The 70,033-nt window shown below is 43.0% G+C and overlaps 1 protein-coding gene and 2 long non-coding RNA genes across 3 annotated transcripts; 1 reads left to right on the forward strand and 2 right to left on the reverse strand.

Annotated features, from left to right (window-relative positions):
* Positions 1-18,299: 18,299 nt before the first annotated feature.
* Positions 18,300-21,057, reverse strand: LOC127682397 (uncharacterized). Its single transcript, XR_007977374.1, has 3 exons — positions 20,913-21,057; positions 20,068-20,129; positions 18,300-18,671 (listed from the first exon to the last, which is right to left on the reverse strand). It is a non-coding gene; the product is annotated as an uncharacterized LOC127682397 (long non-coding RNA).
* A 4,461-nt stretch (positions 21,058-25,518) lies between these two features.
* On the forward strand, positions 25,519-38,438 carry Samd7 (sterile alpha motif domain containing 7). Its single transcript, XM_052180680.1, has 7 exons — positions 25,519-25,616; positions 28,221-28,345; positions 29,371-29,449; positions 30,931-31,535; positions 33,136-33,254; positions 35,135-35,245; positions 38,036-38,438. The coding sequence occupies exons 1-7, from the start codon at positions 25,519-25,521 to the stop codon at positions 38,228-38,230; spliced, it is 1,332 nt and encodes a 443-aa protein (XP_052036640.1). The 3' UTR covers positions 38,231-38,438.
* On the reverse strand, positions 36,514-38,521 carry LOC127683442 (uncharacterized). The gene is made up of 3 exons (XR_007977541.1): positions 38,411-38,521; positions 37,124-37,288; positions 36,514-36,764 (listed from the first exon to the last, which is right to left on the reverse strand). It is a non-coding gene; the product is annotated as an uncharacterized LOC127683442 (long non-coding RNA).
* Positions 38,522-70,033: the final 31,512 nt, after the last annotated feature.

Here is a 70,033-nt window from a genome sequence, read left to right on the forward strand (position 1 = left end):
ATTAATTCTTTAAATGTGTGTGTGTGTGTGTGTGTGTGTGTGTGTGAGAGAGAGAGAGAGAGAGAGAGAGAGAGAGAGAGAGAGAAAGAGGTGCATAGTTCACAGTGGTAGGATTTGAATTCAGGGCCTCAAGCATGCTAGGCAAGAACTTTACAACCCATCCGTATCCTCAGTCCAAAAAGAAAATTTTCTTTTAGGATTTTTTTGTTTTGTTTTTTGGGTTTTTTGTTTTTTGTTTTGTTTTTTTGTTTGTTTGTTTTTGTTTTTTTGTTTGTTTGTTTTTTGGTTTTTGAGACAGGGTTTCTCTGTGTAGCCCTGGCTGTCCTGGAATTCACTCTGTAGACCAGCTGGCTTCGAACTCAGAAATCCACCTGCCTCTGCCTCCCAAGTGCTGGGATTAAAGGCGGGCACCACCACTGCCTGGATCTTTTAGGGATTTTTTATTAAACATTATATCCTACTGGTCTATGAGCTGACCATCTAGAAAGATACTTCTCCACAAAAACACTTTTAAAATCTTCTTTGGGAAAAACCTAATTTGAAATAGCTTTAAGTGGCCAAAGACTTGCTCATTGGTACAGCTAATTAAACTCTATCAGATAAAAATACTTGGATGTATCATGAAATTTTGACAATAAATCAGTTTGTCATCTTTGAAGGATGTTAGTCTGAAACTAACTTAATCTGAAAATGAGGCTTCGCTGTGTGGTGTGCTGAGGATACCAATGTGTTTGGCATGTGTGCCCTAGACTGGAAATACCATCATCAAATATATGTGCTGATGGCACTGGAAGCCTGGGGTGTATGGGTGGGTGGGTTGGAGGGGGATTCTGAGAGGTAGCTGGGCAGGAGGAGCTCTTAAGAAGCTAGAGGCCTCAGCAGGAAGTCCCCACTCTAGCTATGTGACACTCCCTGCAGTGAATGACACAACCAGCTCCTTAATATCATAAGGCCTCTAGGATGGATGATGTAGGAGAAGCTTAAAACTGTGAAACTGATGCTGTGAAGCATCTAGAGAGATGGCTCAGCAGTTAAGAGTACTGACTGCTCTTCCGAAGGTCCTGAGTTCAAATCCTAGCAACTGTAAGACCCCCAAAAACCGAGGGTGCCCCAGCACCCCACGCCCCAGAAGGTGACACCCAAATCACTTGTGAGAAATGGTCTTGATGCAATAGCATGAGGATTTCTTTATTCCAGAATTCTGGGTTCCATAGCTGTGCACCATGCAGGGTTAGAGGACTATGGACCCCGAGTGCCGAATTGCGACAGCTTTTATAAGTTTACGACAGAGCCCTCGAATCACAAACCAATCATTTCTCAGCCTGGAGAGCCCGCGAAATGCGAGCCAATTGATTTGTTCCACTCCATAGTTTTTAGGCCAATCAGTTTAAATTATCGGAGCCTGCGCTCAGTGGACCAATTAGTTTCCTATAATGTCTACAGCTGCATGAACTCCTACTTAGGGGTAATGGCGTAAGTTTACAGAAGCAAGATAAGCTTAGCCCATTTCCAGTTACCCTATGGGGCCAGGATCACCTATTCAAGGCCTTTCTGCTAGGTCTAAACAAAGGGCGGGCTCTGGAATGTGACCTTTTACCTAGTTTCTAACAAAGTGAGATAGCATTTTAAACTCCTGATTTCTTGGGGTCATTAGAGTTAGGCTGTATTATTTTCTATCCTTTCATTCCCCAGTTCTTCTCTTGCATGAAACACCGCTGGTGCACTTCAGAGATAATTCTGTCAATATCTTTTCTGCATCCATCTACCCAAGTGGCCAGACTGGCAGTCTCCTGTCTCTGTTCAACTGTTCAAAACGTGGCCTGGGGCTAGGACCTCAAAGGGATTGAAGGATGAGATCTTACCTGGAATGCACAAGTTTACAGTGTATCTGTGTTCCTGAGATCTTCTACACAAGGCCAGCTCCTCTGGGGTTAGCCAGAGACAGACGAATGCTATATTAAAGAGGTGAGGAAAACTTTGTCACAGGTGCAGAATTCCCGTGCAGGATCTGTATGCCCAAAGGGAAATCCCAGAGCAGTTCTCTTTCCCCACACTCGTGGCTGCTGGAGTCTGAAATACCAGTCTCTCAAATGAAGTAAGACCTCAGCATCCAAACCGGAATCAGATCAGGCACAGAAATCCATTAGCCAGGTCTAGGGAAATGTAAAAGCCTGAGGAATGTGCTCAGAACACCATGGGGATACCACAAGTAAAATCGGACTTTAGAAGACTCAGTGGGGAAGATTATCTGTTTTCTTAACTGCATTTCAAGGAAAAAGAGGATGAAAGAGAAAAAGGAAAAAAAAAAAAAACAAAAAAACCCAAACGTTTAAAAGAAACTCAGGAAATAGAAACCAGGGGCAAATTAAAGACTTTTTTTTGGATCCTCATTCAAACAAACATTTTCTTAAAAACAATGTGAGGAACTGGAGAGATGCCTCAGTGGTTAAGAGCAATAGGCTGCTCTTGCAAGGGACTCAAGTTTTAGTTCCCAGCATCTACACTGGGGTCACAACTACCTGTAACTCCAACGCTGAGGATACAGCGCCCTCTTCTGGCCATGGCCGGCACCCCTCCCCCCTCAGCAAATGCTATCTATGTACATTCACAAAGACATATATATATATTACGTAATATACACAATATATTTACATACATACATAACATATAGTTATGTATATATGTTATATATATACATAAACACAAATCAAATAAGTCTTTAAAAGCTAAAACAAAATAAAAGCCGTGAAGACTGAGTAGGCGTTGAGAGGACTTTATGTTGGCGTGGTTTTATGAGAGTGTGGGGCTTTCTTATATGACTATCACGCTTATAAGACTCTCATTCTAAAGTATCCGCATGAAATGTTATCTTGACTGGCATTGCTTCTATATAATCCATGGGGCCAGGAGATAAGTCAGATTTATGAAAGAGACAAGAGTGTGCCTGGGTTTGTGATTGGTGTAACAACATAATTTGTACATTGTCCTTCCTGCTTGTAATTTGTCTCCTATAACGTGTGTTTGAAATTATCTATAATAAAAGCAGAGTTTTCAGCAAGAAATTAAAAAAAAACTCAATCAATAAACGGACTAACGCTTAGCAGACAGTTCTCATAGGATGAAATACAAATTGCCAAAACTGATCAACTCCATGAGCCTTCAGAGAAATGCAAATAAAATCTGCACGGAGATTCCACCTCCCCCCAATCAGAATAGCAGTCACCAAGAAAATGTCAGCCAGTGCCGTCAGGGAGGCTGACAAAAGGGACCCTTATGTGCTGCAGATGCGAATGTGAACTTGCCTGGCAATGGCCGAAATCAGCATGGAGGTGTCTCAAAAACCTGGAATTAGACCTGCCTGGGACACAGCAACGCCACAGCTGGGCATGTACCTCAAGGACCGCAGGCCAGCATGTGCCAGGCATACTTGAGCATCAGCCTTCGCTGATAAGCCTGTTATGGAACCAGCCAGTGTCTAGCAACAGGGGAATGGATAACAAGAATGTGGTATATATACACTACCGAATTTTCCAGCCATAATGCAGAAAACGTTATGTCATTGGTAGGAAAGGAATACAACCGGAGATAATAGTATTAATTAAATTAAGCCAGTCTCAAAAAGACAAACAGTAGCATATTTTTTATCTCATTTGTGATTCTCAGTGTTTACATAGCTACAGGAAATCATATCAGCATATATGTCAAGATGGTAGAAAAAAACAGATCAGTAGTGGGAGGGGGAAAGGGAGGGGAGGATCTATGGAGGGGATATGGTCACTGTACAGTACATGTGCATTTGTACGACAATGTCCTATGTAACATAGTGTCAGGAACAATGAACACACACACACACACACACACTGGTTCTTATAAAACCTATTTAATGGCTAATACCCAGTAGCAAGCTTCCTAAACCACACACCAGGAAATAGACTCCTCAGAAACAGCAAATTGGAGGCTCTGGCAGAATCCAGCACAAAACTAGGTTGAACAGACCTATGAGCCTCTGCTGCAGTATCATATCTGAGGAAATGTCAAGAGAAGAGAGATGACTCGGTAGGTAGTGCACTTGCAAGGCCAGCCTGCTGACCTCAGCTGACCCCAGAACCCACAGAGGAAGGGACAACTGACTCCTGGTGGTGACCTCTGACCTCCACATGTGCACTACGACATGTATAACCACACTTACACATAAACCTGAGTGTGCATACAAGTCCAGGTCAGTACACCTATACACATACACTTCCTAAAGAAGCCACGCACATATCATCTCACCATTCTGGAGCAGGATTAACCAAAGGCACTCAGTACTGTTCAATTTCCCTTTCTACAATGGATGTCCTGGACAAGGCAGTTCCAAAGACCATTGCCCTTCCTCACTCTTATTTAGTGTGCGTGCGTGCGTGTGTGTGTGTGTGTGTGTGTGTGCGCGCGCGCGCGCGCCAGAATGGTGAGCTGCTATGTGCACGACATCCTGACAAGTATTTGGTGAGGTCCACTCTCTATCCACTTCATTTTACTTCTGCGGGACTGGCCAAGGCATCAGTGCTGGAGAACACTTCACTAGGTTCTATCATTTAAAAATGTGTGTGTGTACGCCTGTACAAAGGCTATAGCTGGCTTCTGTATGTGTATTGGTAGACTGACCTGGACTCGTGTGCAAATCAGAGGATGTCTTTAGAAGTCTTCCGTGGCTTTCTACCTAATTTTTAAGACATCTCTCACTGAATGTAATTCACCCTTTGGGCTACACTGGAGGTCAGTGAGCCCTGAGATCTGCCTGTCTCTGCCTGCACAGTTCTGGGGTTACAGGAACCGCCACCACACATTTTTACATAGGTTCTGGTTATGCAAACTCATGTCCTCAGGATTGCATGGCGTCACATTACCACTGAGCCATTCACACACACACACACACACACCTGAAGACAGTCTGAACTCAGTTGTGTGTAGGAGACACAAGGTTCTTGTGCTCACAGAAAAGCACCAGGGAACGTGGGAATGCTAAACACACAAGGCTGTTTCCTCAAAGGAAGAGATGTATAGCCTATTGTTTTAGTTAGGGTTTTACTGCTGTGACAAGACACCATGATCATGGCACCTCTTATAAAGGAAAACATTTCACTGGGGCTGGCTTACAGGTTCAGAGGGTTAGTCTATTATCAGTGGCCAGAGCATTGGCAGCAAGCAGGCAATCATGGTGCTGGAGAAGGAACCAAGGGTTCTACATCTGGACTGACAGGCAGAAGGAAAAGAAAGAGATGCTCAGCGTGGACAGAGCTTTTGAAACTTCAAACTCCACCCCCAATGACACACTTCCTCAAGGAAGGCCACATCTACTCCAACAAGTCCACACCTTCTAATAGAGCCACTCCACAGTGACAAGTATTCAAATCTATGAGCCGAGGGAACCATTCTTATTCAAACCACCACACCTGTTTTTCACCCGACAGCTGGAGATGGCTGTGGTTAAGAGCCTGGTGATCTCTGTGCTATCCTGTACGACCAGGCCACATCTGGATTCCCCAAACTCTTAATGTTTATCCTCAGGCATCTTACCTTCAGCATTGTTTCTCTGTCAACCCATAGAATCATCTTTGTGGAAGAAGCCATATGTAATTTACAGAGTTTCAATGTAATTATGTCTTAGGCTTTGTTGTACACAGGGGACTGAGTTAATTGTCACCAGGCAACTTTTCTTCAGATTGTGCTGTGCTTAAAGATACCTGAAGTAAATAAACTACCTGACTGAAGTTTAAACTACACCGGGCTACTGAGTTGTGTTGAACTGGATTTCCTGCCTACCTCACGCATCGGGACCCTCTGCAGGCTGTGGCATTTGTGGAGACTCCTGGAGTTTTACACATTTTTTCTCTTTAATCTTAAAAGTTACTGGCTTATGGTAGCTGTTTGTGCTTATTGAATGAATATTTGTGCTTATATTTTCCTAGGATTTGTTGGGGGAAGGATACCATACCCAGAACATAGACCAGACATTGAATATTCATTTAAAAGGCCTTGTCACAGTCATAGATGTTATCCCGTTGGTATATTAATACTATCAATAAAACATTCCAGTACATTATGCTGTGAGGACTTTTGGCTACTGTAACAAAGTATCATAAATCAGTGGCTTATAAAATGAGGGCATATTGTGTCTGTTCTAGATGCTTACAGTTCATCATTGGGTTGGTTTCTTCTATGGCCTGGGAGGGAAGGAAATGTGCCCTGTGGGACTGTAGCTGGTAGAGGCTGGCTAGCAGTCTCCAGTGTTCCTTGGCGTACAGGCATGTCTTGTACGCATCTGTCTCCAAATTTCATTTGATAGACCCCAGTCATTACTACCCAGTCTAATAACTTTACAGTCCGAGTTTAATTTCTAGTTTTGTGATAAACTAACCTGACAAAAGGCCACTTAGGGAGGAAAGGTTTATTTGTCTCATAATTCCAGGTTACAGCCCATCACTGAGGAGAAATCAAGTCAGCAGGAACTTGAAGCACCAAGTCACATCACATCCACAGCCAGAAGCAAAGAGAACAAATGCATACCTACTTCCTGTCTTCTGCTCAGCTTGGTTCTACTAGTTTTATACGTTAGAACCCCCACTAAAAGGAGATGATATATAAAACTGTGGGGGAGGTCTCCGGAAACACCACAGACAGCAGAGGGTCCATCCTCACGAGGCAAGAAGGAAATCCACTTCAACACGACTCAGCAGCCGGGAGCTTATTTCAGGGGTATTCAAACATGGCCTTTTATAGTTCTAGGGAATGGTGTTACCCACAGTGGGCTAGGTAGCTCCACCTCAATTAACTTTAGTAAAGACAACCACACACACACACACACACACACACACACCACACACACACACACACACACACACACACACACACACACACAGACACACACACACCCACAGACAATCCCGCAGGCCAATCCAAGGTAGACAAGGCCTCTCTGAGACTCTCCTCCCAGGTGACATTAAGTTGTGTCGAGTAGGCAAAGCTAAACTTCCCAATACTCTTAACTGCATCATGTCCGTCGACACACTATCTCCCAGCACACTCTAAGTGGCTCACTCAGCCACACGCTAAGATGCTGGCGTTAGGATTCCAGCACACGGATCTGGGACGGACGCCATTCAGCCATGACACTGTCCCTGTCCCTACTTAGGGTAGTACACTAGCTTGGACTGCTGTCTTTCCAGTCAGGTTCCTGGGTTACAAGGTCTCAGATCTCCTCGTTTGCCAGTGGCCTCCAAAATAACCACCCCCCACACCCCGCCCCTGCTCCTGGCACCTTCTCAGCACTGCTGGGATTAATGACACCTGCTCTGGCTTTAGGTGGCCTAGTTTGTGGCTGTTGCCATCATATCACTGTGACTGTGTTCTCAGGTCACTCTTCCTTCAAAGCTTACTCCTAAAGGCTGAAGACGTTCTCCGTGCAAGCAAATACAGTCTTTTTGGCTAAGTCTTACAGGCTATTTTGTTCCCTGGTAATTTGCTCCTCTCAGGAATATTGTATAACTGTCCAAAGCCCATAGAGGTAGAAAGTGACAAGGATTCATCCCACATTGCCCTTCGGTTCCTCTCCTAGCCCTGGTTAAGTTTTCCATCCCTCCTTCAAGGCACAAGGCACAACATAATTCTTATTACAAAGTAAAGCAGCACCTCAAACTGGTCTTGTGTACAATACAAAGTAGCAAACATTTTCCTCTGAGAGTCTTCATCTTGCTATTTGAAGAACTTGTAGTTACTGAAGTTTGTTGTCCTGTTTTCCTGAGGAGCTGTGGAGTTCTTGTCAGATGGGAGCTCTGATAGCCTCGGTAGTGGTCAGAACTTCCCACAATTCACCTGCAGGATAGGTGTTCAGTAGCCATCAGTTAAATAAGACTTATGTTCACAACATCAGCATCCTGCTGCTCTTGAGTCTGAGACTAGCCAAGCAAAGACCGCGCTGTACTCTTCCAGATGTTCAGACTTCTAGCTGGTTGGTATGGGGTAAATTAGACTAAGCAGCCAATAAATACTATCATTATTACTATCATATTAAATAGAAGTGGCCATCTTTCTGTTGAAAGAACAGGGATAACTCCTTTGGTCTTATCTGTCTTTTGTTCATGAACAAAGAATTTCCTCTTTCCAAACTCATATTCACACGTTCAGGTCAATGTGAGCATATGGAAAACTTCCGTTGCCTCCCCTAAATGCTAGAACGGGCCTGCTGAGTGATTTCAGCATTTGGAACGTAAAGGTGTATCATTCACTTATTACATTTCCTAGCTACTCTCTCTTCACTCTTTGACTGTTCAACATAGTACACGCAGCTCACCAATTTCAATAAGCACAGCTAAGCCTCTACACTGTGGTCATTAACAACATCACTCCCAGCCTGCCGGGCAGAAAGCAGGTATTGGTTTCCTCCCTTGAGGAGACAACCTTGTGTAATTAATATCCCTTTCTCCAGTGCATACGTAGCAATGAGTGCTCATGCCTTCTGCAAGGAAAGATCTACTTAAATATGCGTGGCCCCACTTCATGGGGTTGAGTCTTAAACTGCTCACACAAAGGAACATTTCTCTCTCTCCCCGGTTCGCGACTGTGCATACAACATGACTAATCCTATCACTCTGCTGTCATGTCGCCCGCACTGTGATGGATTGCATTTTCTAAAGCCGTGAGTCAAAATAAACCTCTCCTCCCGAAGATGCTTTTCCTGAGTGTTTTTCTCACAGGAGAGAGATAGGTAAGTAACCAATATACAGGAGTAGAGGCAAAACTGGGAAACATGGAATTCCCCTTTCTGGCTCTTTGTGGAAGGGCCACAAGTTGTAAGCAGGAAGGGAGTGGGGAATCTAGCAATATGAAAAACTCAAAACGAGGCTCTTGTTTTCCAGAAAAAGAAAAAGAAATCGCATATTTCCCACTATAGACAAAGAGCGTATAATTCACACAAAACATCAGTGGACATGCTGTCAGTTGTCTGTGGTGTGATGGACTGGTTTCAGCTCGAATACTGGAGGCTGGATTACCCAGGAGCCTCCTTGAGGCTTTTGAGACCTGAAGGGTGTCACACTGCTCAGTCAATCATTGCAGTGACCAGCTGAAGCTGGCTCTCCACTCTGGAGAGCATTTCTTTGTCCAACAAAGCCAGCCTCAGTTTGTGACCCCAGGGTGTGGCACAAACCTTGTGACTTTGATCAGTTTGTTCCCATCGAAGGAGGGAGGTTTTGTTTAGTTAAAAGCTGGGGATACTTTTTTACTGTTTTGTGAATCCAGGCTACATTTTTTTTTCTTAAAAGGGGAGGGAATACAAAGTAACAAACAGTGTCTGAAATGTTTGTTCGTGAGCTGAAGGAGCAAGCAGGACATGGAGGCTGGGGAGCCAAGTGCCAGGCTGCTTTTCTAAAACACTTCCCAGGTATTGTCTCCAACACTTGGTCTCTGGTCATTTTTCTAAGTCTTGACACAAAACCAGAAAGCATGAGCTCTAAAAGCTCTAAGAAAGGCCTTTTTGGGGTTTCAGAAAAATGTCCATTTTATTTTTGCCAGAAAACAATATTACAGTTTAGTATGTGTGTGTTCTTTTGTGTATTTGCACATGTATAGAGGTCAAAGGACTGTTGGCAGGAGTCAGTTCTCTTCTTCCACCACGTAGGTCTCAGGGATCAAACCCAGGTGCTCAGGTTTGGCAGCAAGTGCCTTTAAACACTGAGCCATCTTGCCAGGCTCTGGACATAACTCTGATATGAAGTAGAATAGGTAACAATAAAAAACATAGGGCTCAGCTCCCTCAAGGCTCAACTCCAGTTCCTGGGACTAAATTAAAAAACATAATTTCTTTGGTCATCCAGATAATATCTTGATGACTATCTTTAAAACTATCACGTATGGCACATACATGTAAGTCAAACTCTTGATTCTTTTTTTTTTTTTTTACTGAATATATTCTTCATTTACATTTCAAATGTTATACCCTTTCCCAGTCCCTCCTGAAAACCCCCAACCCATCCTCCCACACCCTGCCTCCAAGAAGATGCCCCTTCACCCAACCCACTCCCACCTACCCCCCTCGATTTCCCCATGCTTCTATTGAGCCTTTATAGAACCAAGGACCTCTCCTCCCACTGATGCCAGGCACTGATGCCCACTGACAAGGTATTCCTCTGCCACATATTTGGCTGGAACCATGTGTACTGCTTGAATGATAGCTTATCCCTGGGAGCTCTGGGGCATCTGGTTGGCTGACATTGTCATTCTTCCCATGGGGCTGCAAACCCCTTCAGCTCCTCCAGTCCTCCCTCCAATTCCTCTATTGGGGACCCCACGGTCAGTCCAATAGTTGGCTGCTAGTATCTGCCTCTGTATCTGTAAGGCTCTGGCAGGGCCAGATCTCTTAGTGTAACTCTAATCAAGCAAGTGAAAGATCTGTATGGCAAGAACTTCAAGACTCTGAAGAAAGAAATCAAAGAAGATCTCAGATGATAGAAAGATCTCCCATGCTCATGGGTTGGCAGGATTAATATAGTAAAAATGGCCATCTTACCGAAAGCAATCTCCAGATTCAATGCAATCCCCATGAAAATTCCAAATCAATTCTTCATAGAGCTAGAAAGAGCAATCTGAAAATTCATTTGGAATAACAAAAAACCCAGGATGTTGAAAACTATTCTCCATAACAAAAGATCTCTTGGAGTAATGACCATCCCTTACCTCAAGCTCTACTGCAGAGCAATAGTGATAAGAAGGGTATAGTATTGGTACAGAGACAGGCAGGAAGATCAATGGAATAGAATTGAAGACCCAGAAATGAACCCACACACCTATGGTCACTTGATATTTGACAAAGGAGCTAAAAAACGTCTGTTGTAAAAAGACAGCATTTTAAACAAATGGTTAAAACATGAAAATTGCTAAAACTGGAGGTCAACATGTAGAAAAATGCAAATTGACCCATTCTTATCTCCTTGTACAAAGCTCAAGTCCAAGTGGATCAAGGACCTTCACATAAAACCAAATACACTGAAGCTTATAGAGGAGAAAGTGGGGAAGAGCCTTGAACACATGAGCACAGGAGAAAATTTCAAGCTTTCGATTCTTTGCCAGACAGTTTTATTGTGTAGTTATGTCAGCATCCACGTGGCTACTGTTGCTATGCAACTGTAAGGTGTCTGGTACCTGGACTGCCACTTGTAGAGTCAAGAGAGTGAGGAGGTTGTTCCCATGAACACAAATGCTCTTCAGGCAGGAAGACTGATTATCATCGACATCAAAAACATTGTAGTAAAGCAAGCAAGCAAGCGGCCAGATGAAAACGGGGGATTTCAGCTTGGACTCCGTCCCACAGCGATGCTTCTCACCGAGGTGAGACTCCAAACTCCAGTTCGCACTACAAACTTTCAGCACCTGTTTGACTTCCTGAAGAGGGATTTGGAGAGGGGAGGATGTAACCTGCATTCATGCTTCCAAAAATATCAGAGGCCTAGAAGGGCATTACAGATGTTCTCTATGACTGTGTTGTGTAGATGTGCATTGCGGACGCTGTCTGTGTCTTATGCTGCATAGATACGACCATCCATTTGTCCAAACCTGCAAACTGGGCACCAAGAGCAGCCACATTGTGAACTTTGGGGGAGACTGTTGTGTGGATGTAAGCTCATCACTGCATAAGTAGCAAAGTACCACTCTGGTAGCGATGTTGGTGGCAGGGATAGTTATATGGGAGGTTCGGCCGAAGTACCTGGTAGATTTATTTCCTTTCTTCCTATTTTTTCTATGACCCTACAACATTAGCCTGTTGATAGTAATTCCTTGTTTGAGATTCAAGTAGCATAACTCTAACAGCAGGCCATTTATTAGTGCAAAACTTCAAACATCTTTACCTGTTCATAACATCATATTATGTGTTCTTGAAACAAATTCAAATAAAACCACAACTAATATCCAACCAAAGCCTGTCCATACGGTTCAGCAAGATGGGCCAGTTGGACAATATGAATATACAGTAAATACCACACCTAATGTGGAATCTCCTTTGCACCACAAAGTTGTTCTAATGTTTTGCATCCCAAAGTTACTGTAGTATTTAGTGGTTAGTCGTGTATGTCTGTGAACATTGTGAGTTGGGAGACACAAGAAAATGAGGCCATGGACATAACTGTGAGTATAATTATTTGTTCTCTTATGCCAGCCCATTCCCCCTAATACTAACTCCTTACACTTAACAAACTTTCCCACAGACTTCACTAGGTGTGCTACATTCAAACTATAAATGGGCAACTCCTCCAGACCCATCCCTCACCACTACGCAGAATATGTCATTTGAACAAAAAGCCTTCCAACAGGTTCAAAGAGAGCCAACAAGCTTCCAAAGCACCCAGAGTTCTGCCTTGGAGTTAGATACCAGGATGTGTGGGCCACTCTTGATAGTCTGGGAGAACAGCGACCATCTACTGTGCACCCCTCAGATTGTGGTGGAGAGAATCTTTTGTGTCCATCTTGCCTACTTACCTCAGGGAAGCACGGTTTCATCCTGGTGGCATGTCCAGAGGAGGCTGTCTCTCTGCTGTCAGCTTGCCCAGTTCTGTGGATCCACCATGTAGGTAGGTCTTTTGCACAGATCAGCTGACCCTATGTGTGATACACAGGTCTCCAGTGCCAGCCAAAGTGTCCCTCCCTTCTTCCATATCTACTGACACCTTGAGCAACAAATACACTTTGAAGCAGGAAGCTAGAAGTAGGTTTTCTATCCAACATATTTTCTTTTTTAAATAGTGGCATCGTTACAAAAAGGATAAAATGTGTATATACTTGTGGTTACTTGAATATGCTTGGCCCATGGGACATGGTACTATTAGGAGGTGTGGCCTTGCTGGAGGAAGTGTGTTACTGTGTAGACAGGCTTTGAGAACTCCTGGTACTCAAACTCTGCCCAGTATGTCAGAGAATATCCTCCTGGCTGCTTTTGGATCAAGATGCAGAACTCTCAGCTCCTCCAGCACCGTGTCTGCCTGCATGCTGTCATGCTTCCCGCCATGATGATAATGAACCGAACCTCTGAAACAGTACGCCAGCCCCAATTAAATGTTGTCTTTATAAGACTTGTCTTGGTCATGGTGTCTGTTCACAACAGTGAAATCCAAAAGAAGACACTAGTAGAATATAATTCTCATACCTAGGGCTCAATTCATTAACTTCCAATTTTAATAACTCTTTTGAATAACACTTAACTTTAATTTCTTTTAACTTTTTATTGATTCTTTGTGATGTTCACATCATGCGCCTTAGTCCCACTCATTGCCCCATTCACTCATATGCATCCTTTGGTCTTGCAACAAACTAAAATAAAAAACACACACACAAAAAAAAACATAGAAAACATCTCCTCATGGAAGCTGAAGTACATCACAGTGTGTCCCACTACATATCCCTCTGTCTCACTGGAAAAAGTGAGTGTATAGAAATGAAAATACAGTTGGGGCCTTTATTTAAACCATATAGAATTAACTCCAAATGAACCATGGATATAAATATGAACTAAGACCATAAAATGACTAGGAGAGGACCTGAGGGAATGGTTTATGACATTAGATTTGGAAATTGTTTCTTATATGACTTTAATGGCAAAGGCAAGAAAGAAAAGTGGATTATATTAAAAATTAAATCTTCTAAGCACACAGTCATCAGTACGAGAGGGTCTTTCATGAGATGGCAGAAAATATTTGAAAATTGCATCTTTAACAAGGGGACAGTATCCAGCTTCCAAATCAACAACCAGAGTCCAGCAACCAGACCCAGAGCTGGGCAGGACAGTTGAAGGAAATGTTTCAAATATCATCCTGAGTGAGGTGACCCAGTCACAAAAGAAAACACACAGTATTCACTCATTGATAAGTGGATATTAGCCCAATAGTTTGGAATACCCAAGATACAATTCACAGACCATACGAAGCTCAAGAAGAAGGAAGACCAAAGTGTGGGTGCTTCAGTCCTTCTTAGAAGGGGGAACAAAATACTCACAGGAAGAAATATGGAGATAAAGTGTGGAGCAGAGACTGAAGGGAAGGCCATTCAGAGATTGCCCCACCTGGGGATCCATCCCATATACAGTCACCAAACCCAGACACTATTGTGGATGCAGGGAAGTGCTTGCTGACAGGAGCCTGGTATAGCTGTCTCCTGAGAGGCTCTGCCAGAGCCTGACAAATACAGAGGTAGATGCTCGCAGCCAACCATTGGACTGAGTACAGGGTCCCCGTGCTAAAGGATCTGAGGGGGTTTGCAGCCCCATGGGGGGGGGGGGAGCAACAGGGTCAGCAGGCCAGACCCCTCTCCCTGCCCCCATGCTCCTGGGGACTGGACCACCTACCAGAGAATACGCATGAATGGACCCATGACTCCAGACACATGTATGCAGAGGATGGCCTTGTTGGACATAAGTCGGAGGAGTGGCCCCTTCGGCCTGAGGGTGTTTGATGCCCCAGTGTAGGGGAATGCCAGGGAAGGAAGGTGGGAGTGGGTGGGGGAACACCCTCATAGAGGAAGGGGGAGGGGGAATGGGATAGGGGGTTTTCAGAGGGGAGACCTGGAAAGGGGATAACATTTGAAATTTAAATAAAGAAAATATCCAATAAAAGATAAAAAGAAAAGAAAAGAAAAGAAAAGAAAGAAAAAGTATTTCCAGAGAAACTGTAAAAACCATCAGTAAGCCACTGGATGCTATTTGATGTCACAGGGGAATGCAAATCAAGAGCATAAGGAAATGTGGTCTCACACACAGGACGATCGATCACTGTTGCTGAAGAACTCACAAGCGCTGGCAGGGATGCGGAGAAACGGAAGCCTGGCTGCCTTGCCGTAGGGGAGATAGCACAGCTGCCGTGGAGCGGGCGTGGCAGCTCCTCAAGAGTTAAAAATAGAATTCTCATACTCCTCTCCTGAGGGTACATTCGAGAGGACTGAAAGGGAAGAGTCAGAAAACGTGTGTGCCTCCATGTTCCGGTAAACACCCATTTAGAAACAAACAAGCAAGAAAGAAAGAAACAAAGAAGAGTGAATGAGAAAACGGGTCATTTGTACATTAACAGAATTCAGCTTTAAAAGGAAGACAATCCGACGTGTGGTCCAGTGTGGACGGACCTTGAAGACCTTACACTGAATGCAATAAGCAGTCACAGGAAAGACAACGCTGTGCTTATGTTTGTATGTGCTGCCTTGGATTAGTTGGATTTCTAGAGATAGAAAGCAGAACTGCAGTTGCCCCGGGGCTGGAGAAAGTTACACTGACTTGGGGTTTCAGTTTTGCAAGATTAAGATAAAGGGCCAGCTATCTACAGCGATGTAAATGGACTTGGTCCTGTGCTACACACTTAAAACTGGGCAAGCCAGCAAAAGTCCTGGTATTTCACTGCAGTAAAAAGCCAACTAGATAGTGCATGCCCTGGGGCACTCACTCATCACAGTGGCCTGCCATAGCTGTACCGTATTGGTAACTGAGGTTGGCTTGAAACGGGAGACGGCTTGAGCCAAGAGCCAGGGAGGTCACGGGAGGAGCACAGAGCCTCGGAGCCATCTGAGGTCTCTTCAGTGACGAACCATGCTGGAAATATAACCGCTGCACCTTTTACGGATCTGGTCAGGAGCTATGGCTGCTTCATAAAAGACACTGGGTGCCACGGGTGCAAACAGGATAATATTCATACACTGCAGAAGCTCTGTACCAGTGAGAAGATTTTAAGTAAAGAAGAAGAAGAAAAAAAAAAAATAAAACACTGCTATTCACATTGTTAAGCCGCTTCTGTAAACATGGTCTGATCTATTTAGCTGGTTAAATATCTATTAATGACAGGCCTTTTGTCTCACTAAATACTACCCAGTTTCCAGAAACCAATCCTTAAAAGCCCGCTTTGTACAGCTGTTGAAGTCTGTCATTACATGGATTTATTTTGGGCACTGGATCCTGGAGCTCCTGCTAATAGCAGTCAACTAAGGTAATTCCAGCTTAATTTGGCCAATGTTCTAACGGCGGTAAAAAATGTGTAGCTCATAAGTCACAATGACACTGAGAAAGGAGCTTGCTCTGAGGAGCCACAAAGGCCCAGCAGCCACAGTCCCCACGTCTCCTAATCTGCTGAAAATGCTTTTTATTTACCAAAATGAAAGGGATTATTATTTTTTGGGGGGGGGGATAAATTCTGTTACAGTTAATACCCACACAACAAAATGTGTTTGTTTAGTTCCAGAAGCCGAGATTCAAATCTGCTGGGAAGTATTTTATGCTGTGATTTTGTTTCGTGAGCAAACCAACTTTTCTAGCTATTGTTTTGTATTTACAGAGTGCCTCTTCGAGAATCTTTAGTGTTTTGCAGATCTTCCGTCCCACTGACCTCCACAGCAAGCCTGTGAAGTTCATTGAGGCTCACCCCCCAGCCAAAAACACCTCGTAAGAGAAGAACCAATGAAAACTATCTCTAAAGAAACTGTCAACGGAGCTGGTACTAAATCCCAGTGGTTGAGTGCAGGTTTTGCACATTTTGTGAGACCCTGTGTCTCACAAACTCCCCAGCACCATACTAAACAATAATAATAGTAATAGTGATGACGACGACGATGATGATGATGATGATGATGATGATGATGATGACATAAGGCCCAATAGCTACTGACATAGAAAAGCTGAACTGGAATTGATCTGGAAATGTCCTCCCTTGCTGGCTAGACTCCACAGTGGCAGACCGTGTATTCAGGCTGCTGGGGGACAAACATCATCAATGGTCTTATGCAGCTGTGAACCCGCCGCGCAGTGTGCACCCTCTGGTACCGTAGCATCATGAAGATATGCAGTAACTCACCACTCTAGGGCAGGATTTGAGGCCTACACCACTGCAGGGAATTCATACCCGGCACTTTATCAAAAGTTTATGGCTGGGGAGGGCCTCGGTCACAGGAGAATCTGCTATCGGTTTCCTAAATGAACAAGGTATCAGTCTATCTCCTAAGTATTTGTTTATACCTATAGTTAAGGGCTATGGCCAGCCTAGGCCAGGACTTGTGTTCTGCAATGGGTTATGGCTAATTTAAAGACTCATGACTGGTCAAAATGCTGAGACCACGTGACTTGGTGTCCAGCCCTGAATCTACTTCATTTTCTCCAAGGAACACTGCGAAAGACAGGGTAAGAAACAACATCAGAGACACTCTAGGGATACAATATCAGGTGGGAAGGGCTCTGGGATGCATGTCTTCTGGACCTGCCCAAGATGGAGGCCATCATCATCCCATCATGGGGGAGACATTTATGAGGTCATGCCTGAACTGGAGTCAGCCTGGGCTACAATGGTGAGACTGTCTTTTTTTTTTTTTTTTTTTTTTTTTTTTTGAGCAGTATTTTTAAATTAATTGATATTCTAAGTATTTTGTGTCATATGAGTACTTTGTTATAAATTATTGTATGATTTCTATTTCTCTAAGCCACAGCTTTCTCAGTGATTATTCTTAACAGGGCTATTAAGAAAAGTAAAATGATTTAAAGTTAAGGAGGTTAAAGAAGATAACGAAGACCTTTATGCTCACTGTTTTTTTTTACTTGACCATTTCCAAATTGTTAGGTTTGTAGGAGCAAAGAATAAAGCCAAGGTCTGGTGGTATATAGTTCAGCAGTAGACTGCACGCTTAACACACACACACACACACACATACACACACACACACACACACACACTGGACAAAAATTCATAGTCAGTGGAAGTGCAGTTATAACCATAACAAAGTTCAGCACTGTAATCACGTGCATGATGTAAAACATGTTCGTTGTATCTCGGTCAATCATCCCTAAAAGCGAGCACTTAGGTCACTTACACAGGCTTAGACCAAATATAGTAGACTTGGAGTCACTGGGATAAGTTTTATGACTATATGTTGCTACAAATATTTTAAAATTCACAATCTTACTGAGATTGAGAGTTTTTTAGTTTTTAATTTTTTTTATTTTATGTACATTGGTATTCTGCTCTCTCTCTCTCTCTTTCTCTCTCTCTCTCTCTGTGTGTGTGTGTGTGTGTGTGTGTGTGTGTGTGTGTGTTTAAGGGTGGTGGATCCCCTGGAACTGGAGTTACAGATAGTTGTGAGCTGCAACGTGAATCCAGGTTTTGTTTTTTTTTTGAAGAGCAGCCAGTGCTCTTAACCCCTGAGCCTTTGCTCCAGCCTGGAGCTGAAGATTTTAATTATTCACTGTCACCGGTGCAGTTCAGCAGGAACCTGGGAAAGCAGGGCCTAAAAACCGAGCCAGCTAAAGTCTCTTGCAATAGTCAGCTTTATTCAGACCATCAGACAGATTGTACTCTGAGGGTGAAGAGGAATCACATGACTAAGGTGTTGGAGCACAAGGACAAACCACATGTGACAAAACCATTTTCCACAGAGGTGTGTGAATGAGAACAGCTGAAGGAAACTCACTCCTATCCCACACACCTGGCAGGAGCATGCAAACACATCCCAAGAATAAACTCTTGTGTTTTGAAGAAGCTGAGGTCACGGGACTCTCGTTTTCTTGGGAGTTTTCTCACCAGCACTCAGAATTCACCTCACATGACGACGTCATTCTTGGACTTTGCTGGATAATTCACAATTTAAGTAGATTACCTGTTTTGCTTAAATCATGAAATAATCATAATCTGCAATAAATAGATAGATAAATAAATAAATAAATAGATCTAGTGTGTTGTATTTCTACACCTACAAACTTATATTCAAGAAATGGGATACTCTGGACTACTATGAAAATTAATTTCAGATGCATGTGTGGTCAGAAGTGCCCGTATCAAAACAGCAGACTCCGCAAGGTCTTAAACCTTCCTCAGTTTTCAGCAAGTCCTTAACCACATCTACAGAAAGTCATCGATGCAAGAATATTAATTGTAACCAAAATGTAAAGCTAACTCTGTATTTTATATGGCTATGATATAAGGGAATTATCGGCCTTCCTTCTGAGATTCAGGGGTGTAACCTGAAGGTCACAGTAAGGACAAGGTGGCAACTCTAGTTATTGAAAAAGGCTAAAGGTAGGGGAAACTGACTTTAACCTTAGGTTTCTTTTCTGCAGCTACCTAGCTGGGCATTTGTCCTTAAAATTAGATTTGATGGACAAAGACTGGGTAACCTAGTTCCAGCTACCCCCGCTGGTTAATGGGTCAGGAGCCAGCACTAGGGAATCCAACAGTTCCATTACCTCTAAGCAAGGGAAAGCAAAGTAACAATGACCTTTAACCCCCTACCTTCCCCTCCCCCACCCGGGTGTTCCGGGTGCAGGGCAGCTAGCTGTACTGGTGAGCAGAAGCTCCTTCAGCCGTGACTGGCTCTTGGCCCACGTCTCCTGAGGTTTCCTGGAAGCACTGGTGTGGAACGCCCTGAGCTGCTTTGGCTTGCTTCTCCAGGCAGGCGGCCAGCCTGGTTTAGCTTCCCAGAGATGCTCTGGGTGCCAGAGACCTAGAAGCGCCTCCACATCCCCAGGTTACATAAAAGGAACAGAATGCTTCTGGGACACTTGCTAAGGTGGGCCTCTAAGGCTGGGCTAAAAATATCACCGTGGCCACATAAAACAGGGGAGGGGACATGACATTAAGAAATATCTTGTGAACACACTATATAATGGATGAATCCAGTACCAGGAGAGTCAAGGGACAAGGCACAGCCCATCAACAGTATCTAGTGGCCCTTTTCCCAACCCGTACTTTGCTACTGTATATTCTTCTTTGTTTCTTTGTTTCTTTGTTTCTTTGTTTCTTTGTTTCTTTCTTCCTTTCTTCCTTTCTTTCTTTCTTTCTTTCTTTCTTCCTTTCTTTCTTTCTTTCTTTCTTTCTTTCTTTCGAAACAAAGTCTCATGCTTTCAAATCTGGCCTCAGAGTCACTAGGGAGCCAAAGATGACTTTGTATTCCCCATCCCTTTGAAGGCATGGGCTACCATGCCTACTTCATACAGTGTTGGTTACTAGGCAAACACTGTACATTGTCAGCTGTATATTATATGCTATGTTATAATATATGGTATGTTATCAGAACAAACTCTGTTACCTTTAGTTCTATGGTGGCAGTAGATGAACTGCAGTTGTTCCTTGTCAAAGCTGTAAATGTGTCTGAAGCAAATGAAACAGGACATGTTTTAAAATGCTATGTCCTCATTTCTCTATAGAGTGCCAGCTCTCACCTAGAGCATGAAGGGTTTTCTTACTGTCCACAAAAGATGTAAGTAAACCATCTTACAGGTCTAGGCAGAGACCTGAGGAGGTTGAGGCATTCAAACTAACTATGCTTAGCAAAACGTCACACATAAAAGACAAAAGGGCATTTTTATCATAAAAGAAAGAAAGAAAGAAAGAAAGAAAGAAAGAAAGAAAGAAAGAAAGAAAGAAAGAAAGAAAGAAAGAAAGAAAGAAAGAAAGAAAGAAAGAAAGAAAGAAAGAAAGAAAGAAAGAAAAGAAAGAAAGAGAAAAGGAAAAGATAAGAAAAGAAATGGAAGCAGCTGTTGGTTCTAGAAAATTCATATTTTTAAATGTTTAAAATTAAATCATGCTGCTCTATAGAAAACAACTTCCCTTTTCTAACTGCAAGAGAAGCAATCCCACTCGACGCCTGTTGGAAATACAAACTGGGAAATAATTGTGTTACTTATCCACAGCTAGTTTCCTTTCCTGTGAAACTGAACACTGGTATTGGATGAATGCCCACAAAGCATCTTAAAGGCTAAGGAAGGATTATGCTAAAGGCTAAACTCTGAGACAGGTTTATGTGCCCCGTACTGCACTTTCCTTGGGCTTAACATCTTTTAGCCTGTCTGTGGAGGATGTCTGAGGGCAGGGTTGCTGTTGGGAAACAGAAATAAGCAACTTAGTTGGGTTTGTATTTAAGGCAAGGTTTACCTTCATTAAGAAAGAGCTGTCAGCAAGGGCGTCCACCGGGCTCCTGAGAAGCTGCTGCAACAGGAGGTAGGACAGAGGCTCTGGCGATCCTCACGTGGGCGGTGCAAAGCAAACCCTTAGCGAGGATGTAAGTAAACCATCTTACAGGTCTAGGCGGAGACCTGAGGAGGTTGAGGCATTCAAACTAACTATGCTTAGCAAAACGTCACACATAAAAGACAAAAGGGCATTTTTATCATAAAAGTTGGTTACGTTTCTAAGTTTCATTGGGTCTGTACTAGCAGCCTGGCAGCTCATAAGTAATGATTTAACTGAATTTGCCAAAAGTTAAAGATTCTATTCCATTCCTGCCAGATAAACACTGCCTGGCTTTGTTTAGTCAAATGAAATAGGAGTAAGAATTTTTTTTTTTTTAAAGTAAGATCAGTTCAAAACTAGTTTATAAGTTTAAGCTTTTTATTGTCTTCAGATAGATAATCTCGTCATGTGCTGTGACTCGTTTACTACCCACTTTCGGTTTGTCAGAGTCTATTGTGTGTAATGAGACTCACTGTGAAATTCTCACATGCACTGTGACTGTATCCGCCCCATCGCCCTCTCTCAGTCTCTGCCCTCTCCTGTGAACCCTTCTTCCCCAGCAGTGCCTGTGTACTTCTGTGTCTCTTGTGTACAAGACAAAGAGTGCTTAGGGTGCTTGCAGGGACACGAATGAGGGGCTTTCTACAGGAGCATGGGCAGTTTTCCAGAGGCTGTGTTGCTGAAGAAGATGTTCCCCATGATCATTGGCTGCCTACAGATACCTGGGGATGGTATTTTGTTTCACTGTGATAGTGTTGTGCAATGTGTTCTAGGATAGTCTTGAACTCACGATCTTCCTGCCTCCGTCCCAAAGTTAGAGATTTCGGGCATGTGCGACCACACCCAGCTTTAGATTATTTCAATGGCCTCCATTACTATAATTAAAATTTAAAAACTATGTTGTGTGAAGCATAAGCTATCAGATTAGAAATTTTCAGAAAAAGCAATCAATGATAACTAAGAAAAAATCTATGCGGATATAATTCTTAATTTATTCTTTAACTAAAATACCCGATATTGCCGCCCATCATGTGAGTACTTTTACAATTTCACATCAGTAGGCCTACAAACTTACACACAATGGACTTTGCTTCACGGCACCTGGATTATGTTGAATCCAAGCAGAACATATATCATTTCTACTTGTTTAGTGATGATAAAGATTTATCTTTTTTCACTATGATAATTATGGAATTTGACATTTTAAGAAGGCATGGTTGTTTCTAATGTCAAAGAGCTTCCTAGAGTGAGAAGCAGGAGAGGAGGAGAGCGTGTGTGCAGCCATCTGTCCTCGGCAACACTTCCGAGGGCATGGGAGGTGAGAGGAAACCAAGAGAAATTCAGAGAAGTGCTACAGCCTGTGCTCCGCAGGGGCGAGGTTCGCCTGAGAGCGTGCTGAGTGTTTGAGTGTTTAGCCTTTGATTCTTTCTTTACTCTGTGTTAGGACATCAAGGAAAAAATTTATTGTTATTTAAGACCACATTTAAATTGTGTTATCTTTTAAAGTGGAGTGTTAGTGATATATTTCAAACCAGTAGGGAAAAAGATTTCTAGGGGCTGGGGAGACAGCTCAGTCAGTGAAGAGACTCTGTTTAAGCTTGAGGACATTAATTCGGACCTCGAGCACCCGTGTAATAAATCATGTGTGGTGCATGCTTGTAACCCCAGCATTGATGGCAGAGACATGAGGACCCCTGGAGCTTGTTGATTCACTGTGTTCGAGTCAATGAAAGACCCTGTCTCAAAAAAAATTAAGTGGAGAGTAATCAAGAAAAACAACATTCAATATCTGCATGAACACACATATACACCCACATGCACACACACACACACACACACCACTCAACACACACTACACAATGCACACATGCACACACACCTGTATGCGCGCACACACACACATGCACAAGTGTACACACAAACACATACACACACACACACACACACCACTAAATACACACTCAGATCCTGGATGCGGGCAACCTCAGAATTTAGGGAACAATTGCAGTTCGGCTAATGGAAGACAAATACAATCAAATTGTTCCTGGCCACTGTGCACCAGACACCACTGAGTAAGAATCTGCTGATTTAGCAAGGGGTCAGTTCACAAAGTGCTTGTCTTACTACTGCTGCCCTGATCAGTTGAGACAGAATTAGCACTAGCTAAGTCGTGTGTGTCTTGGGAGGGGTTTGTTGAGGGTAAGCGTCTGAAGGCAGAGATTAAGGCATCTTCATCCTGCTAATGTGCTGGCCGTCCAGGATTAGAGCTCTGGGTCAGGGAAATCCACCCAACTGCAGACCTCAGCACAGAGCGCTCTCTGCTTTGAGATTACCAGACACGCTCTACACTGAGACACACCACCTGGTCTACAGCTTCGCCCAAGAGCTTCAACGGCTGCAGCAGAGTTACCTGGCTCGGAAAATACAAAAGCTAATATTTAAAAGCTCATAGGTTGATCATAGAGATTAGTACCTTCCAAAGTGGCAGTTTGGGGACAACATTTTTAACTTTTTAACGTCTATCTGAGGGGTAAAGGAATCCTAGAAACTTTTCCTTGAAAATGTTCTGGATATATTTGTATTACAGTGTCATTTGATTTGGGGCAGTACCAGTATTCTGTGAGATATCATAATGTTGGTTATGTGACTTTACATTTTTTTTTGCCAAAAGTCATAGAATACAGACCAAGAGTGAACCCTAACGGAAACTATGGGCTTTGTTGGCTGTCATTAATCATAACAAATACACATCTAGAACAGAATGGTGACTGTGTTTGAGTGTAAGGAGCATGCATAGAAATCTATTTCACTCAATTTCTCATGCACATAAAGTTGTTCTAGAAAACCAAATCCAGGTATATAATTAACAGTTTGAGGCATACACGGGCAGGAGGAATATCATGAGAGGTGATAAGGCTTTTCTTTTTGTGTTATTATTATTGTGTGTGCCTGATGTGTGGGGGGGGAGGTCACAGGATACCGTGGGGAGGGTCACAGGAATACTACAGAGCACATGTGAAAGTCAGCAGGAAACCTTAGGGAGTCAGTTACAGAAACACATCAGAAATAACTAATCACAAAGAACTTTAAAAATAGAGAAACAAAGAGGAAGTGGTCTGAGGGAGAGGGGGAGTAGGAGTGGAGGGAGGGAACTGTGGTTGGGATGTATTGTGTGAGAGAGCAATCTATTTCAAATTAGAAAAACAAACAAATGGCCGAAGCCAGTGATGCGTTGCCCGTGTATTTGAATTTTCCAGCTGATCAGATTCATATCTGAAAAGGAAATTAAAACCAGAGCATCGTTAAGTGCTGTTACGTTTTTAGTTTTCAGACCATCCAAATGAGCTTATAGCTATTTTTAAAAATCACCCTAAATGACACACAAGAAAGGGGAAAAAATGGAAAAGAAAAACAAATCTCTCCACAAAAATCAGATAATTTCCTGCATTTTTTTTTTTTGTCTTACCATGGTGGGGATTGAACCCAGGACTCATGGATGCTGGGGAAATCCCACTCCTTTCCTGTTTGTCTTAGATTTTTAAGATGGCAATTGAGAGTGGAAGAGAAGAGGAAAATGACCTGTTGTCTAGGGTTGTTTAATATTTAAAAGCATTACAAGGACACCAGCATTTAATGAGAGACTGTAAGGTACCCAGCATCCCTTTAACCACAGATCCTCTCCAATCCCTGGGTGCTGAGGGCAACATACACAGACACGTGTTTTTATGCACATGAGCATAATTTGGTCCCTTGTTCTAATTAAACCATCTTAGGCAATCAGTCCACATCCACCCTAATTAGATATCATTTTAGCCATTAAGAGGATTCCCTTCCCTCATTTTCTGTTTTAACCTTATCTGCCATATAGGAATATGTTCCCAAAGACTGAACACACGGAAGGGTTTGAACATTTCCATCTCTGGAGATAGTATGTAAGTAAATCACTTGTGAGAAGGGAGCTGGTGGCCCTGGAAGATTCCAGGGCTGCTTCTGTGTTCTCATTACTGTGAGGTGGTGCAGCATTACCCTGAGGGCCGTAACAAATTCCAGGGGCACACTTACAAAATGAGTTCTACAGAGAATATAAGGCACTTCCTTCGGGAGAGGTTTCGTATAATTGTATATCTGAAAGCTTAGTGTATTTATCTTTCTAAGTCCTCTGGAAGCACCATGAGGTTATCATTATGTTTAAGAAGAATTCAAGTAATTCACAAAAGTGCAGACTTGAGTTCCATCCCCAGAACACACACACAAATCAAGATAGGTAGAATAGTGTGTGGTTGTGATCCCAGCTCTGGAAGAGTAAAGACAAGAGGATCCCTGGGCATCACGGGCCAGCCCCAGGTCCCCAAAACACAAGGTAGACAGCTCTTAAAGAGCAACATCTACGTGCTTTACCTAAATGGGAGTGCGCGCACGCGCGCGCACACACACACACACACACACACAGAAGAAAATGCTTTCCGGGGGGCCATTTGTTAATGTACCTGTCTGTTTCTTTTTAGAATTTCAACAGTCAAGAAATCTGATGACAAACCCAATAATGTCTGTGAACTCTTTACTGGCATCGGGACAGCAGAGGATCCCAATGGTTCCCTCACCATTTGGGCCTCCAATTGTGGACAGGTAATTCCTCTCCAATCCAATAGTCCAATCAGAAGAGAGGACACGCCATCACTAGAGCTTGGGATGAGGTTAGCGTTAGATGCTGAAGAGCGTTGGGTTGTCTCAGTGGACCGTGGTACCGTGACTCCTGATACTCTCTGGTCTCACCGTCATGCGTGAGGCACTGTTTTCCCTTGGAAGCGCGTTTGACCTACTAACTCATTAAGAAATGACATTTACTTGGAACGTGACAGTCATTATCGAGCGTAAACACTGCTAGGTTAGTCTTCTAAGTCTACCACAGTACAATGCAGAAGACGACATGGTTAAATAACAGAAAGTCCAGGCTGAAGAGATGGCTCGATGGTCAAAAGCACTGGCTGATCTTTCTTGAGGACCAGTTTCAATTCGCAGTACTCATAGGACAGCTCACAATGGTCTGTAACTCCAGTCCCAGCAGATCCAATTCCCCTTTCTGGCCTTCCTGACACTGCACACACAAGATGCACAGACACACATCAGGTCAAACATCCATAAACATATTTTTTAAGTAAAGATAAAAATAAAAGATATTTAGGTCCTCAATTCTGGAAACTACGAGTCCAAAATCATGATGCTGTCCAGTTCATTTCTGGTGAGTCCTACTTCCTGGCTTGTAGATTCCATCTTTTTACTGTATCCTCACATAGCCTGTCCTCTGTGTGCATATGCAGGTGTCCTCTGTGTGCATATGCAGGGTGCCCTCTGTGTGCATATGCAGGTGTTCTCTGTGTGCATATGCAGGTGTTCTCTGTGTGCATATGCAGGTGTTCTTTGTGTGCATATGCAGGTGTTCTTTGTGTGCATATGCAGGTGTCCTCTGTGTGTATATGCAGGTGTCCTCTGTGGCATATGGAGGGTGTCCTCTGTGTACATATGCAGGTGTTCTCTGTGTGCATATGCAGGTGTCCTCTGTGTGCATATGCAAGTGTCCTCTGTGTGCATATGCAGGGTGTTCTCTGTGTGCATATGCAAGTGTTCTCTGTGTGCATATGCAGGTGTTCTCTGTGTGCACATGCAGGTGTCCTCTGTGTGTATATGCAGGGTGCCCTCTGTGTGCATATGCAGGGTGCCCTATGTGTGCATATGCAGGTGATCTCTGTGTGCATATGCAGGTGTTCTCTGTGTGCATATGCAGGTGTTCTTTGTGTGCATATGCAGGTGTCCTCTGTGTGTATATGCAGGTGTCCTCTGTGGCATATACAGGGTGTCCTCTGTGTGCATATGCAGGTGTTCTCTGTGTGCATATGCAGGTGTCCTCTGTGTGCATATGCAAGTGTCCTCTGTGTGCATATGCAGGGTACCCTCTGTGTGCATATGCAGCTGTCCTCTGTGTGCATATGCAGCTGTCCTCTGTGTGCATATGCAGGTGTCCTTAATGTGCATATGCATGGTATCCTCTGTGTACATATGCAGGTGTCCTCTATGTACATATGCATGGTGTCTTCTTGTGTATATGCAGGTGTCCTCTGTGTGTATATGCAGGGTATCCTCTGTGTACATATGAAGGTGTCCTCTGTGTGTATATGCAGGTGTCCTCTGTGTGTATATGCAGGTGTCCTCTGTGTGCATATGCAGGGTGCCCTCCAGTGTCTGCTCCTCATCTTAAAAGAGAACCAATCCTGTCAGATTAAGGTTCTATCTTAACTAAATCTACAACATCTGAATTCCTGGACTGCTGTCAAAAAAATCATTCTTTCAATAGCAGTGAAATTATAAGTATTTTGGTTGCACAGTTTGGCTTTATTCTAGCTTCCCTTCTTTAGACTATGTTGACATTCCGCTGAGAAAATAAAACACACTAACTGTCCTTGTTCATGGAATTTAAACAACAAAATCCGACCCAGAGAGACTGCTGTAATTTGCAAAATAAACAAACAGCTTGCCCACTGAGGTAGCCAAGCATTTATCCTAGATGGCAAATGCCACCAAAGGATCATTAAATAAGACCAGAATGCATGGTCAGAGCATAATGACCACTGTAAATATTCTGGCCATGGCACTGACTTGAGTGGGTCTTTCCCCTAGATAGTCCTAAGCTATCCTGCTTGCTGGGGCCTCTCCTAATCTCTCTCACCATATTTCTCCATAACCAGTGAGACTTCATTATTTCTTTAGTACTTTCGTTTCATTGGAGTCCCAAGTGGCTATTAAAAAACTCAGCACATAAGTGAATTTGTGTTGCTGTATATTCTTTTTTATACACAATATCTTAAGCATAGTGTGGCCAACACCTTAAGTGGGGCAGATGAGTGTGGGCCCACACTTCCAGAGGCTCTGGCCAGGCAGGGAAGGTGTACTACAGCGGAATAATTCCTGTCATCTTGGACCAGGAAAGGACAGATGCTGGCCTCCTGCTCCGTCTTCTTTGACTTCATCAGATTCTCACAGGATCCCAGCCACAGCATTTTCCGCCCTCAGTAACTCTTTTGAAATGCCATGAAGCATGTTCTAGATGATCATTTCTAGATGGTCCTAAATGCAGTTATCTGAACAGTGAACTTTGATTAGCATGCTAAGCAATAGAAACTTCCTAAAATTACAGCCATTTGCTACCTATTTTATGTCTTTGTTTTTCCCTCCTAGAGACGTCTTGTCTTCCAGTATAGCTCCAACTGACCCGAGCCAGTTCTGTGTTCCTTCCCAGTTTGGATCCTCTGGCCTCCCAAATGCAAATGTGCCCAACCCACTGTCCAGTCCCCTCTACTCAGGTACGAACAATGAGCACCTGGCCCAGGCTGCGGAGCCCCGTGGGCCGTAACTGCTGCAGGCGCTGGAGAACGGGCGGTGGTGCAGTTTGCACACTTGCTTTCCTAGTTGAGCTTCTGGTGCTACCAATGTGCGAGCAAGGGCGAGTTGCGTAGCTCTTCCAGGCACCAATTTAATCATGAATGAGCGAAGACTCCCAACATGTAAAGAGCTGAGGGGTTTCAAAGAGACTTGATCTGAGAGTTAACTTCTTGGGGGCAGTTTATGAATGGAGATGAGGGTGTGGCATAGCTCTGCAGTAGAGCACCTGATTAGCCTCCGTGAGGACCTGGATTCAATTCTCAGTACCCCAAACCAAACCAAACCAATGAGTAACACGTGGTCTCATAAGCCAAGATGAGAATTTGACTTTTATTCTGATTTCACTCTGGAGTCGTTTATTACAGATTAATGGCCACAACTTATAATAATGTGTTACATACTTACAAGTTGCTGATGGACTTCAAATGTCTACACCATAAAGATGGGAGATGGGAGATGTGTTAATTATTTTGATTTAACCATTCTTCCAACATAAGTACGCATTAAAACATTGCATTGTACCTTAGAAATGCATATAATTAGTACAAGAAGTAACAGACCAATCAAACTCAGGTTTTTAGGTTTGGCAGGAAGCACCTTGGCTCGCTGAGCTATCCTGGGGCCCCCAGAAATATGATGTCAACAGGCCCTTGCCTTCCGCTTTCAAGAATAACAGAAAAATGGCACCACTCATGAGACTGACAATAAAAACCAAAAACCGAAATGTTATCTGCTGTTGGTCTAGTGGTGTTCATCGGGTTCTCACCAAGTTATCTCATACTCTTAGCAGCAATGGCAGGACGCCGTTTCCCACGCTCCACCCCAGCCTAAGGGGTCTGCTGATTCAGTTTTGAAGTCTTTGATTATTTTCAACTGCATGCTTCTAACTCATTTTGGGGACGGTTTTCTCTCTCCCTCCCTCTGCCCAACCCCCCCCCCCATCAAGGCTGGGGCATTTTACCACCTGAACCCATAAAGGCAGTGACCACAAGGAATGAGATGTTTGAAAGACATCACGCTGCCAGGTAATTTAACATTATTGTTTGATTTGCCTTCTATTCATTCTCTTGACCATTTGTTCATATGAGTTTGTTTTAAGTAAATTAAATGGATACATATAAATACAATAGATGTACATAATGGATATGATAAAGAACACATGCCATGTACACACACACACACACACACACACACACACACACCAATCATTCAATCATTTACAGAAAGTCCTTCAGGTACATTATAGAATACATTACAAGCACGTATACAAGCTTTTTAATAATAAAAGGAAGATTAAAAGGCAGACAATGGGGTCTGGGGACCTAAAAGTTTAGTAGGAATGCTTACTGCATATTGACTTGAAGTCAGATCCAGATACGGAGCTGGGTGTGGCCACATGTGCTTTTAATCCCAGGGATAGAAACAGGACCCGATACAGAAGGCCTGCTGGACTTGCTGTCCAGCCAGCCTAGCCAAAAACGGGTGAGCCAAGGGTCGAGTAGAAGACCTGTCTTGAGGGAGTAGGATAGAGAGAAATAGAGGAGACACCTCCAGTCTCTGCACGCACGTGCACAGGTACACACCACACACAACACACATATGTGCCTCCCCACACCCAAACCACAAAGAGTGCTGGCTCTGCATCCTCTGAGATTTACACAGGCATCCCTGTCTTCAATGACTTCAGCTCTGTGTGAAGGTGGGAGTGTAGCTCACCAAGTCCACTTCAGAGTACCTCACCCAAACCCGGAAGTCTCACATCATCCCAGCAACGGTCTTCAGTTGTAGGGGCCAGCAGTAAATAAAGTGCAGCCATAATAAACAAAATTTTTCCTCAGGGAGAGGGAAGTCATGGCTTATGTTTTCTCACCACAGAACCCTAAGGGTCCAGGTGGCAGCCGATAGGCAAAGAGAAGTAAGAAAGCAAGGCTCCCTTCCTCACTGTCCTGTTCCTCGCACTGACATAGACCCACCAAGGAAAGCACTAATTTAGCTTGAGTCCCACTGACTATTGTTGCACTGAGGAATTAAACGCCTCTATGAAGTTCAGTATCTGGCAGGAAACCGCTCGGAGCTGCATCATCCCCACCCCGGCTAAAGCCGCTCTGTTCACGGGTGGGAATGTGCATTGTGACACTCACCACAATCCTCCCCTTTCCAAACAGTGTAAGGATAGGAAAAGCTAAATAGAGGCTAGCTTAAGGAAGGCAAGGGCCTGGTAAAACTGTGTTTCTGGGGACCTTGCATGGCTCAGGAAATCAAGGTGTTTGCTGCTAAGCCTGACAACCTGGGTTTGATCCCTGGCAGCCACGATGTGGAAGGAGAGAACACAATGAGGAATGTGGAACACAGAAGACATCCTCACAATGTCCCCTGACTTCCACATTGTACAATGGTATTCATGCGTTCACCCGTCCACACACTAGATAGGTGGACAGACAGACAGACAGACAATTGTAAAAATAGATTCCTAATGACTGCATAAACTATATAATATTGTTTTCAGGGCAGAAATGGAAATGTATTCTCTTTACCAGCAACGTAGGCTGGAAAGAGTTAATCCCAAAGGACTCTCTGGCCTGGGGATCCCACTCTTCTATGGGTCAAGCTGCCTGGGTGGCCCCGCAGGTTTCCAGGGCAGGAGCACACTGCCGGCCAGCGACGTGCATCTGCACAGGAGCACCTTCAGACACCTGCAGGGTAACCCTATGCTGCTAGCACCTAGACCGCACTTTACAGAGTGCTGGGGCCAGAGATACCGACTCCGGAGAAGTGCAATTTACCAGAAGCCTCCAGAGAGTGACACCGAGAGTTTCAAAAGCCAAGCAGAAGACAAAAGCTCAGGCCAGATCCCCACGGTTTCCTATGAAGAGGAAGAATATATCAAAGATCCAGAAATTGAGGTAGCCAACCAGCAGAGGCCAAGAGTCACTGATGGAAAGCCAACTACGGTTCTGGCCAATCCCCACGGAGAGCTCCAGCCACACCACACCTCTTCCCTGGAGGCAAACGCATGGGATGATGGGAAGGGAAAGCCCTCTGAACAGACCTATGAAGGCTGTGAAGGAAAGAATGGGGTTTGCCGGCCAGTCTCCATCCTGCCTCTGCCAGGTAGGTATCTGGGATTGTGGGCGGGTCCTCGGTAGCTCTTCCCCTGTGAAGGGAAGTGATCGCCATGCTTGTTTTGGTCTTCATTCCCATTGTCAGACCCTCTGTCTCCCTTCTCATCTCCATCCTTTAAAACGTACTTCTGTATTCTTATTATATGTGTATGGGTCTTTTGCCTGCACGCTGTATGGGCATCGGAGACCAGAAAAGAGCTCGGGATCCTTTGGAACTAGAGTTACAGGTGGTTGTGAGCTGCCATTGGGGGCTGGGATTCAAACCCAGGTCCTCTAGAAGATGCATCACTGCTCTTAACTGCTGGACAGTTTCTCCTGTCCCCTCCCCAACCTCATTATCTTAATCCCATTTCAAGTGACTTCTTAGAGTCTCTTTATTATATTATGTGCCATAAAAAAATCATACTAGAAACACTAGTCTTTTGATACTGGTGTATAAAAACCACTCAACACAGATCGAAAGAGTACGTATAAGAAAGTATGGAGATTTTTTATTAAAATTTTAATTTAATTAACTGTGATTTCTTTAGTACAGAGACCTTTTATTTTAAAGGATAAATTGTATCTCCCCTGTTTCCAAATATAGAAAAGCCAACAAAAGCACAATCTTTCCGTTTTGTAAGTATTATTGTACTTCCGAGAATATCCCATATTGGATAGCTCCTTGGAACTTGTTTAGAAAAAAAATTAAAACACAGAGATGTGATGTGTCGCTGATTGCTGTAGTTTCCTTTCTGACTCTGTGATAAAACAGTGTGACTAAAGTAACGTGAGAGAAGAGTCTATTCAGGTTGTAGTTCCAGAAGAATTCAAGACCGGAACTTGAAGTCGTGCCTGCCTGCTATGCCACTCGGCATTACCTCCAAGGAGCGAATTCACTTCACAGCGAAAGAAGAATACTGTTTGCAGTCTGGCGGGAAGATTTATAATAACTAGCTTTCCTAAAGGGTTCAAGGCCACCTACCTAAGGGATGGTAATGCCCACAATGGGCTAGACCCTCCCACTTTCATTAACAATCAAGGCAGTCCCCGCCCCCACCCCACCCCTGCTCCCCGCCACCCCCACCCCGCCACCCCACCCCACCCCCCTCACCCCGCCAAACCTGTCGACACACAACTCTGATTTGGCAATGCTTGACTGAGTTTCCCTTCTTAGATAATTCTAGGTTGTGTCAACTTGACAACTAAACTAGGGCACTGAAGTAGCCACCCTACCAACTGCTTCCCCGTGAGGCTCACCTTCAGATCATGATGGTCTCAGGGGACCCATAACATGGTACTGTAGCATTAATATGGAAAGTGAAGTTCACAGCGCCTTCCTATCAGCACCTCAGAGATCATAGAGCAAATCTGGGACCTCTCTGTTCACCTGGAGTTGCATCACTGAACAGACTTTAAGAGAGGGGAAATGAACCACCCAGGCAGTGGGTCTGAATATCTTCAGGGAGTTCAAAAATTGGCCTAGATAAATGGCGCCCCCTGTGGTGACAGACATTAGTGGGTTCACATAGCTAAACGCAAACCCGAGTTCTGAACTTCTTCCAAACGGAAATTTCAAACCACATGACAATTTTCTTTTCATGTTAAAGGAACACATGAGCCTGTTGCACTCAGGGAAAACTGTTCTTTGTCTGATATTCAGAAGTGGACTGTGGACGATGTGTATAACTTCATCAGAGGCCTTCCAGGCTGTTCAGACTACGCCCAGGTAACTTTATATGTTTGCAAAATTATGAAAGTTTGAAACTATTTAATGCGTAATGAGCTTTGTCAAACATGCCTTTTGTCCCTGGAAAGAATTCCAATGTATGGCCCTGGCTTTAACTGGAGAGGTGTCTATGACTGTGGACACAGGTGTCAGAGAAGGCAGGGGGAAGCTGTTATTTAGTTTTATTTTCTGTCCTGTCTAGACTTATCTGAAAGGTGACTCAGAGTCTAAATATCCAGAAAGAATGAGAAATATTTACTACAGTACTTAAATAACAGAAATATGTGCTTTGTCCTGAGAAAGAACAAAAGAGGCTTAGACAGGGCTCAGTCAGGAGATTGTCTTGCAAGCACTAGGACTTGAAGTCTCTCTCTCTCTCTCTCTCTCTCTCTCTCTCACACACACACACATACACACACACACACACACACACACATACACACAGGGCTGGGGGGGGTACTGGGGGAAAATGGCTGCTCAGTGTATAAAAAGTTTACTGTAAAAATATAAAGGCCCAGATGATGATCTCCAGGACACATAAGACCAGATGCAGTAGTGTGCAATAGTATCTAATAATCTAGTGTGCCTAAGGACAGACAGGAGGACACCACCCCCAGTACGTCTTGAGCCATCCTGGCATATGCATCATCAAACAAGAAGGCCCTGACCCAAGGAAGGTAGGAGTTGAGGACAAACACCTGAGGTTGTCCTCTGACCTCTACACGTGCATTGCATAGTGTACATATCACATTCACGCACATGAACATGTATGTGCACACACACACACATATACACGCACACACACGCATGCACACACACAGCAAAACTAGGCATTCTGGTGCTTGCTTCTAATCTCAGCACTGGTGAAACAGTGAATCCTTGGGGTTTGCTGGCCAGCCAGACCAGTCTACTTGGCAAATTTTAGGCAAGTCAGAGATCCTGTCTTAAAAAAGTAATGTGGAAGATCTCTGAGGAACTGCATTCAAGGTTATCTTCAGGCCTCTGTGTGTGTGTGTGTGCGCGCGCTGCGCGCGCGCACATGCATGTACGAGAGGCCAAAGTATCTAAAGAAGCAAGAATCAAGGGAAAGCAGGGTTCTTGGCAGAAGGCACAGAGTCTGAGGAAATGTTGTCGAATACGAATAGACTAAGATTAGATTATGGGATGGGGGAGGGGAGGGGACTTGACTGTGATCAGGTCTTGGACTTAAGAGCAAGATGACCCCAGAGAGATTCTAACCAGAGAGGAGACTTGAACGGCAAGCTATGCTATGCTATGCTATGCTATGCTATGCTATGCGGAAGAGGGGTCGGAGGGGGAGAATAGGGTTGGGAGGGGCAAACAAGGCAGAGCCAGTGCATTTTCAAAGATGGAGACTGCTGGTGGCCTCTTCTGTTTTGGTGAGAGAAGCTCTCACTTCTTAATACAGGTTGGCCTGAAAATTACTGTGCAGCCCAAGGTGGATACAAATTCAGGGCCAACTACCTGCCTCAACTTCTCACGTGCAGGGATGACAGATGCACACCACCACACCAACTTACTGGTGGGACATTGTCTGACAGTCATCAGACACGGCGACTGATGAGACCCGGCGTGCACACTCACCGTGCTCCTCAGGGCTGCAGAGTCAGAAAGACCTGCCGTCCTCTGACAATTACCCCAGGTTGAAGTGAGTCCACTAAACAGAACTACTACGGAGCACTCCAACTTTGGCACTGAGCCCAGATAAACCAGCGACAAAAGAAAGGTTTACATAGCTCCGCGTCACCTACAAGTGGTCTTTTATATGCAAATATTCCAATACCAAGCCATCTGCATATAAAACGAAGACGTTGCTACAAGACTCAGAAACCAAGCTAAAGATTTTTGTGTTTCTTCAGGTCTTTAAGGACCATGCAATCGATGGAGAAACACTGCCCCTTCTCACAGAACAGCATCTTCGAGGCACCATGGGACTCAAGCTGGGGCCAGCACTAAAAATTCAGTCTCAGGTATGGTGACTGCACACAATTTAGTATACAGCAATGATGAAAAGCCCAAGGGAAATGGGTCACATTATGGCGTTGTGATATTAATATATAATATTAATATATAGAATACTTATTTGGTCCACTTTTAGCTGTCCCCCCTCTGTAATTGGGGCACTGATAGAAGAGAGGACCCCGAGAAGCACTTGATGAGTTATGTACAGTTGCCCTTGTGGCAGGGAGGCAACAGTGGTTGTGCTGGCGAATGGTTAGCAACTCTATCTCTGTAAAGGGAAACAGAACCTGCTTTGTGACATTCATGGTGCCAATGACTCCCACTGTAACTGACAAGTTCCTAAATGTCACTGGATACAGAATTGGGAACAGACACATACCAATGCCTCACTTCTGGGGCGTCAACCATAAAAAACAGGCAGACATGTTGTATCTTGGGTGTAAATATCCCTAAGAACATAGATAGCAATAAATGATAATGATAAATAATTCAGGTTTAAAGCAAGAATCAGTGAGCTCTAAATATGTATGACTTCCATTTGCAATACTATTTCCTTAATCTTTGGTTTATGTAAGTTTTAATGATAGCTTGTTTTAACAACTAGCTTGCAAATTTCCTAAAAAGAAAAAAAAAAGAAGTAATAATTGGCTTTTGAGAGCTGTTGAGGGCAACCCCAGTACCATCAACTGTTTCCGGATGGCTTCATTGCTGGATTATAGTGTCTGGTTCTTCTCCCTGCTTCTCTTCCTAAACCAGTGACTCACATAACAGTGACTGTGCCCATTAGCCAGAAATATGTATATAAGGACTAGAACTTCAGAATGTCCTTTCATCGCTTAAGGTCAGTAAAGTGACCGAGTGTATGGCTTGGTCAGTGAAGTGTTGCCACACAATCCTAAGAGAGTGCCTTGGCCATCACAGGAAGACAAAAACTGTGGACATGATGATGGTACCATAATTCTAGCACTGCAAAGGCAGAGGGTTCCTGCAACTCACTGGCTACCGGTGCTCACCAAATCCGAGTGGCTTCAGTGAGAGGCTTTTACTTTTAAAAAAAACAAAAACAACAAAAAACAAAAGGTGAAAAGCAATGGGAAGACAGGGTGTGTGTGTGTGTGTGTGTGTGTGTGTGTGTGTGTGTACACCTCTGGCCTCCACAGGTTCCTCATCACACACTTAAACACGCATGCATGTACACACAAACATACAACTTTAAAAAGAGAATACCCTATTATTGTAATTTTTGCTTGTCTAAAAGTTTTAGGATATGGAAATTCTTTAATCTTCATTGTACATGGATAGGTGTTATTCCTGCATGTATGTCTATGTACCATGTGTGTGTGTAGTGCCCATAGGAACCAGAAGTAAGCATCAGATCTTCCAGAACTGGAGCTACAGACACTTGGGAGTTGCTTGTGTAGGTGCTGTGAGTCTAATTCAGGTCCTCGAGAAGAACAATAGGTACTCTAAGCCAATGAGCCTTCTCTTCAGCCAGGAAACTAGTCAACACAGCATGGTAGCACTCACCTGCAATCACAGGGTTTTAGATACTGAGACAAAAAGACAATGAGTTCACAGCCAGCCTCAAAATAGAAAAGAAAGAGAATGCTTCTCCTGCAAATACCTCAACACTCTAATGTCTTCACCAGAGTTCTATTGCAGGGTTGGTTTTTTTTTTTAACGTTTTGTTTTAAAATAATTTTAGAAGTAGTAGCAGTGCAAAAATACTACAGAAAGTTTACCCTGCTCTTTCCAGTGTTAACATAATATCTTATGTAACAGGATACATTGTCAAAACTAAGTACTAACATGGATACAATATGGAACTATTTTTAAGTGATTTCTTTTTTCTTTAGTGAGGATTCTCTGTCTCATGGCATACTTACAAAGATAGTTCCTGAGTCAGTTCTGTTTGACTTTGACTTGCTGTTGCTTGTTTCTGGGTTCCCATGGGAGAGTTTTTCCTTCCCCGAAAGCCAGTGGAGCTGTTAGGTTCCAAGTGCCATCTGCCAGCAACACCAGATGGCTGGAGAAGGCCCGGTTAGTGGTAGCTGTCAATCAAAGAAGGCAGGCATGAAGTCCTTGTCACTGGGAACCAGAGTCCCTGAGTTGGAAGGCTCCAGTTACCACTTGGGAGTTCAGAGGGCAAACAAGCAAGAGATCACTGTTGAGTAATGTGTATATATATATACATTTATATACATATATATACATATATATATATGTATGTGTGTATGTGTGTGTGTATGTCTGCATATATATATATATATGCAGAGCACAGGTGCTATGGATTTTGAATCATGCAGATGTTGCCTGGTTTCCTTCCAGGGCAAAGAAGATTATTGAGGCAGGGTAAGGAAACCCCACAGGAGGAGCTCAATGGTTAACGTCAAGGTACCAATGCCCAGAGCAGTCTCATTTGTGCTTCACTGCTGAGCTCATACGTGCTAGAGTTGTTTGAAGAATTGTGGCCTGGTCCAGAAGGAAATCTGGTTGGCCTCGGAGGGGGCGGGGTTCACAGAGTGGGAAGGAGAGAGAGAATGGAAGTAACACAGGGGCAGATGAACCACAGCAGAACCAGGGGAGCAGTGGAAATGTGGAGCCAGCAGATAACCCAGTTTTCCAGCTGCAAACATCACATGACTCTGAAAGACAGACAAGGCCTATCATACGCTATATGGATGGTCCATGTCTGAGATTACCTCAGCCTTCTTCCCCCCCAAGCCCCCCCTGTGGTTAATGCATTGTTATCAAAAGAATTCACAAACTTAATCACTATAATTATTTTGTCTTCAAAGGTATCTCAGCATGTGGGAAATATGTTCTGTAAAAAACTCCCTTCACTTCCCAGCCATGCAAGACAAGCATTTGATCAGCCAGCAGAGACATCTCCTCTTCTGGATATTAGTTCCTGGAGCGATGGTTTGAGCATTCCTGGTTCCCAGGATATAATGAGTCCAAAGAGAACTGAGCAAGATGTTATGAGAAATTAAAAATACTCCAAGACACAGAAGTTCCAGATGTCACCAGCAGGGTGTGAGACCTTCCTGGGACCAGGTGGTGGACAGAGAGAGCGAGGCCATGCTCACAGAGTTGTCCTGGAAGGAGCATCTCACCCAACAGGCTTCTTGCTAAACTGAAACAGAACAAGCACCAAGGTTCTGAAGAATCACCTTTAGGAGAAAATACGGAAGGGGAGGAGGAATTTACAAACTTCCTGCAAGCTACAATCCGATGATTCTGTGAGGAAAATTCTGAAGACATTGAGAGCAGAAACTGAAAAGGAACTCCTCCCCTCTCCTCCACCGCCCAAGCCCAATGGAGCCTCAGGTGCTGATGGGAGGAGGCGGGGCAAAGCTGAGCACAGCCTTATCTCCTGGCCACAGTGTCGAGCCTGGAGTGGGCCCTGCACGGGTGAAGTTAGGGTTTACCGGAGGGAGGGGGAAAGTTATCTGTGTGTAACAGGTTGGAACTACTGAGAGGGAGGTGATGATTAAGGTTGCTGTGTAGGCTCCATTGAGAAGTCCCAGTCTTCCAACTTAACATTTGACAGAATGATCTGAAGGGATACACACACACACACACACACACACACACTGGCAGAGGGGCACTGGCTGGCAAGCACAGGAGGAGGTCTTATTTTGAAAGGTCTGAATTGTAAACCTCGAGAATGTGTCTCACGTGACACTCTCAGTTCAAGTAAACAAACCCTAGCGGGAAGACTTTAAGATAGCCCACATTCCCATGGTCGAGTGTGCTTGCCCTGGTATAGCCCTCACCTAGAGCGTGCTGGACCACAGAAACACACCTTCCTCATGAAGCACACCCTTAGGGCCTGGCAGGGATCCCGCCTGTGGCTTCTGTCCGATTTCTCTGTCAGTGTCCCTCTCCCTGGGTAAGAACACCACGTGACTAACCTTGCATGTGGACCCTGCCCACAGCTGCCTGCCTTTCTGGTATGTGAAAGTGCAGTTAAGTCTTGGTCCAGAGCCTAATGCCAGCTCACAAGACCATGGTCCAGGCTCACTGCCAAGCCTCTGCTCGGTCCCTGACCACAGAACTGTTGTCACAGACTTGCTGTTTTCAGTCACTGCGTTTCGGGGTCTCTTCTCAGCCCTGGAGAATTGAAACATGTAGATTCCTGAGGCAGAGGGCGCAGTATTCACTCCGCTTTGGGTCTGGAAGGTGGGCATCCAAGTCCTTTCCCCAGAGTTCTCATTTGGTTTTGTTATGCTCATCTTTGGGTTTTCTTTCCTCCACTGCAAGGGTTTTGTTTCATATAAAACTTTATTGATGCCATTTTTGTGTTCGTGTAGGCATTAGCGTGGGTTTAGACTTTGAAACTGGAACGAGCCAACAGAGATATGGAAGAAGTCAGTTGAGGACCGTGGTTATGAGTGGTAGAGCCTGATTGTGGGAGGGGCGCTGGAGGGGCTCGGGAGGGCTAAGGAGTGGGGGAGAACCAACGAAACAGTGTCTGCTTGAAAAGCTCACCGTCTAATACTTCATATGTTAACTTTTAAATTAATTTTAAAATCCTGTCAGACCATCAAATATTCTTGCAAATTTCTAGCTTAAGCTCTTTATCGTTTTGCTGAGACTCAGGCAGAAAGCTGAAAATCCCCACAACTTTCAAATTTTTATTCATTTTTTTCCCAAGATGGCAATAAGCTGGTGGATAACATGTGCCGGGGTTTCGATTAAAAGTAACTCGCAAAATACCTCAGTTTCTTCTCTCTTTTTGACTCGTCTAATCATCAGTGTATTGAACTATCTTGGACAGAAAACCAAACTACTGTGCCCAGGTTTCAGAAGTTCTAAGAAAAGGTCACTGTGGGCTAGCAGATTCTGTGGCGAGAGGTGAATGCTAATGTTTACCTGATTTTCTCGCTTACCTGATATTCTCCTGTGGTAAAGGGGTCACCCCCCCCCCCACACACACACACACATAATCTCTTGCTCCTGCTGAATCTGGTGAGCTGGCGACTGACTGATTTGAGCAGATGTGTGTCAGTGCTGCGCAGAGGGAGCCGCTTTGGTATGCCAGCCATCGACTATCACCACAGAAAGCACTGTGCTTAATTTTAGATCAGGCGTTTAAAAAAGGAATCAGAAGATGGTAACGGAAGTCCTCCTGGCTCTGAGGACTCTTTACCAAAAGAGGAGCTTGAAATAATTTGCCCACAAAACTCTCCGCTCTCCAGTTAGAATCTATTTGGGTACTTTATAATTTTTAAGATTAGATTCATGTATATTATTTTATGTATCTGAGTGTTTGGTCTGGATATGCATATGTGTGTGTGCCTGGTGCCCACAGAGGTCAGGGGTCAGAAGAAGCCATCAGATCCCCTGGAACTGGAATTATTGAATGCTTGACAGTTGCCATTCTGGCAACCGGTTTTCTGTCCTCTACAAAAGCAACAAGTACTCTCAGGTCCGTGAGTCACCTCTGCAGCCCCTACTGGGATCCAGTTAACAAAAGGGATCTGGGACCCTTCAGTGACTGGGATGATTTTTGAAGGGTGAAGATTTCACTTACATTATTGTCTTAATTGCTGGTCTACTGCTGCCAAGAGGCAACATAACCAAGGCAACTCTTATAAAAGAAAGCATTTGATTGGTGGCTGGCTTACAGTTTCAGAGGTTGAGTCTTTATCATCATAGCAGGGAGCGTGGCAGCAGGTATAGCAGGCACGGTGCTAGAGAAGTGGTTAAGAGTTCTACAACTGGATTCATGGGCAACAGGAAAAGAGACAGGAGGCCTGGCTTACGCCCATCCCTAGAGACACACTTCCTCTGACAAGGCCTCACCTCCTAATCCTTTTGTAATAGTGTCACTTCCTGAAGAGCCTATGGGGCCATTTAAACCACCACAATGATCACTTAGATTTTTAAAATTTAAATATTGCATGACATTTCTGTTTATCTGTCTGTCTCTCTGCTCATCAAGGTGTGTGAGTGAAGGTCAGAGGGCAACTTGCAAGAATCAATTGTCTTCCTTTAGCCATGTGATCTTGGAGATCAAACTCATATCAGCCAGGTGGCCAATGTCTTTACCTGCTGAGCCTTCTCACCAGTCCTAGGAAAACGTTTTAACTCCTTACATCCATCAGCCTTGATCAAACTCTACTCTGAATAAGCAAATAGTCCAAGATAGATCGCAACTATAGAAAGCCTTCTTGGTTTGAAAACCAACCACTAAAAAGAATTATTTGATAAGCAGATGTTATTACTTATGAAATATTTTTGCTCAGAGGAGTCGTGTAAATCCTTCTAAAAGCATGAGAGCTAAATAAGATGGGATCTTTCCACGTAGGCCAGGCTGGTTCCAAACGTGCAGCCCCTCTCCATCAGCTAAGGCGTTCTCTTGAGTTCTGGGCTTACAGGTCCGTGTCACCCCTCCCAGCTCTCCTTTCTCAATTGCTGTTTCATCACAAATGCAAGAAAGTTTTGTTTAAAGAGAGTTGTGGTCGTTCACTGTACTTGTCCAGCCACCTCTCTGGAAGACGAATCCCTCTTTACACAAAGTCAACGGTCTTTGATGTGTCTGCCAGTAGCCAGGAGATGTCATTGTGTATCCGTGAGAAGCTAATCACACCCAGGAAAGGAGATGACTCGCGTGAACAGCATTGGGGCTCATTTTTAATGTATTTACAGGCTGTGCATACACTTTTAAGCAATTACTTTCTAGTACACTTAGAATTGTTGGCTGGTTCTCAAGAGGTTTTTATTTTGATTGTTTCAATTTTTTTAAGTGTACTAAACCTATGGTTAAATTTAATTAATGATTATTTTATTCCCAGTGTTAAGAAGATACTCTCATCAAACATAACAAAGCAAGACCTTCAAGCTTCTTTCCACTGCTTAAAAAAAAATCATATTATTTATTCTCAAATTGTTTTTGGTAGAAAAGTAGGAGGACAAACTACAATGTATAGGTTTCTGTTTGTTTTCAAAGTTATTACAGGGAAATATTATAGATATCTTCTCCCAAAACCGTTATCAAATTAAGTTAATTGGTCTGGGTTTGGGGTATAATTTAATGGTAGAACACTTAACATCCTCAAGACCCTCAATTATTAATGCTTAAAAATGCTTTACTAAAATTAAACATTCAGTAGTAACTACTTAAATGTGTCCTTTTTTTAAACACATACACAGTATCAAGTCTTTTTTCAACATTCTCCAAAAACAACTGGGAAACCATTCGTATTCCTGGCCTACAGTTCCTCTCTGAAGTAGAGGCCTAGCTATGTGTCAGGCTCGGTGCCTCAGGCCAAGAATGAAAGAGGAACAAGTGGACCCTGACTTCAAGGAGCTCACAGTCCAGGAGATTCATGTATCACAGCATTTGTTATAAACAGGAATTGTGTGTGTGTGTGTGTGTGTGTGTGTGTGTGTGTGTGTGTGTGTGTGTTTAGCTAAACAAATTTAAGGAAAAGCATATCAGATAGGCTCAAATCCTTTCTTCATCTATTCTGTCAGTCCATTCTCAATTGTTTAGTAGATAATACAACGTATTTCGCAGTCCCAGGCACCTTTCTGAGCTCCTTTTGAGGTTGCTAGGTTTTGACACACTTTTTTTTTTTCACTCACAGTCACGGTCCTATATAGAGAAATACCTCATTTTCACCTCAGGAAAGGTGAGAAGTTACAGAGACGGTGGCAAGGCAGTTGTTTTAAGAATCTAAAAGCCCTACTTCTCAACTTCAGTCCTCCTAATCTCCCAACTAAAAGCTTGCCTGTGACAGTTAAACCTCAGGCCCTGCTCTGTGCCCTGGAATCAGTCAGGAGCTCTCTGTGGGCACTCTGATCTGGCAGCCTGCCCTCATAGCCACCAGGGATCCTGCTCCTTTCTCACAGTCTGCCCTCCACACGTGTGAGCCCAAGTGATATCTGCCAGGTACTCGTGGGTCTGGGTCAGAGAAACAGGCTGCCAGGGAAAGCGATCTGTGCTCCAGGTTTGCTAGAAGCAACAGCTCCCCAGAAGCTTTTCCCTTCAGAATTAGTATGTCCAGTCTGTCTGTACCCTGACCAGATGCCTCCAAAACAGAGAGCTGAGAAAGAGAACTGAATAAATAAACAAACAAACACGGGACCCTTGCTGACTTCTGCTCTCTTTAACCACCTGTGCAACAGCAGAGCCTGGCAACTATGTGACCTCTCACCTAAGTAATAATAAGTCCCTTAAACTGATTCCAACCGATGACAGGGGAAAAAAAAGAACAGAGGACACCATTTCCCATAGAGTTCATTCTGTTCCTGTCCCCCGCCCTGGCTCATAGCCGAAAGCAGGGGAGCTTTGGATAGTATGTATGCCAGTGGAGAGCTGTCAGCCTGTCAACCACTCTTGGTTTCTGGTGCCTCCATTCCTAGCCACATCTTCCTGAGGAATTCCTGAAGGCCTCCTCATTTAGAGAACCGATTCTGTCTTTATTTCCCAAGCAAGCAGACACTTTCCTAATAGCTTTTCCCAGTGAGACTCTTCGGAGTCCTGACAATCTTATTCTGTAGGGGGATGTCTATTGCACTCTGTTCTGTTGCTATGTGTTCAAATCTAAATTCAGCATCCCCAGGTCTTGTTGCCTGAAGATGAGCAGTAGGTGTACAGATTTTCATGTGCACCAACCTTTGTTGTGTAAACCTTGCCCCCAAATTATCCCTGATTGGTTAACAAAAGTTGCTGACAGCCTATAGCTGGGTGGGTGAGAGGCGGGACAAGGGCTCCTGGACTTGGGGTGTCAGATAGGGACCATGAGAGAAAGCAAGAGAGAAGGAAGAAGACGGAAATAACCCTGGGATACGTAGGTCGTGAGCACATGGCCGTGAGGGCTGACCTGATGGAGCAATCGTGGCCCAGGCAGAACGTAGCAAGTGATATCTCGGGGATTGTCACAGGGAAGTAGACAAAAGAGCATCTGGTGCTTTTAAGTTTATTAGAAATCTATAGAGTTTTTTGTCTTTTGTCTGAGAACAATGAGGTCTGAAGTGGGGTAGAAACCCCTAATAGATATTTAATAGCAGCAAGGGAGTGTAGCAAACACCTGGGATAGTAGTTACCACAACAGGTCTGTTCCCTTCCTCATGGCCACTTGCAAACAGAATGGTTTCAGTGCACCTCCATGTTCTAAATTCAGAGTGCGTCCCTTTGTAGTGCTCTATAAGAGTAGGCTGCCATCCTTTCAGATGGTTGAGCCTTTCTATAGTGGCCATCTCAGTAAGTCACTTACAGCCCCAGCAGCTGGGGAAATGCATGCAAATGGACTTAGGCACACAGGACCCCTTTACTTTTCACACACTAAGACACACAGCCTATGAACTTGTATTTATCCAAGGCTATAAAGTGGCCTTTCTCTTGTAACTAAACCCAACCTTCTGCTTCTGTTGATTTACCTTGGACTTTGAATCCTCCATCTTATCTTTCTAGGTTTTTCTTCCATGGCATTATAATTCTATTTAATTAAGAATTCCTTGCACAGCTAGGCGATAGTAGTGTACACCTTTAATTCCAGCAAACTCAGGATCTGGAGGCAGGTGAATCTCTGTGAGTTCAAGGCCAGCCTGAGAACTGTTAATGAAACTCTGCTATGCCGGCTGATAGGAGTCTAGAGTAGCTGTGTAACTGTCCTCTGAGAGGCTCCATCCAGCAGCTGATGGAAACAGATGCAGAGACCCACAGCCAAACTTAGGCAGAGTTTGGGGAGTCTTGTTGAAAGAGTGGGAGAAAGGGTTGAAGGAGTCAAGAGGTCAAGGCCATCGTAAGATGATCTACAGAGTCAACTAACCTGGGCCCATGGGGGCTCACAGAGACTGAACCACCAACCAAAGGGCGTGCATGGGCTGGGCCTTGGCCCTACACATCTGTAGCAGATGAGCAGAAAGGTCTCCATGTGTCTCCCCTAAGTGATGGGGAAGCAGGGGTGGATTCAAGCTTTGTTACCTCCCACCAGGTTCCTTTCCCCCAGCTGGGCCACCTTGTCTGGCCTTACTGGGAGAAGATGTGCCTAGTCCTGCTATGACTTGTGTCATGAAGGGTTGGTACTCATGGGCATCTTTCCCTTTCCAGAGAAGAGGAGGGTATCATGAGGGTAGGGATATGAGGATGGGCCTGGGAGGAGAAGAGGGAGGGGGCTTCGATTGGGATATGAAGTGAATAAGTAAATTAAGAAAAAAAAGAAGACTCCTTTGAGTAGTAGCTACAAGACAGAACTGAGCCAGAAATCTGTTTCCCTCTCAAGATGGACGGTGCCTCTAGGACTTTGGAACATGGACTAGAATACCCAGCTTCTCTCTGAACCATGGAAACTGCGGAAACTGCAGAAATCTCGGTCCGTGTACATGAGCCAGGCCGATGATGTGTTCCGGGGTCAGCTTGTTCTTTGACATTTGTGTGAGGCAGCTGGCCAGTTCGGCACAGGGCACACAGTGTTTGCCGGAGCCGGTTCAGAGGCTGTGCTGTGTGCTCCAATAATGGGGCTTTGTTCTAGCTCTCACCTGTCAAACGGGGATCGTGGTGTTTACAGAATGCACCAGGGTGACTTGAAAAGTAGCAGTTGACAACAGTTTTCTGAAATTTCCAAGACTTCAACTGGTATCCCTAGTAATATCACACTTTCTCTTCAGATTTGTATGCATGTTGGTCACCCAATAGATGATGGTGGTGGTGGTGGTGATGGTGGTGATGATGATGGAGGGGTTTCTTCAAAGCAGCAAAAGGCCTTTACTCACAGTTGCTTCTTTCCTTATGGGTAAAATGATGACCACGGTTCATTACTGTGACACTGATGCCAACACTACTGTCTAACAGTGGCTTGGGGTCCTCTAATACTTACCCCTCCCTCTATGACCAAGCTGGCTGACTGGGCATGTCACAAAACCATTCATTTAATTGAACAGATAAATAGGAAACAGAATGAACCAGTCAACATTTATTTACTACTTCACATAGATGTGGGACAGGCATCAGCAACTCTGAAGTGTGGTTCTAAACAGGACTAAGACACATTTTCAATCCTGGAAAAGTATAAAAAACAGTCCTTATCCAGGTCTGGTGATTGTTCTTGTGCTGAAGATATTAAGATACAAACATTATTTGATTTTATTTCCACCAACTCTGACATCCACAGACACATTTTAAACACTTCCCTGTTTCTCAGAGAACATCCCTTAGTGTTGTTTATTTCCTTTTGTGGTGTCTTTTTTTTTTTTCTGAATGGGAGACCAAATCCAAGACCTCACAAAGGCTAGGCAAATGTTCCACCCCTGCCCGAGTCCTAAGAACTTTACCAAACAGTTTAATTGGGTTGTTCTTATGAGATATTAGTTACTAACACCTTAGATTACAAATTAGGGTTTTATTTTTTAATTAGAATAAAGACAATATGAATTTTCTAAAAAACTGATAAACATTGGCACATGAAAGAGACCTGAGTCTCAGCAGATGTCATAAAATGAAGAAACTTTAAGAAGATCGCTCCTTTGAGGTATCAACTCCCAACCCTTTGTTTGTTACCCATTGAGAGCAGCAACTGACTCCCAAATTCTTTGTACTTTGTTGAATTATCTTTTAAAAACAGAAAAATATTCAATAAGTGGGACTGAACAGCTGAACAGGGAAAGGTGCTCGCTGTGTGTCATGAAGATCATTAAGCCCTCATCCTTTTGGGAGCTCCAGCCGAGGGAGGGGTCATCTCCCAACAGCCACACCCACCCCCTCGTCCTGGATTCTGATAGGCCGGCTCCTCTCTGTATCCCTTCAGACCTAGGTGTATCATGTTCCCTTGACCTTCCCAACACCTGGGAAGTGCACACCGTTTGTATGCTGCTGGGACCCTGCCTCCGATTGCAGCTAGAAAGACTTAGTAAAGAATAGTTTACTGAAGCGTGTAACAGAGAGATGTAGGTAGACATCTGCTTTCAGGCTCATAAAGTAGCTCAGGCGACCTCCTCAAGGCTATTAGGACTGAAGGGGACTATCAGTTAACTGTCACTTCATGATAATATCACTAAGTCTCTGTGTCCCTTATTTCAGCATAGTGGTGTGACCACAAGAGGCCCACAGCCCCGAGGATGGCTGTTAAGAACTCGTTTCTTGTCTAAGAGATCATAGACCAGTGGCCACCAAAGACATGCCAGCCTCAGTCACAAGGACACCTAAGCAGATACTATGGCGAAATATTTGGTTGTGGGTGATTGATTGATTGATTGATTGGTAATGAATTCCTATTTCTCACATCTGGGAAGTGTGGAAGCCTGGGACAGAGGCCCTCGTGGCTTTAGGTCTCACAGAGCTCTTTGCTTCATTCTTGCTGTGTCCTCACAAAAACAGCCAGAGGAAAAGGAGCGAAGAAACTCTTCCCCAGAAGACCTTGAGGCAAATAGCCCATCGGCCATGGCAGGTCCCCCTCCCCTCCTCCCCCCCCAGTGGCCAGGCTCTGTCGAGCTGACAATATTAACTACGCCTCCATTTTCCTTTTGAATGAAGTAAAAGCCCATAACACCTCTAGCCATTAATGCTCTGCGCTGTATTTCTCTACCTGTATTCTTGTATAGACTTATATATATATATTCTTGTATATACTCTTGTATCTACTTATGAAGAATAGAGGCAGGGACATGAGTCTCGTGCTACTGTGACAAAGTCTGGTCTGGCTTGCAAGCCCTAACCAGTGAACATCTTACAGGGAACCCAGCCTGTGTTTTCCATGCCTACAAACACGTTTTGCTACGTTGAGAAAATTAATATCAGAAAACGCAATAAAGAACAAAAGAAAAAATAATCAAATCGTCCACTGCATCCACGGCTTTCCTTGCTTGTACCCAGTTGTCAGATGGTGGCTGCAGTTGTGCCTAGCGCTCTCTGTCCTGTATTGTGGTTTTACTGTGTTGTTTCACAGCTTTACATAGTGGCCTGCTATTTCTGCAGCCCGCCCCATGTTCTGGGTTATAAGCAGAGAGAAGATCTTATTTGCTTGTGAGCAATGGCTTTGCGAAAGAACTCAGTAACCGAAGCAAAAGAAACCCTGACCCCAGAACAGATCTGAATGGGGAAACGCTGGCAGCCGGAGCGATGGCGAGGGATGTTAGCGAATCACCGTGCCCACTCTCACTGCCGCCTACCAAGCTCGGAGGCATTTGAAACCCTGCGCAGATGCTGTGAGAACATTGAGAAATGCGTGTTCTCCACAGTGTGGGTCTTCCACAGAGACCCGCCACTGGACACAATGCAGAGAGACTTTGGAGGGGGCACCCAGTCCTAAATGGGGTGCCTTCATCAAGCCCCTCCGTCAGCGCTCTGGGAGCTATGGCTGAAGAGGAGGTACCGAGAATGCAAGAGCAAAAGGAAATGATGACTCCAAGGAAACAGTGTCTTCCAGAGACAAGAATGACGCACAGAGACTGTGGACGAGGCCCAAGACCTGAACAGGTTCAAGCCAGATGGGTCCCAGAACTGAGAAGGGAAATGGATAAAAGCTCCCGCCCCCACGCTAGCAAAGGGAAATCAGTTTTTGCCAACGGAGTCTCACTGGATGTATTAACCCCAAACCAGGGGAAGGCCCATGCCTTGGAAGAGCTGGCCAACACAAAATCAACTCAGTAGCCTTTCTATAGACTTTCTGTTTCATTTTGCTTTGTGGTTTCCCCTAGGACGGTGATTTTGTTTTTTGTTTTTTTATTTTTTTATTTATTGGGGGTTTTTTGAGATAGACAGACAGAACACAAGCATTGAGAATATGGAAGGTAGTGTGGGAGGGAGAAATAGAATAAAACACATTGTGTGAAAAATATTTCTCAATTAAAATAAATTTAAAAAAAATAACAAAATAATGTCTCCTGCACGGTATGGACCAGGCTGATGCACCTCCTCAACCCACCTCCATTGGTAGATTGAATGTGCTAAAGAGGAACCAAAGGAGTCAAGATTGGCCAATCCTGACCAATCAAGGAAGCTGACCCACTTAATGACAAGCCCACCTTTGGAGCACCCGCTATCCCAAATGGCCACTACAGACGGGCTTCTTTGTTCCCATATAGGGTGGCGTGCCCCATTCTTACTCATTTCTCTGGAACATTTTGACCCAATGCTAGGACCACAGTGCCAGGCCGGGCAGGAAGTGTCGCCCTTCATTCCTGAGGGTAAGGCCGGGCTGCCGGCTCAGCTATCGATTCTGCAACCACCATATAGATGGATGCTCAACTCTATATAGATAGAGTCTCACCTTAGCTAACAGAGGTGTTCTCTGGCCTTCAGCAGCACTGGCTGCCACACTGTGTTACACTGCACATAAAATTCCTACCTAAATACATCAGGACATGGGGTCACGAGGCTCCACAAATACACACACAGAGAACGCCTGTATCCCAACCCTGCTCTGTAGCCCTGCCACACCTTCTGGACAAAAGTGGGCATGTGCTCTTTCCTCAGCGTTCTGCCCTTATGCTGAAATGCCCGACACGGGGTACTTGCGGGAGGGTTACTCAGCTCTCAGATTTTGAATATTCAAAGTCATGCGATAGAGCATGAGGGCACTGGCTTGCCTCTGCTGGGAATGTCACTGTATGATAGGGGAAGCAACTGCATTAGAGTGAGCAGTCAAGTCTCAGACTGTAGGGGAGGGAGAAAGAGGATAAAGACAGAGAGAGACAGGGAGACACACACAGAGAGAGGATACATGACAATGATACAGAGACATGGATCCCATGATCCCCTTGAAAAGCATGACCCTATGACCTAAACTCTTTTCACTAGCTCCATCTCTTAAGGTCCACAGCATCTCCTAATGTTACCCCCTGGGGAACAAGCCTTTAACCTGTGGACCTGTGGAGGAAATTTAAACTCCAAACCACACATTCTTTATGATGATGATGATGAACAGGGTCTCACCAATTAGCTATGATTGGAACCTACTCTGTAGACCGGGCTGGCTTGAAAAATGAGATATCTCCCTGCATCTGCCTCCCGAATCCCCAGCTGAAGGTGTGACCCACCACACCTGGCTGGCAGCATGCTTTAAGAACTGAAAAAAACGATCCAGTGGGTGGGAGTGCCTGTGGTACAAGTGTAAGGATCCGAGTTCAAATCCCAAGAAACCACCACATAAAACTAGCTGTATAGTGTGAGTTTCTGTGATCCCAGCACTCCTACAGGAAACTGAGAGGCAGAGGCACCAGCATCCCAGAAGCTTACGGGCCAGCTTGCTCAGTGCATACAGTGGAAAGCAACAAGGAGGCTCTGTCTGAAACACAGGGGAAAGCACGAACTGACACCCAAGATGACTGTCCTCTGACCTCCACAATTCCCCATGGTATAGATGCTTCTACATTTATACACAAAGGAGTGTGTGCACACACGTGTGCAGACACACACACACACACACACATGCACTCATACACACATGCATGCATATACTCATTCACAGTAAGAATATGATATTTTTTCTAATTTTACTTTATTTTTGTATTTGTCTGTGTACAGTGTGTATGTACATATGTGTGTGCCTGTGCCTGTGTGTTTCATTCACAGTCACTATAAGTTATACATAAAGTTATGAAAATATGAAGGAGTTCATTTGAGCACAGGACAATTCATAGATTGAGCGTTACTCAGACCCAGAAGAGGGTTACCTCTGACGCATCAGGCTAGGGGCTGAGCTTTACAAGCAGAAGGTAGAGACACGGCAGGGAAAATACATTTAATTGGCTCTATGGAAAGGTCCAGATGAGTTAACTGGCAGCTTCTGACTGGCAGTTTTTCGCTTCTTGTATGGTTGTAATGGGCATCAGTTTGAATGTGTGAAAACTTAATATTCTGGAGCCGCTCTAGCCTACAGGGCCCACTACTTTTAAAAAGTTTTGCACGGTGTTGATGTTCAGGTCTCAATAGCATTTCATTCCTCTTGCTCAGCTATGTGTAAAAGGCCAGCTATGTTTTGTGTTTGTTTTCATTTTTACTTTATTTTATTTTTACTGATGTCCCTATTTCTGGAAAACTGCTATAATCTTCAGGGAGCTAAAATGTCAATCATGGACATTGTTTGCTATTCTGGTCATTGGATTGGGTCTCTGCAACCTCAAAGGCAATTATTCTCAGAGGAATACATGAAAACTGAAGCCGTCCCATGCCTGTAGCTCTGTCTGAGTAACCATGGACCGGGGACTGACCTAGCATCTTGTGCTGCACTGGTAGAGTTGGCCCAGAAGTGTCACCCTGGGGGCTAGTCATCAAAACAGCTAATCTGACCCAGTGAGAAGGACACGCCCTCCAATGTGCACCTAGCTGCAGTAGCACAGAGCCCCACTACAAGGCTGCTGGAGCTAAACTACTAAAACATTCATACACAGTTCTTTCAACTGAGGGGCACGTGAACTGCCAGAGGCAATGTCAAGGCAAAATGCTTCTTGCTTTCATATCCAAGTCTGATTTGCTGTTCACAGCCCACACTGAGTGCTGTGGCTTTTTCTTGGAGAGATAAACATCTATTGCATTGATATATTGTGAAATCTATTGTATCAATAGCTAAAAAAAAAATGTGAAGTGAGGTTTTCTATGTTCTCTCCATAAAAACCACACAAGCTCTTTTCCAGACCCCATCCAAAATGGGCACAAAAAAATCACCCCAGCATGGATGTGACCAAAGGGGACAGTACAAGCTAGGTGACATGAGACGCTCAGTACAAAGGTCACATGCCAACTCTCATTCACAAACTGCTCCCATGTGACCAGCTCTAGATCAACTCAATGTGAAGCTTAGTAACAAAACAAATGATCCAATACACTTCTCCCTAAGGTAGTATCTCAGACTAATAAGCGTAAAAAAAGTGATAGAAATAGGAAATCGGCATTTGACAAACCCCAGAGTAATAATTATCTCTGATGATTGTTAAAGATACTAGGATTAGTAAAAGAATGACGAAAAGCAGAATATTCCCATGGTTCCAGAGTATCCCCTCCTAAGATGCTTAGTCATTTCAAGGAAGAGAACTGAACAGTAGTAACTCCAGGACACTGTCAACCACGCAAAGTGGTCGGCTGGGTTGCCCCGACAGGATACAGGAAGGAAGCTCAATGCCACTTCTGCAATGTCCTTGCCAAAATGTGTGACCCGAGTTTAATTATAAAGAAATGTCAGAAAATCTAAACTGAGGAACATTCCAGAAAACAACTGCTGGGACCTCTCTAAAGAGCCAAAGTCACCACAAAAGAGGTAAACTGAGGAAGCACCCCAGCGTGAGGAAGACCCAGGGGCCAGCATGCCATTGAGGAGCTGCGGGAAGGAACCGCAGAAGGGCAGTGGACAAGTTTTCAGTGAGGCACCCGGATTAGTTAATAATGCTGTGGTGGCGATGATTTCTAGTTTAGAAATGCTGGAAGCCGTTTGAATCTATAGAAACCAGGTTTTCAAAGCTGAGGGGCATATGGGAACTCATCACACTGTCTTCGCAACTTTCTAGCATTCTAAATAAGGCTGAAAGTATTTCAAGTGGGAATATCAGAAATGATTAAAATTTAATTTAGAAAAAAAAAATTGCAGCTGACCCAGATGTGGGGGTGAACACCGTTAATCCCACCACTGGAGAGGCAGAGACAGATCTCTGAGCTGGAAGCCAGCTTGATCAACACAGAGAGTTGCAGCTCAGACAGTTCTTCAAAGTGAGACCCTCAAAAAGGGGAGGGGAGACAGAAAAGAAGGAAGGAAGGAAGGAAGGAAGGAAGGAAGGAAGGAAGGAAGGAAGGAAGGAAGGAAGGAAGGAAGGAAAAAAGTGCAGCTGAACAATACTCACTACACTATTGCTTTATATAGAGTTTAAATGCATATTAATTCAGAGAAATAGCTTTACTCTTTAAAAATATGTTAATTATTTATTTTTGAGATAATACAATTATGCGTTTTCTCCCATCCCATTGCCTCTCCCCAAACCCTCATATATAGAGAAAGAGTTTGCTCTCTTTCAAACTCATGCCTTCTCTTTTCATTAATTGTTGTTATATAGCCCTATGTTGCCAAGGACCAGCCTTGGCTATGTCTGGGTTCTGAGAGAAGGGGTTTTGGAAAGTAGCAAAAAAAAAAAAAAAAAAAAGACTCAAGTCAATTTGTGGGTCCAAGCTGGTGGCCTATGTTATGCTCAAGATGGCTCCCTAGACAGCTCTCTGTAGATAACTCTTGGCTCTGTAGTCTGCTCAAGACAGCTTTTCAGACTGCTCTCTCTGTCTCTGTCTCTGTCTATCTCTGTCTGTCTCTCTGTCTCTCTGTCTCTCTCTCCTCATTCTGCTGTGCTCTGGACAACTTTATCTTGCTATTCTAAAATATTCTCTGGTTGAGACGCATAGCTTTCTGCTCAAGACATCTCTCTCTGAAACATCTCTCTCTGCTAGTAAAAATTCTAAAAGCGCTCTGAATAGCTCATAGGTTTTCTGAACAAAGTCAGAAAAGCTGCTATGAAAAATTCTTGGATTTCTGACCAAGTCAGAATCCTGTTAGAAAAAAAATTCTCAGGTCTGTCTTGGGCTTTCCCGATCAAAATCAGAAAGCCAGAAAAAAAAAAAAAAAAAAAAAAAAAAAAAAAAAAAAAAAAAACCTCCTAAAGAGCTGTGTTCACTCTTAAGACATCCTTCTCTGGATAGCTGCTAGAAAACATTCTAAAAGAGCTGTGTCAGCTCTCTAAGTAGCCTGTTAGAAAAAAATTCTTGAAGACCTGTGTTCACTCTCCAGAGATCTTCAGACAGTTCAGTTCTCGATAGAGAAAAATCCTTAAAAACAAACAAACAAACAAACAAGGAAGGAAGTGCTGTCAATTTCTGCTAGCTCGCCTCCTGCAGACCAAAAGCCCATTTTTTAAATTTACAGATCAATTCAGTTACTTGTTCTAAGTTCCCTCCTGACCTCCCACAAATCAGCATTCCATGACCTTAGTCCCTTGACTCTTAGGAGGAGACAGCAAGACCATAAGATGGCTAGCTGGGTGGGACCCCACCCTGCAATCACCATTCCTACCACACCTGGACCTAAATTTGCTCTGTTCCACTCAGTCTCAGGCTGACTTTGAACTCAGGAATCTGCCTGCAGTTGTATCTTTGTATCTTTCTGACCAGCTGGCTCCTAGTGTAGCTGCCTCCTTTCCTTTAGACCTGTGAAGCTCCTTCTACAATTCATATTGCATCCTTATATTTTTGCATAGTTGAGAAATTATATATTTCAAACTCGTGTTTTTAGAGGTCTTTCCCACAGCCGTAAGGGCCATCCTGAAGGTCCCAATGTCTACCATTATGCTGAGACATTGGACATAGCTTAGCCTCCCAGATTCATGCTGTCTCTGATTATCATGGAGTCATTAACCTTAACAGGGAGCACATTCCTTGGAGGGACGTGAAAATGTGTACATTATACAAACTACGCCCACAGCAGCCATTGGCACTCATGGAGGCCTGTGCCTGCTTCCCAGGGGCAGGAGCCATGTCATTCTGTCCCTACCAACGCCATACTGGACTTGACTATGTATATGCATATATAGTCCTAAATACACAGATACAAACTTCTCAGTCGTATGATGTTACTTGTATGTCTGTTTTCGGGGTTGAACGTCTGGTGTTGGACAGCAGCGGATGTGCTTTCTCCCTGGAGAAGACTATCTCTCCATGTCAGCCAGTGTTCCTTGATTGCCTGTAGTTCTGCGTGCAGGCCTGGAGCATCCAGGGCTCTCCTTGTGTTTTCCCTGCCTGTTGTGACTGTCCTTGCTCAGAGCATGTTTAACCAGTCACGTTGGTAAAATGTCATGGGTATAAATTTCTGGCATTCCTAGGAGACACGGCCTTGTTTCAAACTCCCCAGCTCTTACAGTCTTTTCTTCTTCCCTAATGACCCCTGAGACAGGTTCGGGAGTCGTATTGCAGATCCACTCCATCTGTTACAACAAGAGATTCTTTGATAAATGGTGAGGACTGTACTTGTCTGTGGGTATAAGGACAAATATTTATAAGATAGTCAAGTATTTTGATGGTTTAGTAAAGTATAGTTGTTGGTGCTCCTTCAAGACACATGACTTCATTAGACCTATGCAGTTGTCCTGCTTTCCAGGACCAGCCATAATTCTCCACCTGTTGAATGAGTCTTATGTCCAATTAGAAAGTCGTTGGTTACAGCCAATATGCATGCCAGGATTGAACCTTTAGGGTTATTGTGCCATACTGGTCACTGTTGTGGTTCACAGGCATCGTAGCTGGATAGGACAGTGGTTAATTCCCTCCTTTGGAAGTTTGGGCTTAGACTAGACAAGCAATCATTTACTTTGATTAATCATATGTCAAAATGTATGGAAATTTTTTAAAAAGCATATTCTGGACTTTCAGCATTTATTTGATTACCCCTAAAACTGAAAGTCAAGATAACAACTATATATGAAAGTATTTTAGTAATCCTGGTCTGTCCTGGTACAAAGTAAATAGATTAGATCCCTGCTTGTAACTGCTGAGTACTAAGTATACCGTCCTTCAAACTACAAATTCCCAGAAAGAAGGCATATGGGAGAGACTGTCATTTGGCTGATGCAAACAACTAGATCCCAAGTTCCTTTCCTTAAGAATTACAAAAAAGTATGGGACTAGAGAAATGACTCAGCAGTTAAGAGTATTTACTGCTCTTGAGGAGGAGCTGAGTTTTGGTTCCTCACACCACTGGGTAGTTCATAACTGCCTATAACTCCAGATCCAGAGCATCTTACATGAGGAAGATCCCACTACCTAATACTATCTAGAGAATTGGCAGGAGCAGGTTATTCACCAATGCCCCTTTCCATCAGATGTGGTAGACCTGTGACACATCTGACATGGGAAAGATCCTACTTCCTGAAACTCACTCGAGAACAGACAGGAGCAGGGTATTCCGTAGAAGCGGGGTGGAGAGCATCCACCATCTTTACTACCAGGCAGATCAGACAGGCAACACCAGGTACACAGAGACAACCCGAGTAAAACATTGCTTGGGACAAGGCACACTAGGGCTTCAACAACACCCAAGAGTAGGGCAGCACATCAGCAATCTGTCCCAGGGGAAACCCAGTCATCCAGTGGTGCGGAAATAGCCTTACAGACCCACAGGAGGTTCAAGCACCAGCCAGTGATAACAGGACTAACTAACGCCAGAGATAACCAGATGGCAAAAGGCAAACGCAGGAACCTTACTAACAGAAATCAGGGCAATATGGCAGCATCTGAACCCAATTCTCCAACAAGAGCAAGTCCTGGATACCCCAACACACCAGAAAAACAAGATTTGGATTTAAAATCACTGGTCATGATGCTATTAGAGGAACACAAGAAGGACATAAATAAATCTCTTAAAGAAATACAGGGGAACATAAATAAGTTAGAAGCCCTTACAATGGAAACACAAAAATCAATTAAAGAAATTCAGGAGAATATGGCTCAACAGATAGGAGCCAATAACGAGGAAACACAAAAATCACTTAAAGAAATGCAGGAGAAATTGAGTCAACAGGCAGAAGTCATGAAAGAGGAAAAACAAAAATATATTAAAGAAATACAAAAAAATACAAACAAACAAGTGAAGGAACTGAGCAAAACCATCCAGGGTCTAAAAACAGAAGTAGAAATAACTAAGAAATCACAAAGGGAGACAACTTTGGAGATAGAAAACCTTGGGAAGAAATCAGGGGCCATAGATGCAAATATCAACAACAGAATACAAGAGATGGAAGAAATAATCTCAGATGCCTAAGATACCATAGAAACCATTGACTCAACAGTCAAAGAAAATGCAAAATGCAAAAAGCTTGTAACCCAAGACATCCAGGAAGTCCAGGACACAATGAGAAGACCAAACCTAAAGATTATAGGCATAGATGAGAGTGAAGATTTACAACTAAAAGAGCCAGAAAATATCTTCAACAAAATTATGGAAGAAAACTTCCCTAACCTAAAGAGAGAGTTGCCCATGAATATACAAGAAACCTACAGAACTCCAAACAGACTGGACCAGAACAGAAATACCTCCTGTCACATAATAATCAAAACCCCAAATGTACTAAACAAAGAAAGAATATTAAGAGCTGTAAGAGAAAAAGTCCAAGTAACATATAAAGGAAGAGCGATTAGAATTACACCAGACTTCTCACCAGAGAGCATGAAAGCTAGAAGATCCTGGGCAGATCTCATGCAGACTCTAAGAGAACACAAATGCCAGCCAAGATTACTATACCCAGCAAAACTCTCAATCACCATAGATAGAGAAAACAAGATATTCCATGATACAACCAAATTCACACAATATCTTTCCACAAACCCAGCCCTACAAATGATAATAGGTAGAAAACACCAATACAAGGAGGAAAACTTTACCCTGGAAAAAGCAAGATAGTAAACTTCTTTCATCAAGCCCAAATGAAGATTACCACTCAAATATAAAAATAACATCAAAAATAACAGGAAGTAATAATCACTACTCCTTAATATCTCTTAATATCCATGGACTCAATTCCCCAATAAAAAGACATAGACTAACAGACTGGATACATAAACAGGACCCAACATTTTGATGCTTACAGGAAACATACCTCAGGACCAAAGATAAACACATCCTCAGAGTAAAAGGCTGGAAAATAATTTTACAAGCAAATGTTCATAGGAAACAAGCCAAAGTAGCCACTCTAATATCAGATAAAATTGACTTTTAAGCTAAAGTCATCAAAAGAGACATGGAAGGACACTTCTTGCTGGTCAATGGAAAAATACACCAATAAGAACTCTCAATCCTGAACATCTATGTTCCAAATGCAAGGGCACCCTCATTCATAAAAGAAACTTTACTAAAGCTCAAAGCACACATTGCACCTAACACAAGAATTGTGGGCGACTTCACCACTCCACTCTCCTCAATGGACAGATAAAGAAAACAGAAACTAAACAGGGACACAGTGAAACTAATTGAAGCACTGGACCAATTGGATTTAACAGATATATATATAGAACATTTCATCCTAAAGTAAAAGAATATACCATTTTCTCAGCACCTCATGGTACCTTCTCCAAAATCAACCATATAATTGGTCACAAGACAGACCTCAACAAATATAAGAAGATCAAAATAATCCCATGCCTCCTATCAGATCACTATGGAATAAGAGTGATCTTCAATAGCAACAAAAACAACAGAAAGCCCACATACACATAGAGGCTGAACAACACTCTACTCAATGATACCTTGGCCAAAGAAGAAATAAAGAAATCAAAGACTTTTTAGAATTTAATGAAAATGAAGGTACAACATACCCAAATTTATGGGACACAATGAAAGCAGTGCTAAGAGGAAAACTCATAGACCTGAGTGCCTCCAAAAAGAAAATGGAGAGAGCATATACTACCAGCTAAACAGCACACCTGAAGCCCTGGAACAAAAAGACGCTATTTCACCCAGGAGGAGTAGAAGACAGGAAATCATCAAACTCAGGGCTGAAATCAATCAAGTAGAAACAAAGAGAACCATACAAAGAATCAACAAAACCAGGAGCTGGTTCTTTGAGAAAATCAACAAGATAGATAAACCCTTAGCCAGACTAACCAAAGGGCACAGAGACAGTATCCAAATTAACAAAATTAGAAATGAAATGGGAGATATAGCAACAGAAACTGAGGAAATTCAAAAAAATCATCAGATCCTACTACAAAAGTCTATACGCAACACAACTGGAAAATCTGGAGGAAATGGACAATTTCCTAGACAGATACCAAATACCAAAATTAAATCAGGATCAAATAGATCAACTAAATAGTCCCATAACCCCTAAAGAAATAAAAGGGATCATAGAAGGTCTTCCAACTAAAAAAAAGCACAGGACCTGCAAAGAAGACCTAACACCAATACTCTTCAAACTATTCCACAAAATAGAAACAGAAGGAACACTAAGCAACTCATTCTACGAAGCCACAATTACACTGATACCAAAACCACACAAAGATCCTACAAAGAAGAACTACAGGCCAATATCCCTTATGAATATAGACACAAAAATACTCAATAAAATTCTTGCCAATCAAATCCAAGAACAGATCAAAATGATCATCCACCATGATCAAGTAGGCTTCATCCCAGGGATGCAGGGATGATTCAATATACAGAAATACATTAATGTGATCCACTACATAAACAAACTCAAAGCAAAAAAACCCACATGGTCATTTCATTAGATGATGAAAAAGCATTTGACAAAATTCAGCATCCTTTCATGCTAAAAGTCTTGGAAAGAACAGGAATTCAAGGCCCATACCTAAACATAGTAAAAGCAATATACAGCAAAACGGTAGCCAACATCAAACTAAATGGAGAGAATCCCACTAAAATCAGGGACTAGATAAGGCTGCCCCCTCTCTCCATATCTTTTTAATATAGTACTTGAAGTTCTAGCTAAAGCAATTAGACAACATAAGGAAGTCAAAGGGATACAAATTGGAAAGGAAGAAGTCAAACTATCACTATTTGCAGATGATATGACAGTATTCTTAAGCGACCCAAAAAACTCCACCAGAGAACTCCTACAGCTGATAAAAAAAAAAAAAAGATAAAAAAAAAAAACTTCAGCAAAGTGGCTGGTTATAAAATCAATTCAAGCAAATCAGTAGCCTTCCTATATGCAAAGGATAAGCAGGCTGAGAAAGAAATTAGGGAAATGACCCCCTTCACAATAGCCACAAACAATATAAAGAATCTTGGGGTGACTCTAACCAAACAAGTGGAAGATCTGTATGAAAAGATCTTCAGGTCTCTGAAGAAGGAAACTGAAGAAGACCTCAGAAAATGGAAAAAATCTTCCACACTGTGGATTGGCAGGATTAAAATAGTAAAAATGGCCATCTTGCCAAAAGCAATCTACAGATTCAACGCAATCCCCATCAAAATCCCAACTCATAAAGTTAGGATTTTAGTTATCTCTAACTTCATAAAGTTAGAAAGAGCAATTCTCAAATTCATCTGGAATAACAAAAAAAACCAGGATAGCTAAAACTATTCTCAACAGTAAAAGAACTTATGGGGGAATCAGTATCCTGGACCTCAAGCAGTACTACAGAGCAATAGTGTTAAAAACTGCATGGTATTGGTATAGTGACAGGCAGGTAGATCAATGGAATAGGATTGAAGAACCAGAAATGAACCCTATGGTCACTTGATCTTTGACAAAGGAGCTGAAACCATCCAGTGGAAAAAAAAGATAGCCTTTTCAATAAATGATGCTGGCTCAACTGGAGGTCAGCTTGCAGAAGAATGAAAATTGATCCATTTTTATCTCCTTGTACTAAGCTCAACTCCAAGTGGATCAAGGACCTCCACATAAAACCAGACACACTGAAACTAATAGAAAAGAAACTGGGGGAGACCCTTGAGGACATGGGCACAGGGGGAAAGTTCCTGAAAAGAACACCAATAGCTTATGCTCTAAGATCAAGGATTAACAAATGGGACCTCATAAAATTACAAAGTTTCTATAAGGCAAAGGACACTGTCAAGCAGATAAAATGGCAACCAACAAATTGGGAAAGGATCTTCACCAACCCTACATCCGACAGAGGGCTAATATCCAATATATACAAAGAACTCAAGAAGTTAGACTCCAGTGAGCCAAATAGCCCTATTTAAAAATGGGGTTCAGAGCTAAACAAAGAATTTTCACATGAAGAACTTCTAATGGCTGAGAAGCACCTTAAAAATGTTCAACATCATTAGTCATTAGGGAAATGCAAATCAAAACAACCCTGAGATTTCACCTTACACCAGTTAGAATGGCTAAGATTAAAAACTCAGGAGACAGTAGGTGTTGGCAAGAATGTGCAGAAAGAGGAACACTCCCACTGCTGGTGGGAATGCAAGTTGGTACAACCACTCTGGAAATCTGTTTCTCAGAAAACTGGGCATAACACTTCCGGAGGTCCCTGCAATACCACTCCTGAGCATATACCCAGAGAATACCCCGGCATGTAATAAGAACACATGCTCCATTATGTTCATAGCAGCCCAATATATAATAGCCAGAAGCTGAGAACCCAGATGTCCCTCATGGAGGAATGGATACAGAAAATGTGGTATATTTACACAATGGAATACTACTCAGCAATTAAAAATGATGAATTCATGAAATTCTTAGACAAATGGTTGGATCTGGAAAATATCATCCAAAGTGAGGTAAACCAATCACAAAAGACACCCATGGAATGCAGTCACTAGTAAGTGGTTATTAGCTCAGAAACTCTGAATACCCAAGACACAATTCACATATCAAGTGACTCCCAAGAAGAAGAAAGGAGAGGTCCCTGATCCTGAAAAGGCGTGTTCCAGCATTGTTGGGGAGTACCAGGGCAGAGAAGTAGGAGGTGGCTGATAGGAGAATGGGCAGAGGGAAGAGGGCTTAGGGAACTTATGGGGAGGGGAGAACCAGGAAAGGGAAAGTCATTTGGAATGTAAACAAAGAATATAGAAAATAAAAAATTATAATAAAAAACACTGCATTTCTAAAAAAAATAATTACAGGAAAATACAAACAAACAAGTGAAGGAACTGAACAAAACCATCTAAATGGAAATAGAAACAATGAAGAAATCACAAAGGGAGACAACCTTGGAAAGAAATCAGGAGTCAAAGATGCAAGCATCAACAACAGAATACAAGAGATAGAAGAAAGAATCTCAGATGCTGAAGATACCATAGAAAGCATTGACTCTATAGTCCAAAAAAAATGCAAAACGCAAAAGGCTTATAACCCAAAATATCCAGGAAATCCAGGACACAATGAGAAGACCAAACTTAAGGATTATAGGTATAGAAGAGAGTGAAGATTTACAACTTAAAGCGCCAGTAAATATCTTCAACAAAATTATAGAAGAAAAGTTCCCTAACCTAAAGAAAGAGATGCCCATGAACATACAAGAAGCCTACAGAACTCCAAACAGACTGGACCAGACAGGAAATTCTTCCCGGCACATAATAATCAAAACACCAAATGCACTAAGCAAAGAAAAAATATTAAAAGCTATAAGGGAAAAAGGTCAAGGAACTTATAAAGGCAGACCTATCAGAATTACACCAGATTTCTCACCAGAGACCATGAAAGCTAGAAGATAGTGGGCAGATCTCATACAGACTCTAAGAGAACACAAATACCAGCCCAGACTACTATACCCAGTCAAACTCTCAATCATCATAGATGGAGAAACCGAGATAGTCCATGATAAAACCAAATTAACACAATGTTTTTCCATAAATCCAGCCCTCCAAAGATAATAGATGGAAAACGCCAACACGAGGGAAACTACACCCTAGAAAAAGCAAGGAAGTAATCTTCTTCCAACAAACCCAAAAGAAAGTAAACACACAAATATAAAAATAATACCAAAAATAACAGGACACAACAATCACTACTCCTAAATATCTCTTAACATCAATGGACTCAATACCCCAATAAAAAAAACGCATAGACTAACAGAAGTATTTTTCATGTAAATCTTCAATTTTATCAAAAAATGTTTGTAATTCCTCTTGCAATTAATTTAGTAATGTTTTTATGCCTACCATTTTATCTATGTAATTTTCCATCATAATCTTCAACTTTAACATGTTATTCTATATTTTCTATATTTTTATCAGAAAAAAGAAAAATAATAATTACATTTTCAAATAAAATTAGGTTTATTGTAATTTATATTATTTTTGTTTTGACAGTAGTGCTAATTCATTACTTTGTTAACAACATATTTCAATTTTGCATTTTGGGGGGTTTATAAAAACAACATTTTGCTTCTCTGTTGTTTTTATAAACCACTCTGACCAAAAGCCACTTGGGGGAAAAAAACGTTTATTTTACTTACAAGTTTCAGTCCCTCATCAAGGAAAGCCATGGCAGGAACTCAACAGAACATCATGGAGGCAGGAACTGGAGCAGGAGCAGAAGAGGAATTCTACTTACTGACTTGCTCAGCACTCTATCTATCTATCTATCTATCTATCTATCTCTATCTCTATCTATCTCTCACATGACAGAGTCTCACTGTGTAGCTCTGACCGTCCAGAACTTACCAGGATGGCCTCTACCTCCCAGAGACCCTCCAGCCGCTGTCTCTCCAGTTCTGGGTTAAAGGTGTGAGCCACCATGCCCTGTCAGCTTGCTTTCTTTTATATCCCAGGACCACCTGCCCAGGAATGGCACTGCCCATAGCAGGCTGGGCAAATGACCTTCAGACACATGCCTACCAGCCAATCTGGTTCTCTAATGGGGACCTTTGACAACACAACACAACACAAAACAAAACAAAAGACCCTCGATTTGCAGAAGATTATATTAATCAATCATCAAAGGTTAACAGAAAAGAAGTGAGAGATCACTGTTCAGTTCCCAACATACCCCACACCCAAAAGGAGGAAAACAGTACAACACTCAAGAACTCAAAACAGTAATTACACTTGGAGATTTTATTTATCGTTTTAATAAAGAATGATGGAATTGTGGATAATGGCCAAAAAGGGAAAACAACAAACAAACAAGCAACAAACCATGGAAGCAGATACATATGGCTTTAGATCGTCCTTACTGAAAAGAATTTGTGTAGACTCATCTCAGAACTGCCTCCGTCATCACTTAGATAAGGGATGCTTCCCTTCCCCATTACAGAAAAGGGGAAGGAAGCACTAGCAAAACTCAAGTTTGTCCTGATCGTATAGGCAGATAGTAGAAAGTCAGAGAACTCTTCCAGTGTCTGCTCTTTTTGCAATCATTTCAGGTTAAAATACCCCTTATAACAACACAGTACTATGGGGTGATAGTCTCTCCATTTCTCATACAGCCCAGCTGAACATCCACATATCTACTTAGATAGTCACCAGACTTCTCCACATCAGCACCACATTCTCAACACCAAATACCAGATTCCCATCCTTCCCTGAGGAAGCCTCTGCCAGTCTTATCTTTCCCACTTTAGTAAGTGGCAAGCTCGTTCTTCTAACCAAATCAAAACTCCTAGTCATATGATTTACAAAGGGGATGGTTACTCAAGCATAGCTCAGAAAAGCTATTGGATGCATCCTACAAGAGTCACTACACTTCAGAGTCACTTTGCTTTTTCCTCCTTCCCTCATATTCACAACCTAGAACCCAAGCATTTTCCACCACATCTGTAGCAACCACACGACTTAAGAGCTCACCTCTCAGATGTTCGGTGCAATAACCTCCAGACGGAAGTTTCTTCCTCCAGTCGCTGCATCCACTCCCATGTTCTACCTTCAGTACCAACAGAGTCTTAGAAAACTACAGACCACGTCACCCCTCCACCATAACCCACACAGATAAACGGACAGATAGCCCCATTTCACTCACAGTAAGCCCATGTTAAAGCTGACTTCAAAGTCCTGCAAATCTAGCTCCATCTCCTTCAGCCTTGATCCCTGACTCCACCCTTCTTTTGGATCTACTTTAGCCACCTCTCTCCTTACTATTGCTCAAATACAACCTGACTTTCCCACTTGTAGATCTTACAAGCACAGTAGTTATGGTTTCCTTGGGCACTGCCTGGCCTTTCTCTCTCATGTCTTGATCTGGTCAAAGATCAAGAATGCTCTTCCCCACTCTCCGTCACCTGCAAACCGTTCTTTCATGTTTCTGCATTTCTTTTGTAAGGCTTTTAAGAAACTTCATGACTTGTTTCCTGTCTTTATCTGTCCTTCTCCCTAAAATATAAGTTCCATGAGGGCAGCAATATTCTTCCCGAGTAGTTATTATATTCCTCAGTGCCCAGGAGAACACTGCAGCAATCCCTTAACAAACAATGAATAACTTTCATCTAAAAAACCTGCTTGTGGTTTTGGGGTGTGTATGTGTGTATGTGTGTGTGTGTGTGTATACATACATACACACATATACATATACATATGTATATATGTGTGTATATGTGTATGATGTATATGTGTATGTGTATATGTGTATATATGTATATGTGTATATGTGTATATGAATGAATGGCAATGCTATCATTTGGGAGAGAAATAGCAGCCAAACAAGAATGAGACTGCAAGGCCAGGACAAGAAATGGCTCAGAGAAATTCCTCACTAGCACCACCAATGGCACAAACAGGCACTGAGTCATTCTATATGAGTAATAAATCAAAGAGCAATCCAGAACTTTAACTCTTAGGTTATATGTAGAACTACTGGCATTATTCATGGTGCTATACACAGTAGGAAGTCATAAGGAGTGGTTACCAAGAGCATAAAAGATAGTACGTTGTGCAGAGAGGGTAGCTGAGGACAATTGGGATGCTGTCCCCATGATTGTTCAGTGAGTAACCAAACCCTGATGAAGACAATGATAAGGAAGGGAAGAATTCCAAACATCTCAGTTGTATAATCAGCTGCTAGTGAATGGATGACAGAAAGGCATGGTTGGGATACTTTCAAGGTTTCTAGCATGACCAAGTCAATATTGTAGTTAACAAAACTAAAGCTATATAACGAAGGGTGAAGGTGTTGCTGGGGAAATAGAGCCTTTTTTTCAGACCCCCACTAAAAATGAGTGTTCAATGTTCAAACCTCTATCATCTATATTTTGCCCTCACAAATTTTGCCCTGTCAATATAATTCTTGTACTGTTTCTTCTAAATTGACCCTTCGAATGCTTTTTAAAAATTGATTTCTACAACTGAAATGTAAGTATCACTTTTCAAAGACACTGTAGTGTTACCTGTAGAAGTCTTTGAACAAAGATTTGGTAATAAAGAACAGGGAAGGGAGGATGGATTAAAGACATAGCATATCATAAAGGCCAAGACGGAGAAGATATGGGCAATCGATACGGTCCAATAATAAATATGCCACCAAGATTAAGAAGTGAAATATGGATAGGAGAGATAGGAAGGGAACCAAGCTGTGGTGCAGAGGGCATGGCATGGGCAACGGGAGACAGTAAATTAAATCACTAAATCTTTTCTGAAGTAGTAAGCCTTAGTTTGAGAGGGAGTCATGACGGTTAATCTTGGTATTCTACCTGACTGAATCTGGAATCAACTAAAAGGTAAGCTACTGGACATCTGTCAGGGATTTTATTCATCAAGTTATCTGAAATGAGAGTTTCAGTGTTCCATCTGAAGTGTCAGTGGTACCCACTCTGAGGCAGCCTTTACAACATAGAAGGAAGGTTTTGCTCTTGCCTGCTTTCTGTCACCGCCATTGGGAAGTTCATCTACCCTACTGCTGCTTCTGCTGCTACAGCAGTCCTTCATTGATATCAGTGTACAGACTCTTCCAGGTTCCAACATGTAGCAAACACCAACACACCTCTAGGAATCCTTCAGGGCTTCAGTGCCAGACTGGACACTACCAACCTCATGGACAGAGCAACTACCAGTGCTCTCATCCTCTCCAGGGGGGGACAGCCATTGTTGGGCAACCCAAGTCATTATGTAACCTAATGTAATAAATTCACTTTTAATATATATCTTTTTTTGTTGTTGTTGTTTTTTGTTTTTTGGGCTTTTAGAGACAGGGTGTCTCTGTGTAGCCCTGGCTATCCTGGAACTCACTCTGTAGACCAGGCTGGCCTCGAACTCAGAAATCTGCCTGCTTCTGCCTCCCAAGTGCTGGGATTAAAGGCATGTGCCACCACTGCCCCGCCACTTTTACTATATATTCAATTGATCTGTTTCTCTAGAGTCACAAAGGGATTTCCATTCCTCATCATATACTGGCACTCCATCTCTAAAGGAAATAGTGTTTAACTGTCCTATAAAAACATCCAGTGTCCCCTGGGTGGTGGTGCATGCCTTTAATTCCAGTATTTGGAAGCAGAGGCAGGCAGATCTCTGTGAGTTCCATGTCAGCCTGGTCTGTAGAACTGAGCTCTAGGACAGCCAGGGCTACACAGAGAAATACTATCTGAAAAACCAAAATAAACAAAATAAAACAAAATCACCACCACCAATAACAAAATAAACAAAAAACAACAAAAGTAGTCTAGTGACTTCGGAATAACGCAGTACAGAACAGAATCATCATTTGCTGGGGACCAGCCCCAGTGGGGTCTTCTTGTTCATTCTCCTTGAGGCAGCAGAGGGGGAAGAGTGTCGGTGGATGCCAAGACTTTTGTCTTAAGACTTTGTAAGATATTTAGGGTTGCTGTATAATAATTAAAAGTTTACTTATCTAAGTCTAATTTACTTTGCTACTGTAGCTGACCTGCCTTCTGTGTTCCTCTAAGGCCAGAAACTGCAGTCTCAGGCACTTAGCACCTCATCCTAAAAATGCAGATTAAGTAAAGGATTAATTGCTAGAGTCTTTTCCCTTTTGTCCAAATGCCTCTCCCTTGTCAGACTGGGGGGAAGTTTGGAGCAATAAACTTCTATTGAACCAGGAGAATCTCACTGGCAGGAGGAAAAACTTTTACATAAGGAAATATGCATAAATTCTTATTAATTTACATACAGATTCACTCATGTGAATTTATACATTTATATTCAAACCAGTTGGTTTCAGCTTGTATGCACTCATAATTACATACTTACATACAAAATGACATTGTAGCTGTGGAAAGTTGGAGAAACACAGAAAAATAAAAATACATAAAAAATACATACACACACACACACATCCATAAATATGCATTTGGAGCAAAAGACCGAGCACCAGTGCAAAAAGAACTCACTCATTCTGAGTGAAAAATGAGCTCCAGTCTTTACGGCATATAGAATGAGAAAGCTTCTACCCTTTTATTGCTAAATGAATTAAACCTAAGTTTGTAAGAAGAAAGTCTTGTTCCTTTTAATAAGACTAAGTCTGTCTTGTTATCAAGAACAGACCTACCTGTTCTGTCCCATGGTGAGAAGCCTGCCTGCTCCTTCTGCTCTCTGTAGAGTCTTCCTTCCTTTCCTTCTACATTCTGCATATTACTCTCTTAGTTTTTTGTGTTACCTTATAGTTTCTAAGTTATTCCATTCTGCATTGTCCTAATCTGGTTCTCTCCTCCTGCTCTGAAGTCACAATAATGCTCTAACTCTCAAAGCCTTTTCTCCCAATGCTATTCCTTTACTTCTAAGTTCTTCTTGAGTCCAGTTCTGTCTAAAACGTTCTCGTGTCCTGACTAAAAAAATTGTCCTCAGTTCAGTTCCAAAAAGTTCTGTTCAGATCTACAACATGTTGTCTTCAAAGTTCTCCTCAGCCTAGTTCTGTCTCTTCTCTTTGTCTGCAGCACTCATACATTGTTTAGAATATAGGATCACATGGTAAAAAGTTCATCACAAGTTTGCACATAAATTCAATCATAAATTGAAATAGAAGTTTACAACAGAGAATGTTTTCATGCATATCCATTAGGAGTAATTACCTGGCTAAACATTCATCACCTGTCACAGCTCCACAGGTTCACTGAGTTAAAAAACATAAGTAAGTTATTAGTGAAGTTTTGTATAGATAAACCCCGTCAACATTTTATCTTCTGTCCTAGCGCCTATAATAAATTGTAGTTCCCTTTTTACGACCTTTGGTTAATGGTTTTACAACCTGTTGGAATGTGCTCTGAGTAGCAGAAGCAATTAACTGGTGACAGAGACTGGCAGACTTCTCATTGCAGTATTGGCAGCTTAATAAATACTGATAGGAATTCTTATAGGATCATCATTACATCATCTATGTGTCTACACAGCATTCCTACAAGACATCTCTGTAGATCTGCTCAAAAGGGTAGGCTAATACCTAATGATTGTTATATATGTTTAATAATAACAGGAGAAGTGTAATAGCAGGAATCTTTCCTAAAATTATTTTCTCCTGGGCTTTGCCTGTGGGAGCAAATCTGTTGTGGATTATGTTAATCTGACGTAGCTGATCTCAGGAAGATCATCTGCTAGTTATTATTTGTCCTGACAATCATTTGGGAAGGAAGGACTAGAGAAAACAAGAGATATTGTATGTTCCAAGTTTTGTGTTGATAGGTAAGAATTATTATTTCTCTCCTGCTTCCTGACAGCACAGAGCCAAATTACAGATCACAGTGGGAAGGAAAAGAAATGGCTCCCTTGAGAGTTGAACTGCATAGTTAAAAACAAAAACCACCAACCTTCAGCTATCTTACTTTATAAAAGATCAGGCGTCAAGCTACTGCACTTTGCTTCAATTACATATTATGTCAGACATATGAAATGGAAAACTTTAAGGATTTTGAAATCAAGTTTACAATGCAAAAGTGAAAAAAAAAACAAAACCAGGCTACTAGATTCCATGATGTTTGGGGGGCGGGGCAGAGAAGGCGTATACATTCAACATACACACATCCCGTGTACACACAAGGTGGATATGAAGGAAGAAAGAAAATTAAAATGATTGACAGGAAGGGTAGAATTAAACTTTATTGGGTCTGTCTTTTCTGTGTTTCTCCAACTTGCCACAGCTACAATGTCATCAGAGCTTGTGTGTAAGCACTCAACGACCCATGGCTTTGGTCTATAAGGGTCTAAAATAATAGTGGACAGCAAGTCGGCAGGCCGACTACAAGTGGCCGGCAGCCTATTGCATCCCAACTAGTCTTGCTCCTTTCCATCCTAACTTCCCAGGGCTCACCCTGACTTCTGGATTCTAAGAACAGGGTACGAGAGTCACGTGACGAGCGGACGGAGCAAGCCGTCGGGAACAGCTGTGTAGCCCGCCACACTCATTAAGGGAGTCCGACTCTGGAGGTGTTTGCCATCTTTTAAGGGGAACTTCGCGGACTTGCAGCGGGGCGCCCCGGGGCTCGCAGCGCCGCCGGTGACGCCGCGGGCCCCGGT

Source organism: Apodemus sylvaticus, chromosome 4 (genome assembly GCF_947179515.1).
Source record: "Apodemus sylvaticus chromosome 4, mApoSyl1.1, whole genome shotgun sequence".
Classification (NCBI taxonomy): domain Eukaryota; kingdom Metazoa; phylum Chordata; class Mammalia; order Rodentia; family Muridae; genus Apodemus; species Apodemus sylvaticus.

Bases quoted from the DNA above. Each gene is read 5' to 3' on its own strand.
- Samd7 (XM_052180680.1), top strand. From the start codon at position 25,519: ATGACAAACCCAATAATGTCTGTGAACTCTTTACTGGCATCGGGACAG. The intron at 25,617-28,220 runs GTAATTCCTCTC...TTTCCCTCCTAG, and splicing joins GGGCCTCCAATTGTGGACAG to AGACGTCTTGTCTTCCAGTA. The intron at 35,246-38,035 runs GTATGGTGACTG...TTGTCTTCAAAG, and splicing joins CACTAAAAATTCAGTCTCAG to GTATCTCAGCATGTGGGAAA.